This window comes from Rattus norvegicus, chromosome 4 (assembly GCF_036323735.1).
Source record: "Rattus norvegicus strain BN/NHsdMcwi chromosome 4, GRCr8, whole genome shotgun sequence".
NCBI lineage: Eukaryota > Metazoa > Chordata > Mammalia > Rodentia > Muridae > Rattus > Rattus norvegicus.
In genome coordinates, this window is record NC_086022.1 from 162948643 (window position 1) to 163020731 (window position 72089).

Consider the following 72089-nt stretch of genomic DNA (forward strand, 5'->3'; position numbering starts at 1 on the left):
AAAAATTGTTCTTGGTTTGTTCATGAAAACTTCATAAGACATTAAAGCAAAGCTAGGTGCCATCTCAAACTATTTCCATGTTAATTATTCTTTACACCACATATATGTTAAGCAAGTATCAAAAGAGAAAATCACAGAAGTCTAAAGAGAAAAAACTAAAAGAAGAAAAGGAGCCTAACACATATTATTTTGTTTACAGCTGTCTTTGTTTAAGGTTTTTTGTTCACACACGGGGGCCAGGAACACCAAGCAATTCCTTTTTACTGCATCTTTACATTTACATTTGTTCTTAGATTGCCTAAGACATTTAGATACAATAAAATATGTAGCAAAAGTAACAAAAGAAAGAAACTTTTCTAATAAAAGAATGTGAACTGTTTCTTCCCTAGAGTAAACTGCTTCACAGCTTTGTCTAGAGACAAAGGTAAAGGGTGTTCACGTGGAGACAGGTGATTTCAATGTGCATCCAGCCACTGGACGTTTGTGCAGCAGGGTCACAAGTGGTACCTACAGACAGTACAATTATACCTTTTGTTTCCTACCAACCAGCACAAAACCAATAGGTAGGCAGTGTACTTTGCTTAGACACTAGCCCTTACGAAGCCACAATGTACCAAGTGTACTATGCTAAACATGTATAAACCCTGTGAAAATCCCACATTCTCCATATTGGTAAAAATGAAGTTAAGTCAACTGGCTCTACTTGTCTGCCCCTGCCTCCATTCTTTGAAAGTCCTGTTCTCTGGTCCTTGGAACCCTAGGACACACCTGCAATCAACCACACCTTCCTCTGTCTCTCACAGGCAGACCTCAATACCATCATGGATGAGGAGGGCAGCGCCTTCTATGGAGTCTCCAGCCAGTATGAGAGTATGGAGAGCATGATTATTACCTGCTCTAGTAAGATCTGCTCCTTTGTCAAGCAAGTGGTGGAGAAAGTTGAGGTAGGAGTCCACACAGTGGGTGTAGGGCAAACTGGGGTGGTCTGTGTGCTCCCTTTCACTGGTCTCCTGGGGGCAGGATCGCTAAAGGAGGCCCTGGGCAGAGGTGGTCTCCCTGTCCCTTCCACACACCATGCCTTTAAGGAAGTACATCTTTAGGATTAGGCAGGAGGCATCTGATAAGTTACTGATTTAATTACCTATTCTGCTCCTCAGAGCCCTGGCTGAATCTTCTGGCTGAGATCCTTTCAAACCTTCCTGGGAAGCACTCCACATAGTTTAGAGCAGGGCCAAAGGCCAGGCTAGCCCAAGGACTTCTCCCTAATCCAACTGTGTCTTTGACAGCTGGCATGGGATTAGAAGAGGCCTTTCCCAGTCACACAGCTCTCTAGTGGCAGCAGCAGGTGGGTGCTCAGGGTGTGTTTGCTTCTCACTGTTTCCTCTTTGAGTACTGAAAACTTTGAGTCCCTTTGCTCTAGTTGTTTGGGCTTTTGTAAGACCCTGAGTGTGCCAGCCATGTCCTGTACTGCTGAGTATATCCTCAGCCAACCCCAGTTCTCCTCCTCTCCCTTCTTCTTCCCTTCTCTTTCTCCCTCCCTTCCTCCTGCCTCTTTCCCTCTTTCCTTCCTTCCTCAATTCCTTCTTTCCTTCTCTCCTTCCCCTCCCCCCTTCCCTCTTCTCTTCCTCTGTCCTTACCTCCCTCCTTCCCTTCCCTCCTTCCCTCACTATTTCTCTTTTCCTCACTTCTTCCTCCCTTCCTTTCTTCCCTTCTTCCCTACTCCCCCCTCTTTCCTACTTCCATTCCTTGTTCCCTCCCTCCCTCTCTCCCTCCCTCCCTTTTTTCCTTCCTTCCTCCCTTAAGAAAGTCTTCAGATGCTATCCCAGAACATGAAGCTTGCTTTTCAATTGTGGAGAGCCCCAGAAACCTTCCATTTGGGCAGAATTTCCTGCTTCTCTTCAGGGCAGGCAGCCTGGTGGTGAGCACAAGTTTAGAAAATCTGTGTTGATCTCTGTAAACCTCCTCCAGCCCCACTTCCTGTTGGATGTTTAGGGTTGTGTTAACACCCACTCACCCCCTTATCTCTAAGGGAGCCTCAGCTTGTCCTCACTATCCACTGGCTCCAATAGCTGTGACATTCTGAAGCTGTTGTGAAATGACAAAATGGAACCCAAGCCTCCACCCCAGCATACCTGTGACCCTGAAGTCTATGACTCTGTGGAATGTTTAACATTGCGATGTGGAGGAAGAACCACCTTTAAGATGGACACGAGCCACAAGCTGCACTGTGAAGCCGGGCACACCGTGCCGAAGCCATGGACCTGTGGGTCTCTGAAGGGGACACAACCACTAATGGGACTGAAAAATTTCACAGGTTTGCCCTGGTATATTATAGACAATTATTTGTATGATTGTTGAAAATAAAACACACCACATGGCACAAAAAAGACATTGTGCACAGTGCAAATCTGGTAACCCCTTTGCCCGAAGTGATCTGAATTGATGGTGTTCTCTGCCTGGGTTGACAACCACCTCATGTCAAACAGCTAGGTGCCAGGCATGACCTAGAAGGGACCTTTGCTTTGGGGTCGCAATCCTGGAATTGGCAGGAAGCTATCATAACTGTTAGCGACACTGAGCACTGAGGCCCACCCATGTAACAGCTGTCTGCTTGGGCGAGTAGTCCCGTAGTGGCAGTGGACGTGTGCACGTGTGCTGTGTTTTGTTTCTTTTGGTGCTAAAGATGGATGCCAGAACTCAGTGGTTCAGATTTACTTTCATTAAACGCATCGAGGTGCCCATGTCGCTATGCAGTCGTCATCCCACAGGTCATCCCTCTAGCTCCGGGGCCAACAGCATCCAGCACCGAGGTTCATGCCCTTGGCCGCTCCATCTCAAAGGTGCTGGTACCCTCCCCCACCCCTAGTGTGCAACGCCTGCCCTCCTGCACATCTCATTGCTGCTACTTCCGGGTCTTTTCCTTTTCCTCTCCTGGAAGTGTCTGCCTGTCTTGTCACTGACAAAGGGGAGAGGCCTGACTTCATATCCAGGAACCTCCTAGGATGGGCCTGGGCTGGAGGTGAAGGGATTCTAAGCCTCTGTGTCCCTGGGATTCCACAGACAGAGTTTGCTCGCTATGAGAATGGTCACTATTTGTACCGCATCCACCGGTCCCCACTCTGTGAGTACATGATCAACTTTATCCACAAGCTGAAGCACTTACCAGAGAAGTACATGATGAACTTCACCATCCTGCAGGTACGACATGCGGCAGATGCCCATAAGGGAGTGCATCAGTGGGTGGTGCCAATGGCTTCCCTATCCAGGGTTTTGACCTTCACCTTCTCTACTGCAGGTTGTCACCAACCGAGACACACAGGAGACCTTGCTGTGTATTGCATATGTCTTCGAAGTTTCAGCCAGTGAACACGGAGCTCAGCACCACATCTACCTCTTTGGGAAAGATTGAGAGATTTGGAGAGCAATTGTGAGGGGACAAGTCCAGGAAATGGGGACCTGGGAGGGAATATTCAGGGACTGCCCCCAAAAGAGCCAGGAGAACCAAGCAGAGTTACCAGTTTTCTTCTTACCAGGAACAAACTGCCTGATCTCGCAGTGCTCAACCCCCAATAAACCCAAGGAGTCAAGTATTTTCAGAAGAGCTTGTTTAGCCTGTATGAACCCAGAAGGGCAGTGGAGAAGGGGGCACCAAGAGGCAAGCTGGAAGGATACCCTGAGGTGCCCCAGGATGGCCCAGGAACCAGAACCCTGGTGGGACTCAGCCAGGCACATCACTAAGACACCAAAGCTCAAGACCCAGTGGTCCCTTCTGAGCTGATAGAACCCCATACTCTGTGCCTGGTCAAAATAGTGTCCTGAGGACAGATAGCACGTGGGTCACACACCCCGAGATGCTGTGCAGGACTTAGTGCACACTGTCAGTCAATCCTGCCATCAATAACAGAGTTTCGATATGGAAGAATGTCCGCCCCTACAAAAGGGGCTTGATTTAGATGTGGCTGCAACATGGTTGGACTGAAACCCTGTGAAGAGCTCCTCAGATGGCTTTGTACCTTCTGCAGTGGGCCAGTAGTGGGCAAGGGCTCCAGATTGAAGCAAGGATTGGAGGTAGGGCTTTCTGCTTCAGGGCCAGCATTTCCAGCTCCCTGAACTCGACGGGTTCCTCAGCTGCTCTATTAGTCCCTTTCTCCTCTTCTCAGCACTGATGAGGGGAGAATATCTGTACAGTACCTGAGTCTTGTGGTGCCAGTCAAATGATCCAGACCTCAGCCCTTTGCTTCTCACCCTTTGGAGGGTCTGGATCTGTCTCTCTGCTGCCCTTTCATGGCTTTCTGGTGTCTGCTTCCCCAGATGGAGCTAGTTCTTGTAGACAGGAGCCTCAGGAAGAAAGCTATAACCTGGGCACATTTGTGTGTGCCCAGGACTCAGGGATGCATCTGTGAGGATGTAGCATTGGGCAGGGCAACATTGTGGGGATGCTACAGAGGTGAGGAGACAACGGCTCTGGAGGCAGTCTTGAATGAGTTGGTGTGCAACCTTTAAATAAATATTGTAGTGCCTCAGTTACCCATCAGTAAAATGGGTATAACATTCACCTACCTGGTGTATGGACAGTGCCTCACACAGTGCTGAGTACATCCACATGTTCAATAAATATGCATCAGTACTAACCGTGGGAACTTCAACTCCAGCTAAGTATCCAGGCTGGAGAACTATGCACTAGGGTGGGTGGTCCCTGCAGCAACTGCCTATCACAGAGAGGAGGGATCAGAGGGACTCAGGGAAGAGGTCACATGGGGGAACAGATTGTGAGAGGAAAGTGGCTAATATTTACTGGTGTTATTTCTCTGGTTTTGGTGTTGGGGACAGGGTTGGACAGGGTACACGACCATGACACTATGCAAATAAGCCTATGGGAGGAGGTTGGCAGCATCTCAGACGAGGAAGAAAGATTGAGCTACCCAGGCTTTCTGGAACCCCAAGTTCCCTCTCCTTTACACAAAGCAATTTAACCCATACTCTGCTGCCTACCACGTTAGGTAGGTGACCAGACACAAGCCTCCTTCCTTCCTACTGTGCCAGGTAGAGGTCCTGCCAGCAAACAGGGTCAGGGATCCCAGAACGTCTACTGCATCCCCGGCCTTTGTCAGGATTCACCAGTCCACATACAGGCCTGTGTTTACAGTCTCCCTCCCCCTGTCCAAATCCTAGCCCTGGACCCCTCCCACTGTCCGGGAGCACACTCTTGGAAGCACCAGCCTCAGACATTTCAGACTTCTATGGAGTCAGTCTTTCGGGATATGAGGGGTACAACATTTTCCTATTGGAAGCAGGTCATTCCAGATATTTGGGTGCCAGTGTGGGTCATTTTTCCTGTGTTAAGTGAACTCAGTGGTCTAATGGAAAGTTACCATAGAAGACTATCTTACTGCCTCTCCATTCAAGTCAAGGGACCTCCCTTATCCCACCAAGGTGGTACTGGGCTGAAAACATTTAGCTTTTTAAGATGAGGTCTTCCTCTCTTCCCTGGGCTATTGTCTCTAGTGATCCCCCTGCCTCAGCTTGACAAGGAGCTGGGACTACTGGTTCTCCCCTCTGAGCTCTGTACTCCTGTTTTGAAGACTGAAAAAGCAGGGCTCACAGAGCTTTGGGAATTGGGTTCTGGTGTTGTTGTATTTTTTCCTTTGCTTTGTGAGTGGTTGTTTGAATTCTGAGGTGTGGCAGGCTCTGGGAATGTGTCCATGAATAGAATATTCAGTGTGTCTCTGAGCTTGCTTTGGACTGAGGTGGGGAGAGCGGTGGTTGGAATAAAGTTAAGGAGACTCATAAGTAGTGGCAAGCGGGGACAGGTAGATACCCAAGGTCAGCTTCACTTAAGTGGAAGCCGCTGAGTCCTGGCCTCTGCACTGACTCTTGAACTGCAGACAAGTGGATCCAAAGGAAGAAACATTCCAAGGGAGAATTCAGAGGCCTGTAGAAAGGGAGGGGACAGTGTGCCCCAGGGGTATGCTGACTGACCTAGGCTGGACATACTCTTAGCTTACAGGCCAGATAGGAAGGCAGGCAGTTCAGTCCTTTTTGTCCCCTGGACTCCCCTGTAGATGTGCACTTTGGAATGCTCTTAGGATGGTACCTAGAACTGGGGGTGTTAAGAAAGGCAGTACGTTCCTTTGATGGTATTTTAGAAGAGAGCTCTGGAGCATTGGGTTTGTACAGAGGAGCAGGTGGAAGTTTTGGGGGTGTGAACCTATCCAGCCTGCTTCCCTGGGCATCTGGGTATAGAAACTATTTGTTTTCTGGATCTGTTCCACTTGGCAACCAGTCGAAAGCAAGAGAGAGTGGAGGTGGCAGGGCCACCCAATTCATTGGGCCTGTGAGATGAGCAAGGGTCCCCAAAGTCCTAGGGAGAGTGAGCCCTCCATCCTGGGAGTGGAAACCTTCTTCTGTTATCTAGTTAGCAGGAAATGTCAGAAATGGCTATAGGGACAGGAGAGAGGTCTTTTGCCTCACAGGGTCTCACACTGATGGGGAAGATTGTGCCAAAAACATGTTACAGGAATGGAAAGAGTGTGCCCACTCCACCGCCAACCCACCCCGACCCAACACAAAAAAACGCATACACGAAAAACTATATCAAATTAATAAATGCGCGCACACACACACACACACACACACACACACACACACACACACACACGGGGTTGAGAGAGAGAGAGAGCAAGAGAGAGAGAGAGAGAGAGAGAGAGAGAGAGAGAGAGAGAGAGAGAGAGAAGCATCTATGTATGCATGTGTACAAATGGTTGTGTCATAGACCTCTGCAATAGGCCTTGTGTCCCTAGTCTATGGTGCAACAAGTCTTTCCAAGACTGGGGACAGAGTCAGATGCAGAGGTTAGAGGAGTGAGGGAAAGCTGGGACCTGGGTCCTGGGGCATTGAAACCCCTATCTGGGCTCCCAGGCACAGAAGAGAAACACCAGAACAGTGGGAGCTTCCCCCATGGTTTCTACCTGGTGGCCACCTGGGCCTGACCCTCTGCTGAAATACTCTTAGAGCTATAGTAGCAGGGGTCAGTGGCACCTCAGACAACCCATCTTACAACCCATCTTTTCTTTCAAAAAGAAAACAAACTTTATCCCAAAGGCTTGACTCTTTATAGAATGTAGCTAACTGATCTGCCCAGTCAAGTACCTGGATTCACAGCTGTGATCCTCTCTACACCCAACCCCTGACTCCAAGAGCAGAATGACACCACCATGACTTACACTGTGGAGCCAAATCTCTGAAATAAATATCTTCAAAAAACTGTCTACGAATTGACTTTTGTATATAGACTTTGTGAATTTAAAAGAGCACAGTTATCCGTGTGCCTTCCTGGACAGCCAGAACCCAGGCAGTGTGAATGGTGGCCTTTTTTACACCCTACAGAAGTCTAATATTAAATTTTATGAATTTTGTAATTTTTCTGTGTAAACCTCCTTCATCTCTTCAGTCTTCAATGAAGTCTGCTAAAACACAGATGTCTGTGCTCATGTGATTTCTTTGTGCAGGAATGGAGTTCTGTGCCTGTTTAGAGGACACACACACCAGCAGTGCAGAGAGGACAGCTGCACTGGAGTACACAAAACATCGGTGCACATAGGGCAGCTGTGCACTGGAGCACAGAGACCAGAGGTGCATGCAGGGCAGCTGGGCACTGGAACACACAGACCAGAGGTGCACGCAGGGCAGGTAAGCACTGGAACAGGCCCTGCAGAACCAAGCCTATGGGAGCAGGAACTGAACTCAGCACTGAAGAGTTAGAATGCTCTTGGAAAGGGCACACTAGGAGGCTGGCCATGGTTCCACAGCAAGACCAGGCACTTTACTCAGATCAACCACTCTACTGTGCTAAACTGACATAGTCTGGGCTTCAGAGGGGCGTGATGCCTGATGAACCTGCTGCACTTTCTCCCTTGGCTCCTGGACCTGAGCAGGGATGCATGGGCCTTGCCTGGGTGCCTGGGCCTGCCCTTTAGTGGACACCTTCCTCCCTGGACCAGACTCAGGAAGGACAGCAGGTTCTTATTTGGGTTGGGAGTTGGGGCCATGACTGAGAGGAGAGTTGTAGCTGAGAGGAGAAGCCGTGGTCAGCCCTGTGCTGAGACATGGTGCATTTAGGGAAAGAAGAGGAGAAGCAGGAGTGTGATTGGTTCTCAGTGGTAAAGCAAAAAGGTTTTAGAGTCAGCAGAGGTCAGCAGCTGCTCTGCAGAGGGAGATGAGAGAGATGAAGATGACGATGGAGAAGTGACCACCTATGTAGAGACCCCTGTCACCTTTTCAAGTAAGAGGACCAGACACTTTTTTTATTTAGACAGAATAAACCATGTTTCCCAGCTTCCATTGTTTGGCTAGTGGAGGTGAGCAGAAGAAAGATTTCCAGGAGGGACATAAGAGGGAGGGGCACATGCTTTGTTCTAGGGAATTGTAGGGAGAATGGTGTAATGGCGGGATGTAGTGTGACTATGTAGCAGTGTAACTACACTGGACTCTGAGATGATCTTAGAGTGGCAACTACTCAGGACATAGCAGAAAGACCACAGTGTTACACTGTTCTCATGGATTTCATGTGAAATACATTTTTCATGTTTAAGTCATTTCATTGTGGAATGACCTGATTCTGTTTTAGAATTAGGGGTCAAACTTAATTCTAATCTACAACATCATTCAATCTGGTAGCAAATTTGGAGGCAACACAGTTAAGGCAAAAGGAGGTGATGATGACGATGATGATGATAACGATGATGACCGTATCTACCTACACGTCTGAGACAAAAGTTGCCACCCTGTCTCAGCCTTCCTAAGGCTTCTGTGACAGGCATCCGCGGCCATGCTCTGCTCCTCCTTGCACTTCAGTTTACAAAACCCTTCCAAAACATTTTCAAGCTCGATGTTCACAGCTGCACTGTGCTCCTACAGAATTTCTTTTCATGGATGAAGAAGCTGGGAGAGCAGTGACTAACCTCAACTAACATCATGGCCTCAGTGTGTGATGTCCATACAGGCCCGTGTGTTTGAACACTTGGTCCCCAGCTAGTGTTGCTGCTATGGAAGGTTTCAGAGCCTTGCTGGTGGCAGTATCCTAAAGGAAAGGCTTGAACGTTGCAAGTGGGCACAGATCCATCCTGAGCTCTCTGTGTCTTGATCTATCTAGAGGTGACCGAGCCAGCCTAATCTTCCACGGCCCCTGGTGAGAGCCGTTTCTGTAACCTTACCTTATCTCCCAAAACATACAGGATTCCCACAAACCACACCTTGCTTCTCTTTGGTGTTTTATCACAGTAGCCAAAAAACATACCTTGAAAGTGCACTGCAGACCTTCTGCCTCCCTTGCTGCCTCAGTCAGCTCTCTGGAAAGCAGGTGGGCTGATGGTGAGTGGTCAGGCTTTGCCTGAAGCTGGGTGAGAGACTGGAAACCCCAGAAATGAGACAACGTAGAGGTCAGACTAGTACAGTTGTGGAACACTTGCTTAGTGTATGTACCCCTGGCTCACATCTAGGAAACAAAACAAAAAATTTAAAACAAGATGAAGAAAGCTTTCTCTTTTTCTTTTTGATACAACACACACCTTGTGGGTAAAGTAATTCCACTGTTTTAAAGATGAGGTAGTGCCCAGGAGGCTTTGGAACTGCAGGAGAAGAAAACAGAGAACAACCAGCTTCATTGGAGGGAATCGTTTCCAGCTGGCAGGCTGGGGAACACGTTCTACAAGGAATAGGAAGTCCCCAGATGATTGCCTGAGTCTTTTGAGTGTGAGACTTTATTTATTTTTAAAATACGATATTGAAAAGACTGGTGTTTCTTTGTTGTATTTTCTGTCTTGTACCCACAAGGCCAAGCTGGGAATTAGAACTTTGTCATAATGCTTTCATTCTGCCATTTTCCTTTGGTAACATTGCTTGGAGACAGGATTTCACACAGCTCAGGTTGGCGTCAAACTCACGACTTAGCTAAGGATGACATTTAAGCTCCGACTGTGGCAAAGATTGGGATTTTTCGGTGCGGAATTAGTCGGCATCTTTGCAGTCTTACTTGAAACCTAGCTCTGAGTCCTGCCAGGGACACTGAGGCAGGTGCATGCCAGGTCTTTGGTGACAGTGCAGACACTGAGTCCTGGCTTCAGGCTGATTAACCAGGTTCTCACCCCCTTTGCAGACGGCCATATTGCTTCTACCTCCACATACTAATTCTCCAGGTTCTGCTCTGGGGAGCAAGAAACACCAGAAATCCCTTTCTGTCCAACCTCCATGGCCCCTGTAACCTTGACTCGCCCACCCCAGCTTGGCTCTGGAAGCACATTAAAGCAAGCTTCCAATGCCTGCTCCCGGTTGTCCTGGGACCCTCCCAGCTGTGATCTACCCAATTGCCCTTTCTCTTCATCTTTCTGGTGTGGGATCCCTGGCTGTTTTATCTGGCTTTGATAACTGTTTCTGAGATCTCTGGTTAGGCAACTCACCACATTCCCTTATAGCTTTGGAGTGTAGGGGATGGGGGCTCTGGATTGTGTTGGTCAGCTCTCTGCTATGTGCCCCACTCTGATTTTATATACCTAGTTGAACCTTCATGAGGAACATTCTCTCAGGTTTGAGCTCTGCCAAATCCATGGCTAGGCTAGGATTGGAAGTGACCTTAAAGTGGTCTGCGGTACCCAAGTTCTGCCCCTGTCCCCTATTGCCCCTTGAGGGACACACACACACACACACACACACACACACACACACACACACACACGGCACATTTTACAGCTCTCTGTCTCTGATTGTTCATGAAGGCTCTACTCTCTCTAGCAGCTAAGATGCTGTTGAGAAGAAAACCAAAGCCCCTGTCCTCAAAGAGCATTCTCTTGGAAGTCACAAAGTCTATTCTATTAACCACACTCGAAAACAGCTGCCATTAAATCCATCCCCTAACTAATTTTCCTATCTATTCTCTATTAGAAGACAGGGACAAATTATCAGCAAATGAAATAAGCCAGGAACGACAGCAGTCCTAAGATCTTAGATGAAGGCCCAGCTGTTGTGCCCTGTGGGCAGTGATGGGACTGAGTTGAGAGCCATTCCTGGGTTTGTTACCTGGTGGGAAAGAGCCTGTGTGAACCAGGTGGTCACTGGGGAAGATTGGCCTTTCTGGGTGGGCCTTGTGACTGCCTGACCTGGGAACTCCTTGGAGCGCTAAGGTCTTCCTGCCCAGTTTTGGAACATTGAACTGGCAGATGACTCCTAAGCAGGTTGAGGTTTGAGAAGTCACTGGGCTGGACCTTTTCACCAAGTGCGGAGGTATCTCCACTCCCAGGCTGTGATGATAATCTTTGGTGATTTCTTTTGTCAATGAAGCAGGCATTTGGGATGGAATGCAAGAGCCTTCTGTCCCTGGGAAAGGTCTACAGTCTAACAGCATCATCATTACTGTAAAATTCCTTTTTCCTTTTAGAAAGAGATGACAGGAGGCTGGACAGATGGCTTAGTGGCCGACAGCACTTGCTGCCCTTGCAGAGAACCTAGTTCAGTTCTCAGCACCTACTTGGACACTCAGAGCCACACCTAACTCCAGTTTCAGGGGATCAAGTCACCCTCTTCTACCCATGGACATTGTATTATATGGTGCACAGGCATGTATGCAGGAACACACACACACACACACACACACACACACAGAATAAAAGTAGTTGAAAAATCTTTTAAAAGATAGAAATAAAAAAATGAACATGAGAAAATTAAATTCCAAGGAGTTCTTTTGACATATAATCCCCTTTGCTTGTTTTTCTATGAGAATCTTGCAATGGAGTTTAACTCAACTATTTCATGATTCTCCTGCCTCCATCTCCAGTGTGCTAGGCACATAGTACCATGATTTGCCTCACATAATCTTTCCAACTGTCCAAATGTCAAAAGGAACTATGGTAAGTATGGGTGTTCTGCTTTCATGAATGTCTGTGCACCACCTGCATGCAGTGCCCATACTGGCCAGAAGAGGGCAGCAGACCCCTTGGAACTGGAGTTTTAAGAGCTGCAGGCTGACAGTTGGGTGCTGAGAATCAAACCCCAGTCAGTCATCAGGGAGAACAGCCAGGTCTCTTACCTACTGAGCCATCTCTCCAATCCCTTTTTCTTTTTTTTTTTTAAAAAAAGAATTCTTACTCCACTGCCAATGCAGGTCTCATTGGCTTGAGAATTAAACAAAAGTCAACAGGTCTGACTCCTCTGTATCACTTTGTTACCTAAAATTATCAGCATTTTTTTAAATGAAGAGAAAATTTTTTTGCATGGGGGTGAATACTCGAAGATCTTTGTCTAGTTACTTATTTTGAACAATCAAAAGACTAGTTTTGTTGGGTTCAGCTTGCACGCCTTGTTATTTTGTGTATTAAGCAATTGTGTTTACGTTGTCTGCTCCCTTGCTCTTTGATTATGGCTCAGTTACCTCACGGATCCACTCAGTGTTTACTATCACTTCTAAGCTTAATTAAATTATCTTAGGCTATTGAAAATAAACAGCTAGGCAGGGTGGTTCAGGGCTGTAATTCCAGCACTGGGACAGTGATGAGCCCTACACAAGCCTGGACTACAAGGTCAAATCCTTTCTCAAATATCCAAACAAACAAAAATGTAAAAAAGAGATAGAAAAATATAAAATTTAGCATTTTCAACATTTAATATCTAATCGATTACCTTAGGGTTTGACTGCTGTGAAGAGACACCATGACCAAGGCAACTCTTACTAAAGGACAGCATTTAATTGTGGCTGGCTTACAGGTTTAATGGTTCAGGCCCGTATCATCATGGCAGACAATATGGCAGTGTACAGGTAGGCATGGTGCTGCAGGAGCACAGAGCTCTACATCGTGATCCAAAGGCAGCCAAGAAGAGACTGGAATTTGACACTGGGTGGAGCTTAAACATAGGAGACCTCGAAACACCATCTGGAACCCTGGTGCACGGAGGCTCCCGGAAACGGCGGCACAGATCATCCTGGTTGCTGCCGCCACAGACAGCTCATAGGCAGCACCCCACGAGCAAACATGAGCCTCGGGACCACAGGTAAGACCAACTTTTCTGCTGCAAGAGACCTGCCTGGTGAACTCAGGACACACAGAGCAAAATTCCTCTAGGACCAGGCACTTCCGGTGTTTACCAGGAGTCCCAAACCCACGGATCCCGGCCCGCAGCAGCTCTCTGCTCCCAGACCCCATGGGAGAGAGACCTCACCGCCAGGTCAGGTGGGCACTCATGAGTCTGCAGAGTGGAAGAGACCACCAACACTGCCCACCCCTGCCCACATCCCTGGCCCAAGAGGAAACTGTATATGGCCTCTGGGTTCCCATGGGGGAGGGCCCAGGAGTGGCAGGACCCCTGCACCTGAGACACTGCCGGAACCTAAAAGGACAGACCGGATAAACAGTTCTCTGCACCCAAATCCTGTGGGAGGGAGAGCTAAACCTACAGAGAGGCAGACACGCCTGGGAAACCAGAAGAGACTGCACTCTGCACACATCTCTGACGCCATAGGAAAACACCAAACGCCATCTGGAACCCTGGTGCATGGAGGCTCCCGGAAACGGCGGCGCAGATCTTCCTGGTTGCTGCCACTGCAGAGGGCTCGTAGGCAGCACCCCACGAGCAAACTTGAGCCTCGGGACCATAGGTAAGCCCAACTTTTCTGCTGCAAGTGACCTGCCTGGTGAACACCAGACACAGGCCCACAGGAACAGCTGAAGGCCTGTAGATAGGAAAAACTACACGCCTGAAAGCAGAACACTCTGTCTCCATAACTTGCTGAAAGAAAACAGGAAAACAGGTCTACAGCACTCCTGACACACAGGCTTATAGGACAGTATAGCCACTGTCACAAATAGCAGAACAAAGTAACGCTAGAGATAATCTGATGGCGAGAGGCAAGCGCAGGAACCCAAGCAACAGAAACCAAGACTACATGGCATCATCGGAGCCCAATTCTCCCACCAAAGCAAAAACGGAATATCTAAACACACTAAAAAAGCAAGATCTAGTTGCAAAATCATATTTGATCATGATGCTGGAGGACTTCAAGAAAGACGTGAAGAACTCCCTTAGAGAACAAGTAGAAGCCCATAGAGAGGAGTCACAAAAATCCCTGAAAGAATTCCAGGAAATCATAAATAAACAAGTAGAAGCCCAAAGAGAGGAGTCACAAAAATCCCTGAAAGAATTCCAGGAAAACACAATCAAACAGTTGAAGGAATTAAAAATGGAAATAGAAGCCATCAAGAAAGAGCACATGGAAACAACCCTGGATATAGAAAACCAAAAGAAGATACAAGGAGCTGTAGATACGAGCTTCACTAACAGAATACAAGAAATGGAAGAGAGAATCTCAGGAGCAGAAGATTCCATAGAAATCATTGACTCGACTGTCAAAGATAATGTAAAGTAGAAATAGCTACTGGTCCAAAACATACAGGAAATCCAGGACTCAATGAGAAGATCAAACCTAAGGATAATAGGTATAGAAGAGAGTGAAGACTCCCAGCTCAAAGCACCAGTAAATATCTTCAACAAAATCATAGAAGAAAACTTCCCTAACCTAAAAAAGGAGATACCCATAGGCATACAAGAAGCCTTAAGAACTCCAAATAGATTGGACCAGAAAAGAAACACCTACCGTCACATAATAGTCAAAACACCAAAAGCACAAAATAAAGAAAGAATATTAAAAGCAGTAAGGGAAAAAAGTCAAGTAACATATAACGGCAGACCTATCAGAATTACACCAGACTTTTCGCCAGAAACTATGAAATCCAGAAGATCCTGAGCAGATGTCATACAGACCCTAAGCGAACACAAATGCCAGCCCAGGTTACTGTATCCTGCAAAACTCTCAATTAACATAGATGGAGAAACCAAGATATTCCATGACAAAACCAAATTTACACAATATCTTTCTACAAATCCAGCACTACAAAGGATAATAAATGGTAAAGCCCAACATAAGGAGGCAAGCTATACCCTAGAAAAAACAAGAAACTAATCGTCTTGGCAACAAAACAAAGAGAAGAAAAGCAAACAAACATAACCTCACATCCAAATATGAATATAACAGAAAGCAATAATCACTATTCCTTAATATCTCTCAACATCAATGGCCTCAACTCCCCAATAAAAAGACATAGATTAACAAACTGGATACGCGACGAGGACCCTGGATTCTGCTGCCTACAGGAAACACACCTCAGAGACAAAGACAGACACTACCTCAGAGTGAAAGGCTGGAAAACAACTTTCCAAGCAAATGGTCAGAAGAAGCAAGCTGGAGTAGCCATTCTAATATCAAATAAAATCAATTTTCAACTAAAAGTCATCAAAAAAGATAAGGAAGGACACTTCATATTCATCAAAGGAAAAATCCACCAAGATGAACTCTCAATCCTAAATATCTATGCCCCAAATACAAGGGCACCTTCATACGTAAACAAACCTTACTAAAGCTCAAAACACACATTGCACCTCACACAATAATAGTAGGAGACTTCAACACCCCACTCTCATCAATGGACAGATCATGGAAACAGAAATTAAACAGTGATGTCGACAGACTAAGAGAAGTCATGAGCCAAATGGACTTAACAGATATTTATAGAACATTCTACCCTAAAGCAAAAGGATATACCTTCTTCTCAGCTCCTCATGGTACTTTCTCCAAAATTGACCATATAATTGGTCAAAAAACGGGCCTCAACAGGTACAGAAAGATAGAAATAATCCCATGCGTGCTATCGGACCACCACGGCCTAAAACTGGTCTTCAATAACAATAAAGGAAGAATGCCCACATATACGTGGAAGTTGAACAATGTTCTACTCACGATAACCTGGTCAAGGAAGAAATAAAGAAAGAAATTAAAGACTTTTTAGAATTTAATGAAAATGAAGGTACAACATACCCAAACTTATGGAACACAGTGAAAGCTGTGCTAAGAGGAAAACTCATAGCTCTGAGTGCCTGCAGACAGAAACAGGAAAGAGCATATGTCAGCAGCTTGACAGCACACCTAAAAGCTCTAGAACAAAAAGAAGCAAATACACCCAGGAGGAGTAGAAGGCAGGAAATAATCAAACTCAGAGCTGAAATGAACCAAGTAGAAACAAAAAGGACCATAGAAAGAATCAACAGAACCAAAAGTTGGTTCCTTGAGAAAATCAACAAGATAGATAAACCCTTAGCCAGACTAACGAGAGGACCCAGAGAGTGTGTCCAAATTAACAAAATCAGAAATGAAAAGGGAGACATAACTACAGATTCAGAGGAAATTCAAAAAATCATCAGATCTTACTATAAAAGCCTATATTCAACAAAACTTGAAAATCTGCAGGAAATGGACAGTTTCCTAGACAGATACCAGGTACCGAAGTTAAATCAGGAACAGATGAACCAGTTAAACAACCCCATAACTCCTAAGGAAATAGAAGCAGCCATTAAAGGTCTCCCAACCAAAAAGAGCCCAAGTCCAGACGGGTTTAGTGCAGAATTCTATCAGACCTTCATAGAAGACCTCGTACCAATACTATCCAAACTATTCCACACAATTGAAACAGATGGAGCGGTACCAAATTCCTTCTATGAAGCCACAATTACTCTTATACCTAAACCACACAAAGACCCAACAAAGAAAGAGAACTTCAGACCAATTTCCCTTATGAATATCGACTCAAAAATACTCAATAAAATTCTGGCAAACCGAATCCAAGAGCACATCAAAACAATCATCCACCTTGATCAAGTAGGCTTCATCCCAGGCATGCAGGAATGGTTTAATATATGGAAAACCATCAACGTGATCCATTATATAAACAAACTGAAAGAACAAAACCACATGATCATTTCATTAGATGCTGAGAAAGCATTTGACAAAATTCAACACCCCTTCATGATAAAAGTCCTGGAAAGAATAGGAATTCAAGGCCCATACCTAAACATAGTAAAAGCCATATACAGCAAACCAGTTGCTAACATTAAACTAAATGGAGAGAAACTTGAAGCAATCCCACTAAAATCAGGGACTAGACCAGGCTGCCCACTCTCTCCCTACTTATTCAGTATAGTTCTTGAAGTTCTAGCCAGAGCAATCAGACAACAAAAGGAGGTCAAGGGGATACAGATCAGAAAAGAAGAAGTCAAAATATCACTATTTGCAGATGATATGATAGTATATTTAAGTGATCTCAAAAGTTCCACCAGAGAACTACTAAAGCTGATAAACAACTTCAGCAAAATGGCTGGGTATAAAATTAACTCAAATAAATCAGTAGCCTTCCTCTACACAAAAGAGAAACAAGCCGAGAAAGAAATTAGGGAAACGACACCCTTCATAATAGACCCAAATAATATAAAGTACCTTGGTGTGACTTTAACCAAGCAAGTAAAAGATTTGTACAATAAGAACTTCAAGACTCTGAAGAAAGAAATTGAAGAAGTCCTCAGAAGATGGAAAGATCTCCCATGCTCATGGATTGGCAGGATTAATATAGTAAAAATGGCCATTTTACCAAAAGCGATCTACAAATTCAATGCAATCCCCATCAAAATACCAATCCAATTCTTCAAAGAGTTAGACAGAACAATTTGCAAATTCATCTGGAATAACAAAAAACCCAGGATATCTAAAATTATCCTCAACAATAAAAGGACTTCAGGGGGAATCACTATCCCTGAACTCAAGCAGTATTACAGAGCAATAGTGATAAAAACTGCATGGTATTGGTACAGAGACAGACAGATAGACCAATGGAACAGAATTGAAGACCCAGAAATGAACCCACACACCTATGGGCACTTGATTTTTGACAAAGGAGCCAAAACCATCAAATGGAAAAAAGATAGCATTTTCAGCAAATGGTGCTGGTTCAACTGGAGGTCAACATGCAGAAGAATGCAGATCGATCCATGCTTATCACCCTGTACAAAGCTTAAGTCCAAGTGGATCAAGGACCTCCACATCAAACCAGATACACTCAAACTAATAGAAGAAAAACTAGGGAAGCATCTGGAACACACGGGCACTGGAAAAAATTTCCTGAACAAAACACCAATGGCTTATGCTCTAAGATCAAGAATCGACAAATGGGATCTCATAAAACTGCAAAGCTTCTGTAAGGCAAAGGACACTGTGGTTAGGACAAAACAGCTACTAACAGATTGGGAAAAGATCTTTACCAATCCTACAACAGATAGAGGCCTTATATCCAAAACATACAAAGAACTCAAGAAGTTAGACCGCAGGGAGACAAATAACCCTATTAAAAAATGGGGTTCAGAGCTAAACAAAGAATTCACAGCTGAGGAATGCCGAATGGCTGAGAAACACCTAAAGAAATGTTCAACATCTTTAGTCATAAGGGAAATGCAAATCAAAACAACCCTGAGATTTCACCTCACACCAGTGAGAATGGCTAAGATCAAAAACTCAGGTGACAGCAGATGCTGGCGAAGATGCGGAGAAAGAGGAACACTCCTCCATTGTTGGTGGGATTGCAGACTGGTACAACCATTCTGGAAATCAGTCTGGAGGTTCCTCAGAAAATTGGACATTGAGCTGCCTGAGGATCCAGCTATACCTCTCTTGGGCATATACCCAAAAGATGCCCCAACATATAAAAAAGTCACGTGCTCCACTATGTTCATCGCAGCCTTATTTATAAGAGCCAGAAGCTGGAAAGAACCTAGATGCCCTTCAACAGAGGAATGGATACAGAAAATGTGGTACATCTACACAATGGAATATTACTCAGCTATCAAAAACAACGACTTTATGTAATTCGTAGGCAAATGGTTGGAACTGGAAAATATCATCCTGAGTGAGGTAACCCAATCACAGAAAAACACACATGATATGCACTCATTGATAAGTGGCTATTAGCCCAAATGCTTGAATTACCCTAGATGCCTAGAACAAATGAAACTCAAGACGGATGATCAAAATGTGAATGCTTCACTCCTTCTTTAAAAGGGGAACAAGAATACCCTTGGCAGGGAATAGAGAGGCAAAGATTAAAACAGACACAGAAGGAACACCCATTCAGAGCCTGCCCCACATGTGGCCCATGCATATACAGCCATCCAATTAGACAAGATGGATGAAGCAAAGAAGTGCAGGCCGACAGGAGCCGGATGTAGATCGCTCCTGAGAGACACAGCCAGAATACAGCAAATACAGAGGCGAATGCCAGCAGCAAACCACTGAATTGAGAATAGAACCCCCGTTGAAGGAATCAGAGAAAGAACTGGAAGAGCTTGAAGGGGCTTGAGACCCCATATGTACAACAATGCCAAGCAACCAGAGCTTCCAGGGACTAAGCCACTACCTAAAGACTATACATGGACTGACCCTGGACTCTGACCTCATAGGTAGCAATGAATATCCTAGTAAGAGCACCAGTGGAGGGGGAAGCCCTGGGTCCTGCTAAGACTGAACCCCCAGTGAACTAGATTGTTGGGGGGAGGGCAACAAGGGGGGAGGATGGGGAGGGGAACACCCATAAAAAAGGGGAGGGGGGAGGGGGATGTTTGCTCGGAAAAACCGTGAAAGGGAATAACACTCGAAATGTATATAAGAAATACTCAAGTTAATAAAAAAAAAACAAAAAAAAAAAACATAGGAGACCTCAAAGCTCAACCCTACAGTGCCACACCTCCTCCAAGACCACACCTACCCCAGGAAGGCCACACCTCCTCCAAGACCACACCTACCCCAGGAAGGCCACACCTCCTCCAAGACCACACCTACCCCAGGAAGGCCACACCTCCTCCAAGGCCACACCTACCCCAGCAAAGCCACACCTCCTAATAATAACATTGCCCATGGGACAAACATTCAAACCCAAAAATCTATGGGGGACAGACCTATTCAATCCACCACACCTGCCTAATGATGACTTGAAAAATCTTACAAAATCTTCTATATTTAATATTTAACACTAAATTAATTTAATACTCATCAAGTTTGAAATAAATTTGGGAAAACGGGGCTCTGGTCAAACATGTTAATTCATTTGAAAATTTAGAGAAAATTGACAAATTCTTAGAAAATATAACCTACCCAAAGAAAACCAAGGGGATAGGAGCATTTATATCATCATTAGAGAGTGAATGGGTGTAACAGCGTTTCCTCCAAAAGAAAACACCCAAACCAGGATATTTTTCTAGCAAGTTCTCTACTACATTCAAGAAACATGAATTCCTCAGGAGAATAGCTCATTGAGAAAACCTGTGTGAGACTCTGAATTCATTCCTATGCGTGGGAAACACACACACACACACACACACACACACACACACGTATTGAAGGAGGGAAACAAAGTCTAACACATGGATCCAAATCATTACAAACACTTCAAATAAACAACCCCAGGAGACTTTACCAGGCTGGGAAACTTTAATGCTAAAACAGAAAAGTTAAAGCGGGGCGTAGGTTAAAGGATTATAATCTAGGCAATGTGGAAGCTAAGGGAGGAGAATCTTAAATTCAAATCCAGTCTAGGCAGCCCAGCAGGATTAAGGCCAACAAAAGCTACATAACTACACCCTGTCTCAAACAAAAAAAGGAGAAAAATCATAAAGTTAGGGGAATGCCATGAACATGTGGATGTGATTCAATAACATATGAAATGTAGAACAAAATCCAGCAATGGTTTAAGAAAAGAAGAACCATGAGCACATTCCAGCTTTTCCTAGGACCCAAAGCTGACCTTGATAAATTAAAAGAGGAAAATGATGCAGATGTCTCAAAAGACAAAGAAAAAAGAAAAAGCAAACACATAATAAAAAAGAAAAAGAAAAAAAAACAAAAAACCCTAACAAAACAAAACAAACAAAAAGCCTGGAAAATGTAAACATGCATTATAACAAAAAAATAAAATAAAATCTCTCTAAGAAGGAATATAGGAAACATTGACCTAATAAATCCTACAGTGGAAATGGTGAGAAGATCCCTTTGAACATCAGGAAGAACACAGGATGCATGCTGTGCTTTCCATGAGGCTACTCAAGGTACCAACCGGAACAGCCAGGCAATGAATGTAATTCTAAGAACTAAAAACATTGTTTTACAGGGCTTAAACCATGGAAGGGAAGGTATAGAAAAAGTGCTTCGGGTCTGGGCTCCTGCAGAGATTCACCACTCTGACTCAAGTTTTGCTTTCAGTCAATAAGAGGCTTTTTATTAAAAGAAGACTGAGAAGTCCCCAGGGCTTTGTTAGCTAAAGGATTACATAGGCAAAACTTACAAAGTTACAATTTTAGGAAGCGAAAGGAACTGCCTGAACCTGGATTTTGTGACATGTCCAGCAGGTAGGTACCTTGGCTATGCAAGCAAGCGGGCGTTTTGTAAAAAGGAGAACTTAGCAGTTAGCCTGTTTAATCTCATGACCCATCACTCTGTAGGAAAAGCTGAGGCACTGAAATATTTTGCAACAATCAGCAACTTTTGAAGAGTAGCTCAGCCTCACCAGGAAGTGGTCCATCTCAGGCTACCTGAGAGGGTACATTCCCGATAGACTCATTTCCTCATGGCTTAAACTAACAAAAAAACAATTCTGTTTTTATGAGCTTAGTACAATAAATTTATCCTCTAACATAAAGTTCAGCATCACAAAAGCAGCCCTATTAGGTAATGTAAGACCGATGTGGTAATATGAAAATTTCCTTCTTGGTATGGGAACAGATCCCTCCAAGGTGTAATAAGAAAGAAGAGAAAGAAACCTGGTACAAACAAAATGACTCCTGTGGAAATAATCACAAGAAATTCAAACCTTTTACAGAAAAAAGGTACATTTTCCCCTCACAGTAAAACATTGGTATAAATATACTCACAGAGTTTGTTGATATTTTCAGTGGAAAAAGCAAACAATACGTCCTTCAATTATTTTTCTCACATTTTTGTAAAAACCTCTCCACACTTTTGAGAATAGATCAAGGAGCTGTTCAAGGCACAGAGATGGAGCAGTGGTTAAAGGGCTTGCGGTTTAATCATGGCGGCTGGAGTTCAGATCCCAGGACCCAGGGACAACACACAACTCTGTAACTCCAGCTCCATTTTGTCCTTCCTACTGTTTTCTAGGGAGGAGTTCAGGGCTTGCGTTATTGCTAGGATTGTAACAGAAGTAGTGAAGTATTTTTCTCAATGGAGCCTGTGGACAATGGTGAGGTATTCTTTATTCTCTTAGGACAATGTATCCACCCTTGGTAAATTGGTACCTGTTTCTCAAGTTTCCTCTAATATGAAACACTGAACCTTTCCTCCCTTCATTCACTCTGAAGGGAAGCTCCTCAGGTAAGAATGCAAATCAGAAAGTCTCAAATTGGTCCCTGAATCTGATCAGATTCACTAGGCTCTTGCCCTGTCAGTGAAAGCAAGCTGAGCTGCAAAGAAAACTCTCAAAGGAACCAACTTCAGACCAGCTGTCTTGAAGAAGTTTAGAGCAACTGAGGCACCTGGAAAGGATATTCTCCAGCCTGTTAAGACATCTACAGGCTGTGCAGTTGCTCCAGGTCTCCAGCTTTAGTGAGATGTCACCATGCTGGGTGGGCCTTGGTGATGCAGCTGTCTTTGAGTCATTTCTGCTCCTGTAAGGAACACCTCACCCATATTCCTATAAATAACCCCAATAAAACTCATTGGTTCACCAAGTAGGACTTTGCTGGTATGGGCACTTTGCTCTGTCCTGGGTTCTTTATCTAAGAGAGAGAAAAGTTTTCTCAAGTTTAATACCTGCGAGGTTTTTTAACTGTAAAATTCTACGTATTCTTTGTAATTAGCAAGCATATTGTGAGAAGATATGTTGAAGGGCACTTATATTTTGTTTCCTATAATTGACCATGATGGGGCAGGTTCCTAAAAGGCAAATGAACTAGTCAGGACCAGTTAAATTATGCTGAGGTGATTTAGGGAACTCTGCTCTGCCAAAGTGAACTGAGCTATGTATCATTCATTCAAACTTCCCACACGGGGAAGGGAGTGCTTTGAAATCATGGACCTAGTTGGTGTAGGGGAGCGGGTCCACCCTCCAAAAACGTTGGTTTGCGTTCTTTCAGGTGATATCAAATCCAGCTATGGACCCTGAAGACTGTCATTAGGGGCAGCCCCCTGATTTAGGTATCATTTCGTGAGGTTGCCTCCGAAGTGGTAGCTGCTAGGTTTAGACCTGGTGCCTTACTAGTGATTTGACTAGGACAGTCAGTCTGATTTCAAAGTTTTAGGCATTTAGCTGATTACAGCGCCCTAGAAGGATACTTCTGAGGAAGTCTTCTTAGAATTCCCCACAGGTTCCCAGAGTGGTCGCCAGTGAACTGCCAACAGTTCTGATTGCCAAATTTACACGTCTTTGACTGACCCTGATATGCAAATCAACTCCATAAAGCAGAGCCCAATAGACCCTGAACCCCTACTGGAACAGCCCAAGAGTACCCACCCGGAGCCAGGCATGCGGTTGCTCTTCCCTTGGAAATTTGAAAGTCAGAATCCTCTAAAAATCAGTCCAAGCCGGTCTCCATGTGGCGCCCTAAAGAGCCGAGGGCTGAGATGAAACCCCAAGCTAAAGGAAAAGGTCGAAAACAGAAACACCTGGACGAAAGTGGGACAAAGGCCGAGTGTGAAGCTTTGGGACAAGGTCAATAAAGGAAATGCCAGGATGGAACAGAGATGGTGTTTAAGGAGCCCGGCAAGGCTCTGAAGAAGACCCCTCAGGAGTATCAAGACCTAGCGTTTCAAAGAGAACAGCCGGGCAAGGCTCAGGGACAGACACCCCTAGAAGACGGTTCAAGAAAGCTGAATCCCCTAGAGTATCCTCCATAGCAGGCTATAACTGAGAAGAAGTTTACTGATAGTGGCAAGGATCGAAAGAGGCGCTATTCTTTCCTGGAGGAAAAAGATCAAAGCCCCAAAAGGAAAAGTATGAAAAGTCACTTCAATAGCTTCAATGTGGCCATCCTGTGAGGTCCTACCCACACAGGCCTCACCCAACCTTTATGACACCTTGAAAAACAAACGTGGCAGGTCAGGGCATCCTCATGGATCAGAAACAGTTCAGCGCGATCGAGAACCATCGACAGAGGTTCTCTGCACCAAGAGTGAGAAGAGGTGAGCCGAGGAGAAATCTTAAAGGGGGAACAGCTTGGAGCCTGGCTTGCCGGGAACAGAGAATGCAAACATCCTGACCAGTGGCCGCGGTAGGTTACTCCCCAACAAGTTGCCAGTACTTGTAGCAGAGAAAAAGCCTCTCACAGACCAAGAAAAGAACAGAGAAATAGAAGTTACACACGAGATGGAGAAGGAAATTAAGAAGGGATTGTGTCCAGGACCCCAAAATGAAATCATGAGTAGCGGATTCAAACTGCAAATCACCAAAGGAGATATCCAGACCTTGAAGAATGGTCAGTGGCTCAATGATGAGGTCATCAATTTCTACATGAATCTTCCGGTTCAGAGAAATCAAAACCAAGGCTACCCTGCTCTTCATGCCTTTAGCACTTTCTTTTACCCCAAGCTAAAGCATGGCGGTTATAATTTTGTGAAAAAAATGGACGCGAGGAATCAATATCTTTGAAAAAGAACTTATCTTGGTGCCTATTCACCAGAGGGTCCATTGGAGCCTGGTGGTAATCGATTTAAGAAAGCGAAGCATTGTCTACCTCGATTCAATGGGTCAGACAGGGAAAAATATCTGTGAGACCATCTTCCACTATTTACAAAATGAGAGCAAGACCCGAAGGAACATGGAGCTGGACCCTGTGGAGTGGAAGCAGTACAGCTTAACTTCACAGGAGATCCCTCAACAACTGAATGGGAGCGACTGTGGAATGTTCACCTGCAAATATGCAGATTACATCTCTAGAGACCAACCTGTGACCTTTTCTCAGCAACACATGCCCCTCTTCAGGAAGAGGATGGTGTGGGAAATCCTGCACAGTCACTTACTGTAACAGCATCCACCTGGTTGCTATGGCTCCCGCCCTGTCCTTTTCCATCCATGTTTCTAATATACCTCAAGTGGGATGAGTTGAAGAGACTTTAAACAGGTACTGAGCTGTCTGACCGGATGGAGCCCACTCTCTTCAATATTGTCCTAAAGTGGAGTGTGGGACTGCCACCTTAATGCCATCTCTAGAACGCATGTAACTACCTCAAGCTTAGAAACTGCCACTGTCCAACTCTGTCAGGTCCACGTAATCAAGAAATACTATTTTAATGCTGGATTTACTTAAGGAATTGGTGTTTTTGTTTTGTTTTTTTGTTTTTGTAATTTGTTTTTCATTGTTTTGATTTTTTGTGTATTTTGTTTTCTTTATGTCATTTTGCTTTTGTGTGTTTTTCTTTTGTTTTTTAGTTGTTTTTGTTTTTTGTGGCTTTGGTTTTGTTTTTTGATGTTTATTTTGTGTGTTTCTGATTTTGTTTTTTGTTGTTTTGTTTTTGTCTGTGTTTTTGGTTTCGTTTTTTGTTTTTGTTTCTGTGTTCTTATGATTTTTTTACTGTTTTGTTTTTGTATTTTTTATTTTGTTTTATGTTGTTTTGTTTTTGTGTTGTTTTGCTTTTGTTTTTTGTTGTTTTGCTTTTGGTTTTGTGTTTGTGTTTTTGGTTTTGTTTTGTCTTATTTTTTGTTTTTCTTTTTGCTTGTATTCGTGTTTTTCTTTTTGCTTTTTGTTGTGTTGGTTTTTTGTGTGGTTTTGTTTTTTGTGTTTGTGTTTGGGTTTTTGGTTTTTTTTCACGATTTATTTTCCTTTTTTGTTTTTTTGGTTTTTTGTTTGTGTTTTTGTTTTGTGTGCTGTTACTTTTCTGTATTTTGTGTGTGTATTTGGCATTGGTTTTTGTTTTTGTTTTTTTGGGTTTTTTTGGGTTTTAGATTTTAGTTTTATTTATTTATTTATTCATTCATTCATTTATTCATTTTTTGCTTCTTGTTCCTTTTTTTGTCATTTTGTTGGTTGTTTTTTCCCCCGTTTTGGTTTGGTAGGTGTTCTTTGTTTTTGTTTTTGTTTTTCATTTTCTTATTTTTTTTCCTTCCTGAACATACCCCACTGATTATTTTCCCTAACTCACTTGAAATCCTTGGCCATTATCATTTTCCAATACTCTAGTCCCTGTTTCAACTATTTCCAATAGGAATGCCCTCATTTTGTCATCCCCTGCAGAAGATCAGGAGGGATATCAGCAGGAAGAAGCTGGAGCTGTTCACTAGCATCTCTAATGCTGGAGTTCGATGCTGTTAAATTGAAGCTGGGAGTAGTGGTGGTGCTTTTTTTAGTATTTTTGTTTTTTTAAGCTTGAACATAGTTTAAGAAATGAAAATGGGTTGCCTAGATCTGGGCCATTCTGAACCACCATACTCTACTGACTGACTAGTACAGGGTAGAGAACTTTCGCCCAACTACTCCCTGCTCATCCAGTACTATGAAGAAAAGCATCATGCTCATTTAAAGACTCATTCTTTCCCAGAACCTCATTAGATTTGGAAGTTGATTTGAAGAAAATACAATGGCAAATGGCCATTTTTTATCTCAAGCCCCATCTAGGGTTGGATTGAACCGTTCATTTGAAAAGTTTTACTTAATTTAAAAAATTTTTCTTAAAAAATTTTGGTCTATATTAAGATGAACTTGAGATGTTCTTCATTAGATTAACATTCCCACTGTGGAAGTTGGGGGTGTAGTATTTAGGGTTGATACCACTAGGTTTACAATAACCTATTTTACATGTGGTAGTTTGTATTTAACTTTTCTATTCATTATATTATTGTTCTGTTTATGCAATTTTGACTCAAAAAAGTTTAAAATTATTTACACATTTCACGAGATCTGGTGTCTCCTTTTTCTTTTATGGCATAGTAATGAAACCTGGTTTGTTGGGGGTGGTTAAGGGTGGGAGGGTTGAAAAGCAGGTGTAGAGGGCATGACTCAACACCCCTAAGCCTTGGATACATTGTACACATCCCTGATTGTTATTCTGTTCTTAGCCTCTGCAATGGAATTAGAATGCTCCAGAGAGCAGGAGCTCCTCTTACTTGTGTTGTACAGGGAGAATATATGGGCAGCTGAGTTGGGCAGTGTCCAGCTGAGCTGTAGAGTGGTAATGATGGACAAACAAATTGATGTACACAGTGGCACTTGTCAATGAATCTACTCTATATTATGGTAAATGGGTACTGGGTCCACTGCTCACCACTACCACAGACTTAGACTGACACTGGAAAGGGAAACAGTGTCTTAATAGTTATGCCCAGATTTAGGGAGAGAAAAATGTCTCAATTTTCTTTTGTCTATAGCAGCTTGAGGATGTATAGAAAAGACAACACAGAGTTGGGGGAATGTCTCAGTTGGCAAAGTACTAAGAGTGAGGACCCAATTTACACCCAGAACCCCATTAAGATGAGCTCGATTAAGGTTTATACCAGACAAGAGTCCAGGGCCTTACAGTAGGGTAGTTTCCCTCTATGTTCTCTCTTTCCTTCAGCCTGCCAGCTCTGTAGGCATTTTTTTCCCGTAATCAGCCCTCCTTGCTTTTTCTGCAAGTAGAAGTCTCTAATCAATTCCTTGAGGACAGAAGATCCTCCGGAGGGTCTTCTGAACCGTGTTATTGCCCAAGATGAGTGGTGTCTATTTTCAAATGTTTGATGTGTGTGGTTTTCCAACGAGGATCACATGACCTGGAGAGATGGCTGAAAAACCGAAGCTCGGTGGAAGATGGGAGAGCTGACCCCCTCACCACGTGTGAGTCCAGGTCAGCACCTGAAAAATGAACAGTTTGAAGGAAGTTTTTCAATGTCCAACTGGTAATCAGTAAAAAATACATACTAAAATCTAATACAAGACAAAAATACAACATATCAATAAACAGGCATTCTATTGTAGAAGCACTTGAAAACAAAAAAGAAGTAAAGCTACAAATTGGGAGAGGAGTGGCTGGAGAGATGGCTCAACTGTTAGATCACTGACTGGTTGCTCTTCCAAAGGACATCGGTTCAATTCCCAGCACCGACATGTCACAGCTGTCTGTCCCTCTAGTTACTGGGGATCTGACACCCTCACACAGACATACATGCAGGCAAAACACAAATCAATGCTCATAAAATAATGAATTATAGGGCTGGAGAGATGGCTCAGAAGTTGAACACACTGACTGCGCTTCCAGAGGTCCTGAGTTCAATTTCCAGCAACCACAAGGTGGCTCACAACCATCTGTAATGGGATCCTGGCGCCCTCTGGTGGCCTACACACAGAACACTGTACATAAAATCTTAAAGAAGAAAAAATAATTATAATTTAAAAGAAGGCTGATAATCATAAAAAATTAAGAAACCAATCAGTTATCAATAAAACACCAGAATAAATGTGTGTCCATACAAAACAGCACATACTGCAGAGAGTTTTGAGCTAAAATTAATGAGGAAATTGCAAAGAAAAAGTCACAAGAGCTTCTGAAGCAGAATAATACATCAGAAATTACAAAGAAGAGTGAGTGGTATAGTTGGTGTTGTTTAGAACTTTAAAAGTGATGTACACCGAAAGACAAGCACCAAGCCAGGCAGTGGTGGGGCACACCATTAGTTCCAGCAGAGGAAGGCAAATCAGAGAGTTCCAGGGCAGCAAAAGATATACAGGGAGACCTTGAATGAAAATTAGAAATCAAAATCCAAAGAAAATATAGATCAAACAATATCAAAATTCATAGCAATTGTGACTAGAAAAATCTCTTTTGTTACATAGTAAGTATAAAAAGCCCATAAAATTCAATGAAAGCCTAAGGACTCCTTCCCCTCACCGAGTAAATGCACAAAAATAGATAATTTTGAATTAATATGCAAATAGTCAATAAGCTTGGGAAACATATAAAGAAAACCAGAAGAAAGCAATGTCTTTTGACCTATACACAGATAAAAGTTCTCAAACAATTAAAAAAAATCTGTGGCATTCTTTTCTGTTTTTAAATGTTTTGGCTGCTTGTGTTGGGTGCCACTTGTATGACCACTATCCTCAGAAGTCAGAAGAGGGTGCTGGATCCCTTAGAACTGGAATTATGGGTAGCCACCATCTGGTCCCCAGGTTCTGGGAACCAAACCTGGGTCCTGTGCAAGAGCCACAAGTGATCTTAACTGTTAAGTCTACTTCCCAACCCCACCCAAGCCCCTGCCCCCAAGCATATAATTCCTAAAGAATACACTTGAAAATGCTGAGCTAAGGGACTGGGGATTTAATCTAGTTCTAACATGCTTACCTAGCATGCATAGAGCCCTGGGATGGATACCAGGCACACACAAACCGGGCATGGATGTGTATTCTTACGAATCCAGCCCTGGGAGGCAGGCCAGGGAGATCGCAGTGTCAAGACAATCCTCTACTACACAGTAAGTCTGAAGCTAACCTGGGGTGCATGTGTGTGCGTCTCTCTTGAGTTGTTTTTCCATCATCAACCATACTGCTCTGAGCCCACAGGTCCAGAGTTAGTCGTGCTGGGAGCTGGAAGACATGAAAAATATTATTACAGCGAGCATGAATGAAAAAACTGTGTTGATATGGCAGAATAATTTAAATTGAGGTTCTTTCTTGCTTATACCATTAACACTCTGCTAGAATATTAGAGGTGTTTAATATTTAAGATCCTGGCTATACCGCAGGCCAAATGGCAGTGAAAGGACATCTGGATTGTTGGACTAAAGGACCCTTTTGCATAACATGCTCTTATGAGCAAAAAAGCTGTCAGGTTATTCCAATAACCAAGAAACCTCTGGGAATTTGCGGACGACTCTATTCCCAGGATAAATCTCAGAGACTTGAATCCTGTGAATAGAACGGACTGTACAAAACAGCACCGAAGCCCGGCAGCTTAAGAGACCCGTGGATGGGTAGCCTTGGTGGGTCACAAAGCTGCAGCTTGAAAAAGCTGGTGGATGTTCCACTCTATGGAGAGCATTTAGCAGATGGCCAAATTCACGAAGAAGACATTCTTTCACAGGACACATCTTCATGCTCCTGTGGTGTGCTATTTGATGTAGCTGGCCTTCACTAAAGGCAATGTAGTCTTTGGAACTGCAAAGTAAGCCTGACACTGTAGCCATGATGTTACAGTTATCATTTCCAGGCTCCCAGAAGCTTGACAGGAGACTCTGCAATGAAGTCAGTCCCTCGTCCTTTTGAAATTTTCCACCCTGAGTTTCATTCAGGCCATATTGCTCTGGGAAGTGATCATTACTGGGCATGAAAAACCAGCATGTTGCTGGCCATCAGTGGATTAAAGAACTTGCTCCATAACCATGGGGACTTGAGATTGGATCCTTAGCAATTATGTGATAAGCCACACATGACAGAAAGACATGGAGGCCTAGGACTGGGCAGAGATACGGACAGACAACCTATCAGCCACTAAGCTCCAGATTCAATGCACAAGGCACACAAACATACACTCAGCCACACGCACATGAAATAAAAGTTAATAAATCTTTAGAAACAAAAGGAAAGACGAAAGCTCAAAGGGGGAATAACTATATGTCTTGTAAAACAGGTCATTTTAAGCAGGACAGGGTGGCTTCTGCCTCTAATCCCAGCACTCAGGGAAAAACAAAACAAAACAAAACAAAATGAAAGAGGGTTGCAGCTACTGATGGCCTAGCAGGTAAGAGTGCTTGCTGCTCTTCCAGAGGACCCAGGTTCAGTTCCCAGCACCTACAGAGAAACTCACAACTTTCTTAACTCTAGTCCAAGAGGATCTGATGTGCTCTTCTGGACTCTGTCTGCAAAAATACACACGGTGAGAAAACACTCAGAATCATTACGAACACAAATCAATTTAAAAATATGCAGCAAGCTCAGAGGAGATGGCTCAGCAGTATTCATTCTTAACTGCACAGTTTTGTACAGTTTTACTTTATGTAACTGATATGCTCTACTGTAGATATCTATTTTTGCAGAGAGGAACTAATTTTAAAAAATGACTCACCAAATGACTATTATCTACCTTGTGCTTGGTCAAACAACTTTGCCAAATACCATCTCTGTTCCCTGAATAGGACACAAATGTGCTGTCAAACACAGGAAAGTGAGTCCAGTCTTCTTCCTGCATAAAGAGATCAAGGCTTTTGCAGTGCTTCACTGAGGATGTGCTCTTCCCACTGTATGGGTTTCTTGGGAATAAAGCAAGGTCTGCCACAGATTGTGCTCACACAAACGTGCCTTAAATGCTATGCTCACTACAGCTCAATACTAGGAAATCATTGGAGTCTATCAAAACCATTATGCCAAGGCTTTCCTTGAGATTTGTCCTGATTTAAAGTCTGCCTACTTTGAACATTCTTTCTACTCAACATCAAAGTCATAAGTGGGTTCAAGGTTCACATGCTCTAACTCTCCAGGAGCAATAGCCTGAAACTGATACATGCCGGCATCAGACATGGTTTGCTCTACACGGACTCTGCATGCTCAGCTCCACCTCATTGAGAGTTTACTCACTGTCTGTTATTTGGAGCAACATTACTGTAGGATCTTTGAAATTCAAATGCCTAACTAACATAGTCAGTAGATAGGTTCTGGTTAAATCAAGGGACAAACTGCAAAGTAACCAGAGGCTGGTGTGGTTAGCATATTACAGTAAGAACACTAAGACCTGCTGGGACCGGGGAGGACGACTAAGGTGACTGTAAATCCTCTGCTTTATTAAAATTCTATGTGCATATCTTTGCGCTTTCAATTTGCACTTCCCATCATGCACCTGACACCATGGCACATCAGCATCCCGACCACAACAGTGTAGGAAAAGAAACTGAACCCTATTTGGGAAAATTCTAAACCCATTCCTGGATTTCCCATCTTTCCTTCACTTCAACTCACTATTTCCCCTATTACAGTTTTCCCATAAGGTGAGCAACCCAAAATATGAACATGCAACTTATTCAAGAAACTTGAAACAGCCGGCGGTGGCGTGGGGTGGGGGTGCATAATTTTATCCCAATACTTGGGAGACAGAGGCAGTCTGGTCTCTATAAATTCAAAGCCTGCCGGGTCTACAGAGCAAGTTCCAGGACAGCCAAGTTACATGGGGAAGTCCTGGCTTGAATCACCTCACTGCTCCCCAAATAAGTAACCTGATCTAACCCCGGAGTAGTAGATTTATCCCGTAACAATCTTCACCTAAACTCCTTACTTTGGCTCAGTTCTGAAGTCTCTCTTTGATGGAGACAGCAAATACTGGGAAGAGATTTCTGTCTGGTTTTATACTTGTGGTAGTCCCAGCCTACCCCACACATAGACCATCTATAGGAAGCCATTGAAAGTACAGGGGCTAAAATGAAACAGTGAGAATAGCAATCGACAAAGGGTATGCAGAGCCTATTTGGTTCTAAAATGTGTGTTTTTGAGGATTTGTTTGTTTGTTTGTTTGTTTGTGACAGTGTTTCTATGTGTAATGCTGACTGTCTTGGAGGTCACTTATGTAGACCAGGCTGGCCTCTAACTCAGAGATCTGCCAGACTCTGTCCCTTGAGTGCTGGGATTAAAGGCATGCACTCCAACTGCTTGGCTGAGTTTTTTTTTCTTTTAAAACTTGTCTATTTTTGTTTCCTATGCAATGATGTTTTGTCTTTTTAAGGGTGTTGGATCCCCTGGCACTGCAGTAACATACAATTGTGAGCTGCCATATGGTTGCTGCAAATTGAACAGGGGTCCTCTGGAAGAACAGCCAAGGTTCTTAGCCACTGAACCATCTCTCTAACCCTGAAATGTGTAGTTTTAATAATGGAATTAGTGTAAACAGAAGACTGCCTTATATCTGAGCTGTGGTTTCATATGTGATTGTCTCTAGATAAAAGTAGATGAGACAGAATTCCAGCCTTCAGCATGAAAAGGAAAACCTTCAGCTGGGTTACTGCACCAACAGGCACACATACATTCATCTTTATCCTCAATAAAACCAGCAATGCTTACCTACTTCTAGTGGAACTGGATTCAGGTCCCAGCACTCACATTCAGCACATACGCCTAAGCCTCCAGGGATCCTCACTCAGTTTGCCCGCAAGGTGCTCTGAGCGCACCATTTCTCAGTCCTGGTGTCGTGGGTGGTATTGTGGTGTCGTGGGTTGTGTCGTGGTGTCATGGTGTTGCCAGCAGGCCCTGTTTCTATCCAATTATTCTTCTGTGACTTTACTCTCTGGTTGGAGCAGCCAGCAGCTCTTACTCTAGGTGGTCTCCAAGCAATCTCCCAAGTACCACTTAGTTTTTGTTAGCATTTTGGTTACAAAATTATATATCTTGAGTATGTGTCCTTCTGCCAACTCTACATATTCTAATTATGTGGTATTCACATTGGTGGTTCTCAGACCATAGAAAAATACCCCACTAGAACACTAGAGATTCTTGTTTGTTTCTCTGTAGCTCTGTCTGCCTTGAGACTGACTGCAATTGGCTGTGAACTTGCTGTGATCTGCCTGCTTCTGCTTCCAGGGAACTCACATCCCGGACTACACCACAATGTTGGCTTTTTAAAACTGCTGTTAAACTAATATAGAGGTTGAGATCCAAATTTTTTCAGTAGAACAGGAAAAATTGAAACAATAATTTCACCTGCCATAAAGAAAGATGAGTGTTGTATCATGAAATGTGTTTGTTTTGTTTTATTGAGACAGGGTCTCACTTTTCAGCTATGGCTTCCCTGAATCTTGTTATGTAGCTCAGAATTCACAGAGATCCATGTGCCTGATTCTCCTCCTGAATGCTGGGCCTAAAAGCATATGCCATCATGCCCAGCATAAGACATTCTGATTTTTATTTGGGTGATAATAGAAACAGTTTATTTCACATTGAAATGTAGTCCTGAGATATTTAAAAATGCAACACTTCATAAAGTTGCTTAAAAATAAAATCTTAATGTTAGATACTAAAATGTTATAGATAATTTTTATACAAATTACTACTAGTATTTGGATTCAAAATGCTATTGAAGGAAGAAATGCTCTAGTCATGTAACGTCCTTCTTTCCTTCCATCCTTCCTTCTGTCCTTCCTTCCTTCCTTCCTTCTTTCCATTTTTTTTGTTTTCAGGTTTCCTTTATTGTGAAGTGGCACCATGGCCATGACAACTCTTATAAAGGAAAACATTTAATTGTGGCTGGCTTACAGTTCCAAGGTTTAGTCCATTATCATCATGGCAGGAGCATGATGGTTCACACACAGACATGGTGCTGGAGAAGAAGTCTAGGGGCCTGACATGAGCACCCTAAATCTCAGAGCCTGCCCCCAGTGACAAAGTAATACCCCCTAATAGCAATACACCCTATGAGCGTATGGGGGCCATTTTCTTTCAAATAACCACTTTCTTCCTTCCTTCCTTCCTTCCTTCCTTCCTTCCTCCCTCCCTTCCTTCCTGTCTTCCTTCCTTCCTTCCTTTCCTTCTTTAAGACAGGGTCTCTCTGTGTAGTCCAGGATGTACTGGAACTTGCTATGTAGACCAGGCTGGCCTCAACCTCACAGAGATCCCCTTGCCTCTGTCTCCTGTGCGCTGGGATTAAAGGTGAGTGTCACAGTGCACAACGATGCAATGTTCTTAATGGACCAGTCAGGCTGAAACACTGACCTTTGAAACAATGAAAGAACAAGCATTGTTCTAGTTATTATTAACTGTGAACTTGACACGGTCTAGAAGACCTCAAAAAAAGTCTCTGAACTGAGTAATTAGGTTTATAAAGTTGGTTTGTGGACATGTACTTTAAAGTTTGTTTTCATTATCTTAATTGAGATAGGAGAGCTCAGCCCATGTGGGTGGCACCATTCCCTGGGCAGGTGATCCTGGGCTGTACAAGGAAGCCAGTTGATCATGACCGAGAAAATCAATTGTCCAAGGTTCTTCCCTCCAAATTCTTTCCTGCCCTGACTTCATTCAATGATGGACATGACCTAGACAGTGAAACCAAACACACCCTTCTTCCCTAGGCTGATTTTGGTCAGAGTGATTTATCGCAGCAACAGAAAGGAAACCAGGACACATTTGTTTAAAAAGAAGTTAGAGTGAGGTGAAAGGGAAATAGGCCATTAATCAGGATTCCATGCAAGTTAAAAAAAAATAGAACTGACTGTGCTTTAAAATAATTCTTCCACACCAATTATTTTACATACCATGTATTTAAACACACACAGATAAACAATATATAGGTTCAACGACACTCTTTTAAGTACATCTGATTTTCTTCAGGGCTGGGACTGAATCCAGGACCTCACATATGGGGAGCAAGCACTCTGCCAACCTACAAAACAACCCACCAGTAACAACAACAAAAATCCTTTATATCATGAAAATGAAAAGCTAAAAGTAAAACATCAATTCCAGTGGAACATAAGGCACATATTTTAAAGCAGAACACCATTATGATTGTCTGCTTTTAATTGGTAATTTTCAAAGTGAAAAAAACTGGTCCAACAAACCTAACTGACTGAGGCTCACTGACCTTCCATAACTAGGGCACAGAGCGCCCCCTACTGGGTCTTCCTGACTGAATCCAAAAGCTCATTCTATTGACTTAGACTTGAGTTTAACACCAATATTTGAAACTTTAAGGGCTTTGACAACTCATCGATGTATAGGTACTTGTTTCTTGTTCCCATATTCATCTTGCAATGCTCCATTAAGAGTTAGAAACCTTCCTGAAAAAACCTCCAGTAAACAGCGAAATCTCAATAACAGCAGTCACAATCGCTACAGTGAACATCTGCATTAGTGGCCACACAGAGACTCTCAAAATAATGTTTTGATGTGTAATTCACACACCATAAATTTAAAAGTTTCCAGCAAGGCATTTTTCTATACTTCAAGCTTACCTTGAGCTTGGAATCTTCCCAACCCAACCTTTTCAGTGTTAGATTTACAAAACTCTCCCAGCTATCCCAGTTTATTTTTCTTTAAAAATGTATTTTGAAGGCCAGGCATTGAAGTGGAAATTTCTTGTTTCATTAGAGACTCTTTGGGGTTTTCTTGAAACTCTCTTTTTTTTGTTTTAATATAAGTGCAGTCTTGCTCTCTTCATACATACCAGAAGAGGGCATCCTATCCCATTGCAGATGGTTGTGAGCCACTATGGGGTTGCTAGGAATCGAACTGAGGACCTCTTAAAGAGCAGGCAGGCCTCTTAACTGCTGAGCCACCTCCCCAGCTCATTCTGGAAAGTCTTTTCTGAAAATATTTGTTGCTGAGAACCGCCATGAATGTTTTCTGGAAGCAATCTGGTGAAAGGGCATGTGATGTTTTTCTGGAGCGAATGCTTGAGAGAACATGTGATATCTGGAAAGAGTATGAGTGGAAACCAACAGACAGCAGACGATGCTTTTGCACTGGTTCACCTTGCAGCTCACTGCTGGTCTTCCTTGGGCTTCTCTGACGCTGGTCTTCCCTGAGGTCGCTCTTGCCTTGGTTCATTGCTTTCTTCATTTGTCCTGACTCTGAGAGAGAAATGCATCAATGAACGTCTGGTGGTGTTCCAGCTGCTTCTGCTGACTCCTGCTGATTGGTTGGTTGGTGGAGCCTGGAGGTTTCTTCTGGAAGGAGCCACTGTGACTGATTTGTGTTTGGTGTTTGCTGAGTGGACTGGACTGCTGCTGACTGTGAAGATTGGAATCACCCCAAAGACTATTTCTAAACAGATCCATAAACCCCGTTTCCCATTAACCTTTCTTTTCCCCTACCTCTGGTGGGTAGTGAGCTAGAAGGGAGGGTGAAGCATTAAAAAACCACAATTAAAGTAGGTTTTGAAAAAACCCTAAGTCTATAAGGCATGGTGGCTCATGTCTTCAGTCTCAGCACTCAAGAAGCAGAGGCAGTTGAATCCCTGTGAGTTCAAGACAAGCCTAGTCTACATAAGGAGTTCTAGGATAGCCATACTAGACTAGATTACATAGAGCCCTTGTCTTATCAAAGAAAAGTAATACTAATTAGCAAAGTAACTTAATGAATTTTGACGAATATACTGAATATTTACGTAAGTTACTATTGCTGTCTAAGGTGCCTAGAAAGTGCTTTTCCTATAAAGTAGTCACTCGTATTTCAAGCTCCCAAGGTACCAAAAGCCTGGCGTCTCTACCTTCATCTATGTTTCTCTCCATTACTCTGCATACTACATCATCACATGCTTTAACTCAGCGTGAGCTCTGCTAAGTATTAAAGAAATATGTGTTTAAAGACCAAGGCTAGATACCCTGTTTCCAACAGTTCAAGACACAGAGGTATCTTATCACAGCTTTCATGATGCCCTGTTCTGGGACTCTGAATGTCTCCAGACACAGTGTTAAATCTGTAATGAGTCTTAATTGCAGGAACTGCAGTGCCTCAAAGACAGTGGGAACTTCTGCTTGTCATACGGAAGCAGAGCTCAGATAATGGTCAACAGACCACAGAGATAAGGACCAACCAGGCCGCACAGAGACCAAGCCTGCTTAGTCATGCTTTTGAAACCCATCCCCTATATAAGCCCAAAGCTCATAGCAGTGCCCCGATGATGGACTTGTAGACACTGAGCCTCTTTATCTGCACCTCCAAACATACCACATTGCTCAATTCTTCTCTGCCTGTCAGTACTTTGTGTCTCTGTGATTGGTGTGGTGTGCCAGGTGGTTGAGCCTAGTTGCTTGGGATTCCCAGAGCTCCTGCCATCACCACAGTGGTTTTGATTGCATTCCTCTAACTAATAGTGCTGAGCGTGCTTTATGTACTCTTGTGCTCATCCTCTCCCAGGCAGCCTTCTCTCAGATGAGCAGCGATCCAATGTGAGTTCTGCCTCCTCCCTGTGAGAGCCAAACTCAAATTTCCCCTCTGATTTGTCTCCCAGACTCTGCCAATCAGACAGATGAATGTGGTGTCTGGAGAAGAAGCAGTTTAGTGTTCCTGCAGTGTCAAGGTCAAGTTTTCCTCACAAGTGGAATAAAAACATAAGTATGAGTATTTGTCCCAGTGTTCAGGGATGCAAGAGCGGTTTCTTAGAGAAAACAATGTAAAGCCTTTTAGAATCAGTCTCAAAAATAAAATATACAGCATTATTTGAAATAACAATTATTATTATTAAGTAATAATTACTTAAATAATATGTATAATAATTATTCTAAGAAATAGTTATTATTTTTTAAAAGATTTATTCATTATGTGTAAATACCTTGTAGCTGTCTTCACCACCTCTTCAGACACACCAGAAGAGAGCATCAGATCTCATTACAGATGGTTGTTGGCCACCAAGTGGTTGTTGGGATCTGAACTCAGGATCCTTGGAAGAGCAGTCAGTGCTCTTAACCAGTGAGCCAAATCTCCAGCCCCAGATATTTAATATTTATAAATGTAATAGTAGTAATACATTATTATTATTGGCAGGGTCTCACTATGTAGCCCTGTCTGGCCTGGAACTCACCGAAATTCACCTCCATCTGTCTCTCAAGGGCTAGGATTCAAGGCATCAACAGGACTAACAGCAGTTCTTTGTGACACTTAATAGCTACTTGATCAGATCCTTTGTGTTATATCATTATTTTGGAAGAAGGGAACAGATTTATTTTGCTTAGCTCAAGACTGAAATTCTAGAATATATGTCAAGTCCTTATAGGAAAACACCTACCAGGAATCTACCTGAAGTGATAATAGAGTGAACAGATTTAATGGAAACACTGTGAAAACTGTCAAAGATAGAGCTTTTCTCTCTGGACGTCATTCTAAATTAAAAGCATCAAAATGACAACCTATGGTCATTCTTGGCCAAACACTGGTCAAAATGTTCTCTGCAATTACAGAAACGACCTTGTCATTTCAGTCACAATCACCAACAATGTTTTCTACCAATACCTAATGTGACTGATTAGAAGATGTTAGCATTTTGAAAACCTTTTCTTAGCTACCTTGTGAGTGTGAAACCGTATCACTCAATATTTAGTAGCAGGCAGTGTTAATGGATGGGATTTTAAGGTTTTTATTGGATGAAATATGGCAATATACGGAAAACCTGTATAAACCAAAGAACGAGTATTTTCCAGAAGACTTATACAAGCTGCTCAAGAAATAGCTTAGCAGTTAAGAGCACTAACTGCTCATCTGGAGGACCAGGGTTCAATTCCTGGCACCCAGCTTGTGGTTCACAAACATCTCTAATTCTACTTCAAGGGGACCCAATGCCCTCCTCTGGCCTTATGTGTACTGTATACATATGGTGCATAGATACATATAAAGGCAAAAACACTTATGTACAAAACTAATAAATATACATATATATTATAGCTTTTTAAAAGATCATTACAAATTTAAGAATGTTAAAATTGTGAATACCCTTTAAGTGTGAGTCACTTTGAATGGAAACTATAACCAGGACAGCAAGGTCACTGATACGGTTTTATAACTGGCCTGGTAATTGACATTAACAAACTCTCATTCTTAAATAAAAATGTTCTGAAACTCTATTTTTCCCTTTCATAAGGGTTTTTTTTTATTCCATTTTGTGATTTTTAATGATATATATGTTTGCAAGTCTCTGTGTGGGTATGTACATGCAAGTGCTGGTGCTCCCAAAGGCCAGAGGAACTGGGGTGCCTTGTAACTGGACTGATAGGTGGTTGTGAGCAATTGTCATGGGTACCGGGAAATGACCTCCGATCTCCTGCAAGAGCAGCATGGCTTTTTTTTGCTGAGCCATCATCTTTCCAGTTTCCTTCTTTGCTTTTTGAGTCGGGGTTTTTATTATGTAGATAAGTCTGGCTCAGTCCATGTTCTAAAAGAACCTCTCTATTAGCTTGTTATGAAATAGTATGAGTTAGATGTTAGATTACCATATTTTCTAATGACTTACATATTTTTATTTTATGTGCATTAGTGTTTTGCCTGCATTGGACATCTTTGACAGAGTGGGACTTGTACCCTGGTACTGAATTTCAGACAGTCGTGAGATGTCATGTGTGAGGTGGGTATTGATCTTAACTGCTGAGGCATCTCTCCAGGCCAGATCATGATTCCTAATATTACCACAATTTAAATAGCCTAAGGTCTAATCGCATAATTTTGCTAGTAGACTAAGAAATTGTGATTACCTTCATAAAAGTGGGTATAGGTTTTTGGGCTTTTAAACTTAAAAGCCTAGTCTTGTTTATTTTATGTGCCCCTTCGTGTGTGTGTGTCTGTGTGTGTGTGTGTGTGTGTGTGTGTGTGTGTGTGTGTACACATATGCCATGGCTCTAAGGTGGAGGCAGAGGACAGCTTATTGGAGACAGTCCTTTACTTCAACTATGTAAATTCCGAGGTCAAATTCAGAAGAGACTTGGTTTCAGGGGTCTTTACCGAACTATCCAACTATCTTTCCAGCCTAGCTTTCTCCTCTTAGTATCTTATTTGCTATTTAACTGCCTAAAACAGAATGGAACCAACCCTCCGTAAGATTTGGTGCCATAGGTTCTTCAGCTGTCTTGAGGGCAACATTCACAGCCCATTTCCCTTTTGAAATAGGACCTTTCTGTCATCTCCCACACCACTTTAAACATAAAGATCCTTTCAACATTTCCCATGAGAGCCATCCCAGCCTCACCACAAACGTCAGGGCTCCCACATCTCTCTGCTTTTGCATCATGCCTCATATGCCCTCTGCCCTAGGTGAGACTCCAAGTGGGTGCTGAGAGGAGAACACAGGTCCTTTGCTAGAACAGTTGCTCTTATCCACGAAGCCAACTCTCCATCTGCCTCGCACACTAGGGTCTGCACCTTCCACCTCCCAGTGGGGGACCTCAATTCTGACCCCTGAACCTCAGCGAGTTTCAGGGACCCAGCTGGGTGGGTGGGAATGTGGTTCGCTGGGGAGGTATCCATCCTTTTGCTCATCTCCTTCCGGGAGGAGTCCGGAAGCAGCACCTACAGCTCCGCCCTCCACAGCCTCAGCCAAGAGCCACCCGCCTTGGCAAAATGACAAAACCTTGGGCACCGGACACAAGCAGGGAGCACTACCCTGGCAGTTCTAAGCCCCGCCCAAGCTGACCACGAAACACCTGGGATCCGCCTCTCGCACGTTTTTAATTTTTTCCCTTAAGATTTTGCTCCACTCCCAAGCAGCAAGCCCCGCCCTCATCCTATTTCTCCAGGTCCGGGCTCCGCCTTCGGCGCTCCTAAGTTCCGCCCTCATTCTGTTGCTCTACACTCGGACTCTGCCTCTCGCGCTCCGAACCCCGCCCTCATCCTAACTGCCCAATATCTGTCCTCCGCTTGCTAATCTTCTAAGCCCCGCCCTCATCCTAATTACTACAAACCTGGGCTCCGCCTTCATGGTTTCTAAGATCCGCCCTCATTTCTGTTGCTTCTCTCCGGGGCTCCGCCTCTCGCCAGCCCAGCCCCGCTCTACACACAGGGTTCTGCCTTCTGTGCCCCTAAGCTCCTCCTTCAGTCTCATGACTTCACACTGAGGTCCTGCCTCCCAGGTACAGGAGCTGCTCTCCAGGCGCTCACCAGTCCTTCCCGCAGTCTGGCTGTTACCTACGATCCGCTGTGTATTTGCACAGGGTAGGGGTGGGCAACCAGTGGCTCCTGGCAACGGTGATAAACCCGGCACAGAAGCAGAGTCGCCTTTAGGACCTTCCACTTGTAACGCGGCCCCTCACACAAGTAGTCCCATAGTCCAGGGGAGAGGAATCTAGGGCGGGCCTGGAGAAGTTGTAGGCTCAGGCAGACCGGTGAGGGAGTGTCCCATCAGCCTCAGGAAGGCACTCAGAGACACAAGGAGCAGAACCTCTTTCCCAGACGTTAGAGACGCCCCTCCCCCTCCAGGGACCGTTACCCGTCGCCTCCTGAAGGATTGATCTGAGATTTTCTCTAAAGTGGCCTGAGGCACCATTTGCCTAGGGCACGTTTTCTTGTGCCCTCAGAAGGTAGTGCTCTGAGCCATTTGGTCCAGGGGGCACATGGGGCATCACTTTTATGTAGCGATTGTGCCAGGGGCTGGGGAAAGGGCAGAAGCTAATGTCCACAGGCAATGCCAGTTACATGCCAAATGCACCAAGCACCAAGGCAAAGCCACTAGGCCGCAGCTGCCTTCTTTCAGGCAACCCACTTTTGTGCTAAATCACCCCGAAGGCTTCTTTTGTCAGGATGATGCAAAGACCATAAGTAACAGCAGCCATTCATTCAAGAATGTAGATAAAAGTAGTTCCCTAAAACTAGGAGTGGTGTGAATAATATTTATTCCTTGCCTCTAAGGGTTTATTAAGAACATTTAAAATGCCTTTGAGATGACAAAAGTTAAGACTCATTGTCCTTAGGTTTGCCTCCTAAGGTTAGAAGTTTATGCTCCCCTGTAATCAATCCTGTTAACATTTTACTCTCTCTAATATTTTTTCATTCATTCACCAATTTACTTTCATCCTGGTCAGGCTCTGTCCTCCCTTCTTTTCCAGCATGTCCGTGCACTGGCTGTAGACTCCACACCCTTCAGTATGGCAACACAACTACTTAATCCTTAGAGGATGTGCAGCCAATCAAGGTGACTAGAGGCCTGCCAGGAGAGTTTACTAAAAGATTTCATTTCTCGGGTATTCAGGTAACTTACCCACAAAAACTCATTCTTTTTCTTTTTTTAAATTTTAATTTCATATATGTTGGTGTTTTCCCGTATATACATCTGTAGAAACCCTTGGGACAGGAGTTACAGACATGAACTGCTGTGTGGGTGCTGGGAAATGAACTCAGGTCTTCTGGAAGAACAGCCTGGCTTCCTGAGTCATCACTCTAGCCCTTGGATTATTTTTCAAGACATTTCTCATCTGTGCCTTAAAGAATACTAGAATTGTATCTTATAAGTATATCTTAAAGTGCATTGTCTCCTGAAAGAAAGGTTTATTTGCATACCAAAATCAATCGTCTAAATGTAATTAAAATGTTTTTAATGCAAAAGAGGCGAATGTGTATGAAAGTTTTCATCTGCTTCATCATAGTATTCAAGAAATTCTGGAGAATTTCAGATATTCAAGATTGCGGACATGTAATCTTTTTGGTTTTCTAATTTTTGTTTTCTTTCAGGTTTTTTGGGAGGTTTACTTTCTATAACTGCCAGGTCAGGGAGGGGGGTCTCAATATATTGCCCGTACCTGAACTCCAAGGCACAAGTAATTCTTTTGCCTCAAGAATCCCAAATGATGAAATTACAGAATTGTGAGTTCATACTGTCTATGTATACTTTGATAAGACTTTGGATTTAGAGTTTGGCAGAGACATGGGATAAGATATTTCTATGAATTTAGAAATATGGAGAGTGGTGGCTGGAGAGATGGCTCAGCGGTTAAGAGCACTGACAGCTCTTCCAGAGGTCCTGAATTCAATTCCCAGCAACCACATGGTGGCTCACAACCTTCTCTCATGAGATCTGATGCCCTCTTCTGTGAGACAGTGACGGTGTACTCACTTAAATCTTTAAAAACAAAAAAAAAAAAAAAAAAAAAAAGAAATCTGGAGAGCATAGTGATGTGGATTGCATTATGTTCCATTAAAACCTATATGCTATGGTATAGTGGCACATATCTGTAATCTCAGCACTTGGGAGATAGAATTAGGAAAATTATAAACTCAAGGCCATTCTTGGATACATATAGTGAGTTTGAGGCCAAGCTGGGCTACATAAAACCTTGTTTCAAACAAAAGTAGATAAGCAAAGAATTTTTTATATTTCCCAGTGAGGCCATATAGTTGCTATGGTTGCCCTGACCACATAATATAGACATTGTCAAGAAAGAAAAATGGTACAAGTGCAGGGTGTCTGTCTGTCCTCCAAGAACTCAGGAGGCCAGGGCAAGAGGCAGAAAGCTCTCAGGTTGGGAAATGGCCTGGGTTACAAACTGGGACTGTGTGAGAAAGCAAGTGAGAAGACACTGCAGAGGGAGACGGCTCCGTGGTTAAGAGCACTTGCTGTGCCGGGTAGCACAGACTTTAATCCCAGGATGCAGGACACAGAGTCACGCTGATCTCTGTGAGTTCAAGGCCAGTTCCTAGAGGGACTCTTAACCACCCCCAAACAACAGCAACAGCAGCAGCAACAACAGCAACCATGACAACAACAAGAAGCCGCTCTTGTTGCTTTTGCCGAAGACCTAGGTTTGGTTCCCAACACCAGCATGGCAGTTTACAGCCTTCTGTAGCTACAGTTGAAGGGGATCTGATCCTTCTTCTGACCTCCAGGGGCACCAACCACACCTGTAAAATGCACATAGATGCATGTTGGCAAAACACTCACACATATCACATCTTAAAGAGTTAAAAAAAAAAAAGACAATACAGATCGGGGAAAACAATTTGCAAACTCTGTGTCTTACAGTCAGCCTTGAATATATGAATAAGTCTAAACTCAACAAAAAGACAACCCAATGTAAAAATGAGAGATGATGCCAGGCAAGTGGTCAAAGTCTGTAATTCTGGCTAATGGGCAGGTTGAAACAGGAAGGTCACGAGTTCAAGTCCTAACTCAGCAACTGAGTGAGACCCTGCCTCAAATTTTCAAACAGAAAATGAGGACTGAGGGTCCAGCTCTAGTAGAACACTTGACTCAGAGAGACAGAGAGGAAGGGATGAGGGGAAGGAATTGAAGAGATATTTCTTTAATGATATACAAACAGCAGGAAGAACATTGAAAGTTGACTGTATAGTCATTAAGAAAATGCAAATCATAATTTTACTAAGATACCCCATCAAACTTTTGAGGATGTCTGAAAGAGAAAGTTTTAAGAAGGAGGGACTGGTTCCCCCCATATACTGCTATTGGAAATGAAAATGATTTTACAAGCAAAGCATCTTTGTAAAAATATGGAATAATTCTTTGAAAATTCAGTTACCACATGACACAAAAACTCCACTCTTAGTTGTATATCAAGGAATAAAAACGAATGTCCACTCCAAATTTGGTACACAGGTTTTTTCTTAGACTGAGTCTTGGCTTTGGTGCCCATGTTTCTCCTTCTTAAAGGTAAGTGGTATTCTCATGGGCTCCAATCTGGGAGATCAGACGAGATCTTGTCCTGCCTTGGGAAGGTGGGGACAACAGAGAGGGCCAGGGCACTGTCTGTGCTCATGTGGGAGGGGCACAAAGGCAGAAAAATGCAGTGGGGCACATTTGGCAATTGGGAGAATCTGGTCAGTCATGGGCAGTCCCCTGCACCCTGGCCTGCTCCCTCCTACTATCTCTGTCTACTGTATACACATAGGAAGGAAACTGGTCCAGGCAAGAAACTGCTGCCTGTCTCACAGTCAGCCTTCCTTCCCAGGCCCCTGTTTGCTCAGTCTGCTTGCCAGAGCACTGATGAGAACCTGCCCAGAGTAGAGGCCACTTGGGTTTCCCTGAATCCATGCAGCCGCTGCCCTCTCTGAATCCATGCAGTTGCTGCTCACTCTGAGGCGCTGTGGTGGTTGTCCTGCAGCAGGCCTGGGCTTATCTCCAGTGAAAAGGCCATCAGGGTGCAAAGGGCAAGGGGTGGAGCTGTTAAGGCCCAATTCTGAGAGGATGCACACTGGACTGAGGACTGGAACATGGAAATCCCAAGATCCAGAACCAGGTGAAAACTATCCTAGGCTGCCTGTCCTTGTCAGGGGAAGGCATGCCATGGGGCACACTGGTGGCAAAAGCTCAGTTTCCTGGGCCTTTCCATTATCCATTCCATAGCTCCCTTCTGGGCCTGACATTCCTCTCAGACACATGGCAATCAAGGCTGTCTGCTCATCTGTCATCCACCCGATCCCTCACACCTGTTCCAGGCCCAGTCCATGAGCTGCCCACCCTCACGGAACAGCTATGAAGAGGGCACATGGAGGGGTGTGTGTTCAGGAGCCTGGTCACTGAGAGGGACAGCTGTCCTGGACTGCAGCTGCCAGGTGAGGTGGTGGTGGAGATGGATGGACCCTGGTGCCCAAGGACTGACTAGCTGAGGTACCTTGAATCGGGTCCTCCGGCATGGACCCCCACCTCGAAGTTCAGGGTGACAGTGCCCCCCCCGCTTCATCTCACTAATCCTACTTTGTTCTCAGTTACTAATTCTTTCATAATACAGAATTATCTCTTTAGTCTCTTTTTTTCTGCCCCATTGTTCCCAGAAGCACTGGGCTATGAGTGGATATTCATCCATCAACAAGTAGGTGTTTTGAAGGGATCCTAGGGTGGGAGGTGACTGAGGAGTTGGAGTCCATTTGAGACAGAGGGTTCAAGTTGGGGTCTAGAGCTGAGGGGTAAAGTATATACCCCTATGCACTATACACACACACACACACATGTATGTGTATATATATATGTGTGTGTTTATATATATATATATATGTTTCTGTGAATAGATATATGCATACATAATATAGATGTATTATACTGAGGGACTTGAGTTTTGTCACAGCACCACCCAGAGTTGAGAAGTGTAATAGCTATGTACCAGGCCTGGTGTGCGGGTACTGAGTAAGATTTGTCAAGAGCACGGTTCTTGACCCCATGGACCTTCCCCTGAACAAGTCACATGAGCAGGGGCTGCAGAGACAGGATCAGCTGCCTTTGTGTGTAGCCTGAGAGGCTCTTTGGTATTGGGTCTTCCCAGCATGGTGCATGGGGATGTCTTTTAAGTACTACATCTACTGACATATATTATCTAGTAGTTGATTTGCTTATAAACAAACTGAGTGTGGTGGCTCGTGCCTTTAGTGTCTGAGTCCGAGGTCAGAATGGCCTGAAGAGTGATTTCCCGAACAACCGAGAACACACGGAGAAGCCTTGTCTCAACCAAACCAAATAACAAAGGAGCCACAGTTCTTGTTTTCATGATTGCATTGCTAAGGTAAATAAGGAATAAAGGGAATTGATGTCACTAGGTGGGGCAGCACACACTAGAATCCCAGCAGAGGCAGAGGCAGAGGCAGTTGGATTTCTGAGTTCAAGGCCAGCCTAATCTACAGAGTGAGTTCCAGGAAGGCCGGGACTAAACTGAGAAACCCAGCCTTAAAACCAAAAAAAGAAAAGAAAAAAAGAAAAAAGTGAATTGATTTCAAAGGTATCTATCACAAGGGCCAGCAATATGGCTAAGTGAGCAAAGGTGCTTACCATTAAGCCTGATGACTTGAGTTCAACTCCTAGAACACACATATTTGAAGGAGAAAATTTACTCATGCAAGTTTTCCTCTGACTTAACCATGCACATAGTACAACACCACAAAACCTTTGTGTAAGTTGATAAGTTAGTGCTAATTATGCTTTAAGTAAGGTAGCTTGGAAGACATTATACACACACACACACACACACACACACACACACACACGAGTCCACATATGCAGACATAATACATGTAATATATATATAATATATAGATTTCTAATATATATATGAAGTATCATCAAAAGATAATAAATTAGGTGCATGACTTCTGTAATTCTAGTACTCAGGAGGCTGAAGTCAAAGGAATGAAGGTTGAGGTCAGCCTGGACTATATAGCAAGACCTTAGTTGAAGCAAAGACACCACGAGGGTCTGGTGTGGTTGATGAGGGTAACACTGGTCAGAGCCCTGTGACCCCATATCTGTCATCTGAGTTTTGTCACCCTATCTCTGGTTTCAGTCCCTTTCCAGGTCATTCAGACTCATGACAATGTTTTTCTTCTTGCTGATTGGTGGGCAACATTTCTGCCCTGTTCTAGTCACAGCATAACCTAAGCTCACACACTGTCTCTGTGTTTTCAGGCCAGTCTGGCATACTTGGTCTCCTGGGGTGCTCACACGACTTAGAGAATGTGGGAGAAAGCCTGCCTGGGTTCAGGTCCCTGCTCACTTCATTTGTCACAGGAAGACCTTGAGCCGTGGATGACCCACATCCTCCAGGACTCACGGTTGCTCTTCCTGCCTTGCTGCACACCCTGCAGCTGTCCTTCCTTCCCCCAGCATTATGATGGTCACAGGGGGAGACTGCCGCTGTTCTGGGTTGGGAATGGAGAGCGTTTAGTAAGGGGACGGTTTGTCAGAGGCTAAGCATCGGCTTGGATGCTGCTGGAATTGTTTGCTTTCCTTCCTCCTACTGAACGACTCCATGTGAACCATGCATAGCGCAGACACCGCAAACAATATCTCTCCTTCTGTGCATGACTGTGTCCTCGTTCACATGTTCTTTTCACCCATAATGGGAAAGGTTAACACTTCTCAGCAGCCTCTCTCTCTCTCTCTCTCTCTCTCTCTCTCTCTCTCTCTCTCTCCTCTCTCTCTCCGTAATACATCTTCCATGCTACCTTAATTACAGCATACTTAACATCCCCTTAACAGCTTACACAAGATTTCACTGTAGAAAGGAAGTGCCAAAGGAAAGAAAACTGGTACTTGAGTGTCACTTAGGGCTGTAAGACTGCTCATCATTTGTGCCGAACTCCTACCCAGACTTCCTGGGTTCTGCACCAGAGTTGTAGGTCTCATAACCTGCATCAGGATAGGCAGTTCACAGCCTACACTCTGGATCCTGTGGCACTTCCCTCTGTGCTGTGTGGTAAGTGAAGAAGTCTCACGGAAAAACCATTCTTCTCCTGGGCAGTGCTAGTACACACATTAAATCCAGGCGCTTGGGAGCCCCTCACCTACAGGGCAAAATCCAGGACAGCCAGGGCTACACAGAGAAACGCCATCTCAAATGAACAAGCAAAGAAACAAAGAAGCAAACCCTGAGTCTTTGTTTATACCATTGCATTGCTTAAGGTAAAATGAAGAAGAATTGGTGATGCTGGTCAGTGGTAACTAACACCTTTTATCTTGGGACTTAGGAGACAGGCTTGTCTACATGGTAGGTTCCAGGGCAGCCAAACCTAACAGCAGGACCTTGTCTTGGGAAAGCAAGAGCAGACACAGAATCAGACTTCTGTAAGTCATTTGTAGGAAAATGAGTGGAGTTAGAAATCATTAAATAATGTCAAACAAAATAAGGTCAACCCAGCGAGGCAAATGCATGCTTAAACACTTACACACACACACACACACACACACACACACACACACATACACACACACACACATACAAACACACACACACAAACACACACACAAACACACACACACACAAACACACACACAAACACACACACACAAACACACACACAAACACACACACACACACACAAACACACACACACACACACACACACACACACACACACATGCAGATATGTAAAAGAATTCCTGAATTGAAATTCAGAAGAATGTGTCAGTGAGATGACTTGGTATCTGCCCCTGACTCCAAGCCTATTGATTCACACATTAGAAGAAGGGAACCAGTACCCGATACCCAAAAGTTGCCCTTTGGCTCTCTCAGATTCATCTGGCATGGGTGCACTCATGCACATCAAATAACCTTCCTCCCTGCCCCCGCCAGCGGGCACCTAGTTATTCAGGGTCCCAAAGAGGCCTTCTACCTGTGTATCAATGGGGGTGAAGAGAAGAAGGAGACCAAGCAAAAGTTCTGTTGTCAAGGTCTCATTTAATGGGGTGAGCGTTACAGGTTTTAAGGCTTTCAGGTAGGGGGAGTGTCCTTTGTGAAACACAAAGAATGGAGGGAGGAGGGCATTCCAGCAATGATAGCAGAAGGTGAGGAGGTCATGCAATGGAGACGCCAGAGTCTGGTGTTTGCTCAGGCTGAAACATCCTGTGAATGTTATCTTTCTGTGCCATAAATTCATGGGAGAGGATTTTTGTCCAACAATCTCAAGACTTTATGGCAGTCATTTCAAGGTTGAACCTCTGTGGCCATGCAGCCAAGAGTCATGTAGCCACTTTGAGCCATAGTCACAAAGCGGCCAGGCCCAAATCCAATATGGCTCCCTACACCTCCCAAAACTAAAGAGCCAAAAAGGGGTGACCTTCTGGAAATGTTTACCAAGTTTATTATCACACGCACTTGGAGGACATCTGCCATGGTCTGTGGGGACCCAGCTATCTCTTGAGTTAGCCACAGAACTGGCTATTATCTATGTGTTTGCTGAAGGCACAAGTTACAGGGACATGGACTTACATCAGGGTTCAAGAAAAATCCTGTGGGGCCACACAGTGTGTGGAAGGGTTGGATTCTCTGATGCATGAAGAAGGTCTAGGTTGCAGTAGAAGCCTCTGGACATTGAAACTGCTGGAGATGTGAGAAGTGAGAGAAAGCTGTAGGTACGCAGGAGAGTCTGCTCATGGGAGAGGCCGTAACTGCAAATGGCAGAACCGTGGAGGCTAGAAAGCCTAAACTCTTGCACCTCAGATATCTCCTTATCCCTGGATATCAGATGTGGAGCTGTAGAATCTCATGATTATGCATGAGTCCTATGGAAGAACCCGTTAATATCCCAATGGTATGGCCCTGATCCGGTCCTCATTTGGGGATGTAGATCAGCCTGCATTGATGATTCAAAGACTGGGTGTGCCCATTGGCTACCCCAGCGCCTTGTTAAGACCTTTAACCCACCCAGGGACAACCCTGAGGAAAAGTTTAACTATGCTTAATTACAGACATTTCAAGGTTGAACCTCTGTGGCCATGTTCCCCTACATCTGGAATCTTGGAAGCATCATCCCGACTGCCCTTGCTACATCGCCTCACCAGATCTTCAACTATACTTGGGTGATTCTTAATGGCGCTGGAGATGTGGTGTCTGCCAACTCCACCACTGCTGCACGAGTTCGCTGGCCCAAACTTGAGGTAGATCTTTGCAAATTAGTGCTAGGAGCTTACCTTGATTGGAGCACATGACATCTTTGCCCCCCCCTGCCCTGAGCTGGCAGACCCCAGTACTGACCCGGGTTGCAGTAATACACTCAGAAGAGCCACATTGGCCCTTCAAATTGGGGGGATTTATTTATGCCCTGCTGACCACAGAGATCATACAAAGGCCAGAGGCTGTGGGTATGAAACTGATTTCTACTGTGCCTCCTGGGGCTGTGAGACCACTGGAGACACGTACTGGAAACCCAGCTCTTCCTGGGATTACATCACAGCTAAAAGAAAATTCTCCAATGCCTGGGTCACCAGTCTGGGCCGACAGCCCCTCAATAACATATGCCCTACTGACTCGGACCTGAATGGGTGGTGTAATCCTATCCAGATCTCTTTTACAGAAACAGGGAAAAGGATAAACTGGGAATAGTGAGGTTTCAAGTGGGGACTTCACTTATATAAACAATATAGAGACTTTGGCCTCACCCTAAAAATTAAATTTCAAAAAACCCGGCCACAACCACCACCAGTGGCCATAGGGACCAATACACCTGCACCCAAGGTTGGGTCACATTCGAGAGATTCTGTACAGGTTACACATCAACCCAACAATTCATCATTTCCCTTTATCAACCCACATTCCCTGATGGGCCCCCCTGTACTGTCAATATGCTCATAGAAATGCTTAATAGCTCCTTACCAGCCCTCGCCAATATTAATTCTACTATAGCCCTAGATTATTGCTAGATCTGTTATCACTCCTCCCCTCCCTTTTACGAGGGACTAGCAACCTTTGGAAACCTCACCTTTACTAATGAGACCCATTCCCTACACCAGTCAGCAAACTCTGAACCAAAAATAATGCTCTCACAGGTCGCTGGAATTGGCCTCTGTCTATTAGGACCCCATGTGATTCGGCCCTCCCCCCTGACACTTACTTGCAATGAGATAGTGGTGGTTACCACGAAGACCAACTCCATTGCTGGCCCTAAGGGCACTCATTTTGCCTGCTCAGCAGGCTTAACACCTTTTGTGGTAACATCTACCTTTTTGACAGAAAAAGATTATTGTGTCCTTGTCCTCCTTTTTCACGATTAACTATTCATGACTCCTCTAAGTTCCTGCAGTTCTGGGAAAGAGGCACCTCCACGCGTACGAAGAGAGAACCCATCACCACCGTGACTCTGGCAGTACTCCTAGGTCTGTCAGCTGTGGGGACAGGAACCAGGGTTGCCTCCCTGATCACCTCCCAACAAAATTATCATCAGCTCAGTGCCACCATAGACAGGGGTATCAGTGAGCTTCAACAAGGAATAACCTCTCTTAAAGATTCAGTCGCTTTCTTGGCTGAGGTTGTTCTACAAAATAGAAAGGGATTAGATCTTCTCTTTCTTCAACAGGGAGGGCTCTGTGTGGCCCTCAAGGAGGAGTGTTGCTTTTATGCTGATAAGACGGGATTAGTAGAAAACAGCCTACAAAAGGTTAGAGAAAGTCTACAAAAGAGACAAAGAGAAAGAGAAGAGAGTGAAGCCTGGTATAAAAACTGGTTTTCTGCCTCTCTCCTGCTCACCACTCTTCTACCCAGTATCCTGGGTCCCTTTATAGGACTCCTGCTGCTCGTCTCCTTTGGCTCATGGGTGCTTAGAAAGTTAACTGATTTTATCAAGGCCCAGGTGGATTCAGCTACCAAGCAGGTGTCGGTCCATTACCACTGCCTCCGTTGAGAGGAGGCTGAGACAACCGGGGAGTGTGATACTCCCCTTGGGTCGCCCACGGCTGGCCTCGACTTCTCCACCCTAAATACAGCCTATAACTCAGGCTGGAAAATCAGTTGCTGGTGGAAGTGTCAATGATGGGAATATTATGGTGCCACATACCAGGCACACACCTCACCGCTGTGAAGTGACCCTATGATGGGATTAGCACAGGTCCATGATCTGTGTCGCCCACTCCCACAAAACACACACGTATAGCCCAGAATGGTGTATTTAGGCATAAGATCGTTCCTAGCCATTGGGGTGCAGTTCTAACTGCAAGAGTGGCTCACCATAGCCGAGCTGGGCACTCTGTAAGGCATGTCTGATCTATCTCAGATCACTACTTCCCCCCTGGTGGAAATAATGGAACTTAAGTGAGAGTGCCGGACATGGGGGCAACCTGTGTAGCCTAAGACACGGGGTTTCACTGACCAGGTGCTGGATGCACATACCCCAGACCTTCCTCCCACTGATAGTTTAAGAAAGGCGGAGATGTCCGGGACCAGACTGCTGGACTAGGCAAAGCTAGAGCCCTGCCCTGGGCAGATTCCTGAGAAGGGCTTGAACAGGTTCCCGGAAGACTGTTGCCTCATTATCTAAGAAGACTATCTTGCAGTTTAGAGATTCACCTTATGTCCTTGGGCACTCCCCAGTTCTCCCCACCCCAGCCCACCCTAAGCTTTAGTTCCTGCTTCAGGGCTTTAAATGCTGTACACTCCTCCTAATAAACAGACCTTGACAAGGACACTGCTTGGTCTCACTCCTCTTTCTCGCCCGCAGTTATGGGTTCCCTCTCAACCCCCACGAATAACTGGGTCCCCTCTGGCGGGGGTAACGTTCCAAAGTTGCAACCTTTCTCTTTAGAGGTTTTGTGGCTATGCCTCTGTGTATATGTTAGCTCGTGTGTATGGGTGCCCATGGAGGCGGGAAGAGAACAGAAGAGGGCATGAGGTGCATAGCATGGGTGCTGGGAGCTGAGCCAGTTTCTCTGTAAGAGCAGCAAGTTCTCTTAGCCACTGAGTCGTCCTCTTTCCAGCACTGGGTCTCTTCTTGCTGCTCTCCCTAGCTTTCTCTTTGACATGGGAATGCCTACTCCACTTTACGATGAGTGGGAACTGTGTGGTTTATAGCTCTATGTGTTCTCCTTTCTGATTTTACAGGGCTCATAGCTCAGATTACCACAGAAGAGGCTATACATACTCTGCGCACTTCTGACTGCATGCACTTGACCCTCTCTGGGCCAGGGATGTGTTTTGAGTCTGCAGTGAGTGGCTCCCACAGATTTGGATTTGGAGTTCCCAGTCTTCAGCCTGTGGCTCTAATTTGTAGGCGATGGAGCTTTTAAGAGGTGTGAGGCTTGTCAATGAAAATAAGACTCTAGGGGCAAGTCCTTGAATGTTATACACACTCCTGGTTCGGGCTTGCAGCCTTGGTGTCCTGTCCCATGCCATGTGAACAGCCACCATCTTGTCTTCTTAGTAGTAGATGGACTCATTCTGCCATGCCTACACTGCTATGAGGGACTGGGATGTCAATATAAACCTCTCCTCTCTTAGGCTGTCTAGAGTATTTAGTTACAGCAATCTTAAAATAATTAATACACTATCCAACAAAGAATTAATTCACATGCACACATATGGGCAGCTATGAATTTACTTCTCATTGTTTTGGAAGCAACCCAGAAAGACTGGCACCGAGCCAGGATTCAGGGATAGCAGAGGCTCTCCCATGTCTACCATGAACCAATTGTTTTTTTTTTCTTCTCTCCTTCTAGTCCTTCCAGGTCAAAGGTTCTTTCACTGAGCTGTACACAAGTCCTGCCCCCATTTTTCTTTGCTTTTTCTTTTGGTAGTTGAAAAAATCCATTCATAAAACTTTTATTCTGCTTACACAAACTTTAATACAAGTGTTCTTAATATTGTGCTTGGATAGTTTATGAAAATTTCATAAGACATTAAAGGTGCCATCTCGAACTATTTCCATGTTAATTATTTTTTAGAGCACATACATGTTAAGCAAGTATCAAAAAAGAAAACTACAAAAGTCAAAAACCAAAAGCTAAAAAAAGAAGCCTAACCCATGGGACTTTGTTTACAGCTGTCTTTATTTAAGGCTTTTGTTCACACACGGGGGCCAGGAACACCAAGCAATTCCTTTTTACTGCATCTTTACTTTTACATTTGTTCTTAGATTGCCTAAGACAGTTAGATACAATAAAATATGTAGCAAAAGTTACAAAAGCAAGTAACTTTTCTAATAATGGAATGTGAACTCTTTCTTCCCTAGAGTAAATTGCCACACAGCTTTTGTCTAGAGACCACTGGTAAAGGGTGTTCAGGTGGAGACAGGTGATTTCAATGGGCATCCAGTCACTGGACGTTTGTGCCACAGGGTCACAAGTGGTACCTACAGACAGTACACTCCAATTATTCCTTCTGTTCCCTACCAACCAGCACAAAACCAATAGGTGTGCAGTTTTCTTTGCTGAGACTTACAAAGCCACAATGTACCAAGAGAATTGGCGGAGCACGAATCACTTCATTAGCATATTACTGGGCAACTGATGCCAGGTGCAAAACCCACGCATGCGCAGTACCGTTGTTCACCACAGGAGGGCGCCCTACATCTCCCCTTTTTTGTTTACTAAAATGAATGGTCTAGATCTGTGTGTCACGTCAATCTTGTCATTGCTCCTGTCTTAGGTCGTTCTCATCCAAACTCAGCCTTACCTGTCATAGGGTTGCCCTATTGCCACCAGGCCCCATGTCTTAGGTTGGTTCGAGCTCAAGGAAAGTTGCCATCTCTGGATACAATGACTCCACATGACAGTGACAAAAATGATCTAGGGCGAACTCTTAATCTTTCAAAGAGGCCAGCCATATGTTGGGAGAAGCACCATTTTCAATGGCGGGCATAGCCTGGTAAACAACCACTTTGTGTCTGGCATGTTCTCTTTTTAAACGGCCAATAAGCCACAGACCTACTCCGCATCCCAGGAGGACAATAGCTCCCCAGGCAAACATGCTCGCTCACTCCTTTAAAATGGAGAAAGCATTGGTAATCCATGAGGTAAAATCTTCAACTGTGATGGGGTCCAACCTAGTGCTGTTGAGGACAGCAATCTGCATCAGCAATTGTCTTGATAGTTGCTCTGCTTTCATGGACCAGTTCTCTTTCAGATAATTCGAGATTTCTTTGCTCTGTTGAGAATGCTGAGAAAAGTTAGCTCGCAAAGGAATAATGCATAAACCTCTAAAGGAGGAAACGCAGGACAGCTGAGTCATATGATACAGTGCTTCAATTTGTTCTTGAACTAAATCTATCCTTTGATTAGCTAATAGAAAGCCAGATGCCAAATGGGTACATTGCTCACATTAGAGCTTATATTATATTGAATATTGAAATGTGGCTCTACACAACCAAACGCAGGGCAGGGAAGAGTTCTTAACAGTAAAACATAAGTTATGCGACAGAGAAAAGTTAGTGGCAGCATACCGTTGGGGCATTTCTCCATTTGGCACTATACAGGGAACATCACGCAAACAGGAGGTAGAGAAAAAGGTTGGCAAAACAGTAGAATTGCTATGAACTGGCATGGGTACTGGCCAGGATCTGGCAATAGCCCACAAGATGAGTGAGTCAATCTGGATTACCATTCCCAGTAATACTAGGGTTCGTAGTCTCATCTTCAGGAAGAGCAGAAGACAATCTTCGAGTCAAGTGCTCAGGTACCCAAATTGGATTTTCTTGATTCTGCGGAAAAACACAAACAGCTCCCCTAGATCTCGAAATCACGGGATCTGGGCCATGCCATTCACCAGTTAATACATCCCTCCACTTTACTTCTGCATTAGTCATAGGTGTAGTAGCAGCATGGTGATCCTCGGCAGAGCGGCCATGTGCATCCAAAATTAAGAAATTTAGAGTAAAAAGAGCTAAAGAAAGTTGTTCTTTTGGTGTTCGGCCACTGGCAATTCCCTCTTTTTGTTTTTGAATAAGCTCTTTTAAGGTACGATACACTCTTTCCACAATTCCTTGACCCTGGGGATTGTATGATAATCCTGTAGTATGACCGACCTGCATTGTCTGGCAAAATGCCTGAAAGGACTTTGCTGTGTAGGCAGGCCCATTGTCTGTCTTGAGACTATCAGGCTTTCCCCAGGCTGCCCATGCCTCTAAGCAGTGACTAATGGCACTACGAGCCTCTAACCAGTCATCAGAGTAGCATGTATAATACTGGAACGGGTATCAACAGAAACATGAGCATATTTTAAATTTCCAAATTGAGATATGTGTGTGACATCTATCTGCCAAAGTTTTAGCGGGATCAGACCACGAGGGTTAATCCCCACATGAGGAGGGTGGTGAAACTGAACACAATTCTGGCAACGTAACACCACATCACGAGCTGTAGCCCTAGAGATGTTAAATTTTTGTTGAAGAGTAAAGGCAGGAACATGAAACTTTTGATGAAATTCTCTAGCGAGATCAACCGGAGCAGCATGAAAAATAAACTCTTTACGAGTACTAGCATCCACCAGGGTGTTATTACTGGTCATGGGACCAGGCAAATTAGTATGGGCTCAAATATGTTGTATAAAAAATTTATTTTTTCTGGCCCAAATCAAATTTTGTAATTCTAAAAGAATTTGACATACTTTCTTGTTGCTCTGCAAGGACCCTCTGACCTGTCCTAACGGCTTCCTCACATTGTTTATCCTCTAAGCAGGCATGGACCATTCGCCAAAGAGGTTTTGGTCCCGGCTTAAGCTTGCCCTCTGTGGCTTCTCTATCCCACACAAAGAAAAAAAGAAACAAAATTACAAGCCCTACCCACAAAGGATCCATTGGAAACAACATTGCGGTAGTTCACAAACCTTTCCGCCTCTATACCAAGGCTTTCATCTTCACAAACCTCTCGGCCTCTATACCAAAACTTTCATCGTCTCTGGTTACCTCCAGAGAACTTTATCGTCCCTTATCTGGGAATTTACCGACGTCGCCGTCCTGAAACTGAAAAGTTCTGAATCCACAAAAATGTCCTCGGTTCTCCTTATGTGGCCACCAGTTGTCGTGCCCACCTCGTCCGGCAAGGAAGACGCAACACAGTCGGATTCTTCTCAACAGCCTTTATTGCAGGACCACCCCTTTTCTGATAAGGGGACTTTGAGCGGCAAAAGCGCTCGACTTATATACACAGCAGGCTGAGGCTATGCTAATTGTCCTTCAGGGATTGGTGGAGCACGAATCACTTCATTAGCATATTACTGGGCAACTGATGCCAGGTGCAAAACCCACGCATGCACAGTTCTGTTGCTCACCACAGGAGGGCGCCCTACAGTCTGTGTGCTCCCTTTCACTGGTATCCTGGGGGCAGGATCACTAAAAAAGGCCCTGGGCAGAGGTGGGCTCCCTGTCCCTTCCACACACCATGCCTTTAAGGAAGTACATCTTTAGGGTTAGGGATAAGGCATCTGAAAAGTTACTGATTTAATTGCCTGTCCCGCCTCTCAGAGCCCTGGCTGAATCTTCTGGCCTTTCAAACCTTCCTGAGAAGCACTCCACATACTCTAGAGCAGGGAGGCCCAGGCTACCCAAGTATTTCTCCCTAATCCATCTGTGTCTTTGCCAGCCTGGCTGGGATCTAGGAGAGGCCTTTCCCAGTCACACAGCTCCCTAGTGGCAGAGGCAGGTGAGATGGGTGTTCAGGGTGTGTTTGCTTCTTGCTACTTCCTCCTTAAGTACTGAAACTTTAAGTCCCTTTGCTCTAGTCCTTTCGACTTTTGTAAGAGCCTGGGTGTGCGAGGCAAGTATTCGACCACTGAGTATATCCTCAGTCAACCCCAGTCCTCCACCTCTCCCTCCCTCCTCCCTTCTCTCTTTTCCTTCCTCCCTTCCTCCTTCTTCCCTCCCTCTTTCCTTTCTTCTCCCTTCCTTCTTTTCTTCTCTCCTTTCCTACCTCCCTTCCCACTTTCCTTCCTCTCTCCTTACCTCCCTCCTTCCCTTCCCTCCCTCCCTCAAGCTTTCTCCCCCTCCCTCCTTCCTTCTCCCATTACTTCTTCCCTCCCTTACTCCCTCCCCCTCCCTACTTCCCTCCCTCCCACCCTCCCTCCCTTTCTTCTTTCATTTGTCCCTTAAGATAATTTTTAGATGCTCTTATCCCAGAACATGAGGCTTACTTTTCAAATATGGAGAGCCACAGAAACCTTCCACTTGGGCAGAATTTCCTGCTTCTCTTCAGGGCAGGCAGCCTGGTGGTGAGCACAAGTTTAGAAAACCTGTGTTGATCTCTGTACACCTTCTTGAGCCCCACTTCCTGTTGGATGTTTAGGGTTGTGTTAACACCCCCTCACCAGCTTATCTCTAAGGGAGCATCAGGTTGTCCTCACTATCCACTGGTTCCAATAGCTGTGACATTCCAATCCTGTTGTGTAATGACAAAATGGAACCCAAGCCTCCATCCCAGCATACCTGTGACCCTAAAGTCTATGACTCTGTTTAATGTTTAACATAGTGATGTGGAGGAAGAGACACCTGCAAGATGGACACTAGCCACACCCTGCAGGGTGAACCCAGGCATACCGGCCAATGTCACCGACCTGTGGGTCTCTGAAGGGGATCCACCCACTAATCAGACTGCCAAATTTCACCGGTTTGCCATGGGATATTATAGAAGATTATTTGTATATTGTTGAAAATAACACATCTTGTGGCATTAAAAAAAAAAAAGACATGGTGCACAGTGCCAATCTAGTCACCTCTTGGCCCACAGTGATCTGAATTGATGGTGTTCTCCGCCTGGGTTGACAGCCACCTCATGTCAAACAGCTAGGTGCCAGGCAGGACCTGAGAAGGGACCTTTGCTTTGGGGTGGAAATTCCACAATTGGCAAGAAGCTTTCCATAACTGTTAGTGCTACTGAGGCCCACCCATGTAACTACTCTCCACCTTGGGAGTGTAGTCCAATATTGGCCGTGGGCCTGTGCAAGTGTGTCACGGTGTTTTGTTTTGTTTTGTTTTGTTGGTTTTTGGGGGGGGTTGGTTCTTTTTTTCAGAGCTGGGGACCGAACCCAGGGCCTTGCGCTTCCTAGGCAAGCGCTCTACCACTGAGCTAAACCCCCAACCCCTTGGTTTTTGGTTTTTTGTTTTTTGTTTTTTGTTTTTTGGTGCTAAAGATGGATGCCAGGACTCAGTGGCTAAGCGTCTGTCCTGCCTCAGCAAAAGTTTTTACAAAGACCCTCTAGTTATTTATTTTCATTAAACATATCTAGGTGGCGATGTCTCTGTCCAGTCGTCATCCCACAGGTCATCCCTCTAGTTCCTAGGACAACAGCATCCACCACCAAAGTACATGCCCTTGGCCATCCCATCTCAATATTGCTGGTACCCTGCCCCATCCTGCCTAGTGTGCAACGCCTGCCCTCCTGCCCATCTCATTGCTGCTACTTCCGGGTCTTTACAGTTTCCTCTCCTGGAAGTGTCTGCCTGTCTTGTCACTGACAAGGGGGAGAGGCCTGACTTCATAACCAGGAATCTCCTAGGATGGGTCTGGGATGGACTTGAAAGGATTCTAAGCCTCCGTTGTTCCTTCTGCAGTGGCACAGAATGGGGCAAGGGCCCCAGACTGAAGCAAGGATTAGAGGTAGGGCTTTCTGCTTCAGGGCCAGCATTTCCAGCAGCCTGCCTCCACAGGTTCTTCAGCTTCTCTATTAGTCCCCCTTTCTCCTCTGCTCAGCACTGATGAAGGGAGAATGTTTGTACAGTACCTGAGTCTTGTGGTGCCAGTTAAATGATCAAGTCCTCAGCCCCTTGCTTCTCTCCCTCTGGAGGGCCTGGATTTGTCTCTCCCCTGCCCTCTCAAGTCTTTCTGGTGTCTGCTTCCCCAGATGGAGCTAATTCTTGTATCCAGGAGCCTCAGGAAGAAAGCTATAACCTGAGTGTGTTTGTGTGTGCCCAGGACTCAGGGATGCATCTGTGAGGATGTAGCAGTGGGCAGGGCAACATTGTTTGGATGCTACAGAGGTGAGGAGACAAGGGCTCTGGAGGCAGTCTTGGTTGAGTTTAGTGTGCAACCTTTAAATAAATATTGTAGTGCCTCAGTTACCCATCAGTAAATTGGGTATAACATTCACCTACCTGGTGTATAGACAGTGCCTCACACAGTGTGGGCACATCCACATGTTCAATAAATATGTATTGGTACTAACCGTTTGAACTTCAGGTCCAGCTAAGGATCCAGGCTGGAGAACTATGCAGTGGGGTGGGATGGACCTGCAGCAATTGCCTATCACAGAGAGGAGGGATGAGAGGATCTCAGGGAAGAGGTAGCATGAGGGAACAGATTATGAGAGGAAAAATGCTAATATTGACTGGTGTTATTTCTCTGGTTTTGGTGTTGGGGACAGGGTTGGACACAGGCTAAGCGACCATCACACTGCAAATAAGCCTATGGGAGGAGGTTGGCAGCATCTCAGATGAGGAAGACACACTGAGCTAACCAGTCTTTCTGAAACCCCAAGTTCCCTCTCCTTAACACAAAGCAATTTAACCCATATCCTGCTCCCTACCACATTAGGATGGTGACCAGACAAATGCCTCCTTTCTTCCTACTGTGCCAGGTAGAGGTCCTGCCAGCAAACAGGGTCAGGGGTTCCAGAACGTCTACTGCATCCTGGCCTTTGACCAGGATTCACCAGTCCACATGCAGACCTGTGTTTGCAGTCTCCCTCCTCCTGTCCAAATCCTAGCCCTGGACCCCTCCCACTTCCCAGGAGCACACTCTTGGAAGCACCAGCCTCAGACATTTCAGACATCCAGGGAGTCAGCCTCTTGGGATAAGAGGGGTACAACCTTTTCCTATTGGAAGCAGGTCAGTCCAGAGGTTTGGGTCCCAGTGTGGGTTGTTTTTTTCCCATTTTAAGTGACCTCAATGGTCTAATGGAAATTTACCATAGAAGATTTTCTTGCTACCTCTCCATTCAAGTCAATAGGGCACCTCTCTAATCCCACCAAGCTGGTACTGGGCTGAAAACATTTAGCTTTTTAAGATGAGGTCTTCCTCTCTTGCCTGGGCTATTCTCTCCAGTGATCCTCCTGCCTCAGTTTCCTGAGGAATTGGGAATATGGTTTCTCCACACTGAGCCTTGCACTTATATTTTGAAGACTGAAAAAGCAGGGCTCACAGAGCTTTCGGGATTGGGTTCTGGTGTTGGTGTATTTCTTTCTTTGCTTTGTGAGTGGTTGTTTGACTTCTGAGGTGTGGCAGGCTCTGGGAATGTGGCCATGAACAGAATAGTCAGGGTGGCTGTGAGCTTTCTTTGGACTGAGGTGGGGGTGAGGGGTGGTTGGCACCAAGTTAAGGAAACTCGTAGGAAATGGGAAGTGGAGGAAGGGAGTACCCAACGTCAGCTTCACTTTAGGGGACGCTGCTGAGTCCTGTTCTCTGCACTGACTCTGGAACTGAAGACGAGTGGATTCGAAGGAAGGAACATTCCAAGGGAGAATTGAGAGGACTGGAAAAAGGGAGGGGACAGGAGTGCCCAAGGGGCATGCTGTCTGACCTACATTGAACTTAAGCCTAGCTAACAGGCCAGGTAAGAAGGCAGGCAGTTCAGTCCTCTGTGTCCCCTGCACTCCCCTGTAGATGTGCACTTTGGAATGCTCTGAAGATGGTACCTAGAACTGAGGGTGTTAAGCAAGGGAGTGCATTCCTTTGATGCTATTTTCAGAAGAGAGCTTTAGAGCATTGGATTTGTACAGAGGAGCAGGTGGAACTGTTGGCGGATGGGAACACATTCAGCCTGCTCCCTTGGGTGTCTTGGGCTGAAATTTTTGTTTTCTGGGTCTGTTCCACTTGGCAACCAATCGAAAGGCAAGAGAGAGTGGAGGTGGCAGGGCCTACTGAATCATTGGGCCGGTGAGATGAGCAAGGGTCCCCAAAGTCCTAGGAAGAGAGAGCCCTCCATCCTGGGAGTGAAAATCTCCATGTGTTATCTAGTTAGCAGGAAATGTCACATGATCATTTCATTAGATGCTGAGAAAGCATTTGACAAAATTCAACACCCCTTCATGATAAAAGTCCTAGAAAGAATAGGAATTCAAGGCCCATACCTAAACATAGTAAAAGCCATATACAGCAAACCAGTTGCTAACATTAAACTAAATGGAGAGAAACTTGAAGCAATCCCACTAAAATCAGGGACTAGACAAGGCTGCCCACTCTCTCCCTACTTATTCAATATAGTTCTTGAAGTTCTAGCCAGAGCAAGCAGACAACAAAAGGAGATCAAGGGGATACAGATCAGAAAAGAAGAAGTCAAAATATCACTATTTGCAGATGATATGATAGTATATTTAAGTGATCCCAAAAGTTCCACCAGAGAACTACTAAAGCTGATAAACAACTTCAGCAAAGTGGCTGGGTATAAAATTAACTCAAATAAATCAGTAGCCTTCCTCTACACAAAAGAGAAACAAGCCGAGAAAGAAATTAGGGAAACGACACCCTTCATAATAGACCCAAATAATATAAAGTACCTCGGTGTGACTTTAACCAAGCAAGTAAAAGATCTGTACAATAAGAACTTCAAGACACTGAAGAAAGAAATTGAAGAAGACCTTAGAAGATGGAAAGATCTCCCATGCTCATGGATTGGCAGGATCAATATAGTAAAAATGGCCATTTTACCAAAAGCGATCTACAAATTCAATGCAATCCCCATCAAAATACCAATCCAATTCTTCAAAGAGTTAGACAGAACAATTTGCAAATTCATCTGGAATAACAAAAAACCCAGGATAGCTAAAACTATCCTCAACAATAAAAGGACTTCAGGGGGAATCACTATCCCGGAACTCAAGCAGTATTACAAAGCAATAGTGATAAAAACTGCATGGTACTGTTACAGAGACAGACAGATAGACCAATGGAATAGAATTGAAGACCCAGAAATGAACCCACACACCTATGGTCACTTGATTTTTGACAAAGGAGCCAAAACCATCCAATGGAAAAAAGATAGCATTTTCAGCAAATGGTGCTGGTTCAACTGGAGGTCAATATGTAGAAGAATGCCGATCGATCCATGCTTATCACCCTGTACAAAGCTTAAGTCCAAGTGGATCAAGGACCTCCACATCAAACCAGATACACTCAAACTAATAGAAGAAAAACTAGGGAAGCATCTGGAACACACGGGCACTGGAAAAAATTTCCTGAACAAAACACCAATGGCTTATGCTCTAAGATCAAGAATCGCCAAATGGGATCTCATAAAACTGCAAAGCTTCTGTAAAGCAAAGGACACTGTGGTTAGGACAAAACGGCAACCAACAGATTGGGAAAAGATCTTTACCAATCCTACAACAGATAGAGGCCTTATTTCCAAAATATACAAAGAACTCAAGAAGTTAGACCGCAGGGAGACAAATAACCCTATTAAAAATGGGGTTCAGAGCTAAACAAACAATTCACAGCTGAGGAATGCTGAATGGCTGAGAAACACCTAAAGAAATGTTCAACATCTTTAGTCATAAGGGAAATGCAAATCAAAACAACCCTGAGATTTCACCTCACACCAGTGAGAATGGCTAAGATCAAAAACTCAGGTGACAGCAGATGCTGGTGAGGATGCGGAGAAAGAGAAACACTCCTCCATTGTTGGTGGGATTGCAGACTGGTAAAACCATTCTGGAAATCAGTCTGGAGGTTCCTCAGAAAATTGGACATTGAACTGCCTGAGGATCCAGCTATACCTCTTTTGGGCTTATACCCAAAAGATGCCCCAACATATAAAAAAGACACGTGCTCCACTATGTTTATTGCAGCCTTATTTATAATAGCCAGAAGCTGGAAAGAACCCAGATGCCCTTCAACAGAGGAATGGATACAGAAAATGTGGTACATCTACACAATGGAATATTACTCAGCTATCAAAAACAACGACTTTATGAAATTCATAGGCAAATGGTTGGAACTGGAAAATATCATTCTGAGTGAGCTAACCCAATCACAGAAAGACATACATGGTATGCACTCATTGATAAGTGGCTATTAGCCCAAATGCTTGAATTACCCTAGATGCCTAGAACAAATGAAACTCAAGACAGATGATCAAAATGTGAATGTTTCACGCCTTCTTTAAAAGGGGAACAAGAATACCCTTGGCAGGGAATAGAGAGGCAAAGATTAAAACAGAGACTGAAGTAACACCCATTCAGAGCCTGCCCCACATGTGGCCCATACATATACAGCCACCCAATTAGACAAGATGGATGAAGCAAAGAAGTGCAGACCGACAGGAGCCGGATGTAGATCGCTCCTGAGAGACACAGCCAGAATACAGCAAATACAGAGGCGAATGCCAGCAGCAAACCACTGAACTGAGAATAGGACCCCCGTTGAAGGAATCAGAGAAAGAACTGGAAGAGCTTGAAGGGGCTCGAGACCCCAAAAGTACAACAATGCCAAGCAACCAGAGCTTCCAGGGACTAAGCCACTACCTAAAGACTATACATGGACTGACCCTGGACTCTGACCTCATAGGTAGCAATGAATATCCTAGTAAGAGCACCAGTGGAAGGGGAAGCCCTGGGTCCTGCTAAGACTGAACCCCCAGTGAACTAGACTGTTGGGGGGAGGGCGGCAATGGGGGGAGGGATGGGAGGGGAATACCCAGAAGGAAGGGGAGGGGGGAGGGGGATTTTTGCCCAGAAACCGGGAAAGGGAATAACACTCGAAATGTATATAAGAAATACTCAAGTTAATAAAAAAAAAAGGAAAAAAAAGGAAAAAAAAAAAGAAAATGCTAGTCATACAGTTCGTAAACAGAGGGCCAGCGTTAAGGCAACCTTATCAGTACGCAGATGTGTATATGAGAAAGAGGGAGGTAAACTCATGATTCCTCTCTCGATATGAAGCTTCCCTTAATTCAGTATCATTAAAGAAGTTAACAAAAAATAAAAAAAGAGAGAGAGAGAGAGAGTGGAGGTGGCAGGGCCACTGAAATCATTGCGCCAGTGAGATGAGCAACGGTCCCCAAAGTCCTAGGGAGAGTGAGCCCTCCATCCTGGGAGTGGAAACCTTCTTGTGTTATCTAGTTAGCAGGAAATGTCAGTAATGGCTGTAGGGAAAGGTGAGAGGTCTTTTGCCTCACAGGGCCTCACACTGATGGGGCAGATTGTGCCACGAACGTGTCACAGGAATGGAAAGATTGTGCCCACCCCAACAACACCTCACCCCAACCCAACACAAATAAACTCAAACACAAAAAAGGAAAACAATGAATAAACTCACACACAGAGAGAGAGAGAGAGACAGAGACAGAGACAGAGACAGAAGAGCGCCTATGTATGCATGTGTACAGATGGTTGTGTCCTAGACCTCTGCAATACGCCTTGTATCCCTAGTCTATGGTGCACAAAGTCTTTCCAAGACTGGGTACAGGTCAGATGGCAGAGGGTGGAGGACTGAGGGAAGGCTGGGACCTGGGACCTGGGGCAGTATAACCCCTATCTGGGTACCCAGGCACAGAAGAGAAACACCAGAGCAGTGGGAGCTTCCCCCAGGGTTTCTACCTGGTGGCCACCTGGGCCTGACCCTCTGCTGAAAATGTCTTAGAGCTATAGTAGCAGGGGTCAGTGGCACCTCAGACCACCCATCTTACAGGTCAAAAAAAATAAAAATAAAAATAAAAACAACCTTTATCCTTTGGGTTGACACTTTATAGAATGTAGCTAACTGATCTGCCCAGCCAAGTACCTGGATGCAAAGCTGTCATCCTCTCTACCCCCAACCCTTGACCTCAAGAAGCAGAACAACACGACCATGACTTACAGAAGGGAGCCTTATCTCTGAAATAAATATCTTCAAAAATTTGTCTGCGAATTGGCTTTTGTATATAGACATTGTGAATTAAAAAGGGCAAAGATATGTGTGTGCCTTCAAGGACATCCAGATCCCATGAAGTGTGAGTGGTGGATGTTTTTACACTCTACAGATGTCTGATATTCAATTTTATGATTTTTGTATTTTTTCTATGTAAACCTCCGTCATCTCATCAGTCTTCAGTGAAGTCTGCTAAAACACATATGTCTGTGCTCATGTGATTTCTTTGTGCAGGAATGGAGTTCTGCGCCTGTTACAGAGCAAACACACACCAGCAGTACACAGAGGACAGGTGCACTGGAGCACACAAACCATCGGTACACATAGGGCAGGTGTGCACTGGAGCACACAGACCAGAGGTGCACGCAGGGTAGGTAAGCACTGGAACAGGCCCTGCAGAAACAAGCCTATGGGAGCAGGAACTGAACTCAGCACTGAAGAGTTAGAATGCTCTTCATCTTGCTTTAATTTTTTGTTTTGTTTTCTAGATGCAAGCCAGGGCCACATACACTAGGCACATGATCCACAACTGTACTAGTCCCACCTCTATGTTGTCTCCTTTCTGGGGTTTACACTAGGAGGCTAACCATGGTTCCACATAAGACCAGGCACTTTACTCAGATCAACCACTATACTGTACTTAACCGACCTAGTGTGGGCTTGACAAAGGCCTCGTGCATGATGAACCTGCTGCGCTTTCTCCCTTGGCTCCTGGCCCTGAGCAGGGATGCAGGAGGCCTTGCCTGAATGCCTGGGCCTGCCCTTTAGTGGACACCTTCCTCCCTGGACCAGACTCAGGAAGGACAGCAGGTTCTTATTTGGGTTGAGAGTTTGGGCCATGACCGAGAGGAGAGTTGGGGCTGAGAAGAGAAGCCATGGTCAGCCCTGTGTTGAGTCATGGTTCATTTACAGAAAGAAAAGAAGCAGGAATGTGATTTGTTCTCAGTGGTAAAGCAAAAAAGTTTTAGAGTCAGGGGAGGTCAGCTGCTGCTCTTCAGAGAGAGATGAGAGAGATGAAGATGAGGATGGAGAAGTGACCACTTATGTAGAGACCCCTGTCTCCCTTTCAAGTAAGAGGACCAGACACATTTTTTATTTAGACAGAATAAAACCATGTTTCCCAGCTTCCATTGTTTGACTAGTGGAGGTAAGCAGAAGAAAGGTTTCCAGGAGGGACATTAGAGGGAGGGGCACGTACTTTGTTCTAGGGAATTGTAGGGAGAATGGTGTAATGGCTGGATGTAGTCTGACTATGTAGCAGTGTAACTACACTGGACTCTGAGATGATCTTAGAGTGGCAACTACTCAGGACATTGCAGAAAGACCATAGTGTTACACTGTTCTCATGGATTTCATGTGAAATACATTTTTCATGTTTAAATCATTTCATTGTGGAATGACCTGATTCTGTTTTTGGAATTAGGGGTCAAACTTAATTGTAGTCTACAACATTATTCACTCTGGTAGGAAATTTGGAGGAAACACAGTTAAGGCAAAAGGAAGTGATGATGATGATAACAATGATGACCATATCTACCTACACCTTTTGAGGCTAAAGTTGCCACCCTGTCTCAGCCTTCCAAAGGCTTCCGTAACAGGCATCTGAGTCCATGCTCTGCTCCTCCTTGCACTTCAGTTTACAAAACCCTTCTAAAACATTTTCAAGCTTGATGATCACAACTGCACTGTGCTCCTACAGAATTTCTTTTCATGGATGAAGAGGATGGGAGAGCAGTGACTAACCTCAACTAACATCATGGCCTCAGTGTGTAATGTCCCTACAGGCCCGTGTGTTTGAACACTTGGTCCCCAGCTAGTAGCACTGCTATGGAAGGGTTCAAAGCCTTGCTAGTCATAGTATCCTAAAGGCAAGGCTTGAACATTACAAGCTGACACAGATCCATCCTGAACTCTCTATGTCTTGATCTACCTAGATGTGACCGATCTCAGCCTACTCTTCCCTGGCCCCTGGCGAGAGCCATTTCTGTAACTTTATTTTCTACAACATACGGAATTCCCTTAAGCCACACCTTGCTTCTCTTTGGTGTTTTATCACAGTAGCCAAAAAACATATCTTGAAAGTGCACTGCAGATCTTCTGCCTCCCTTGGTGCCTCAGTCAGCTCTCTGGAATGCAGGTGGACTGATGGTGGGTGAGACTCTGTAAACCCCAGAAAGGAGACAACATAGAGGTGGGACTAGTACAGTTGTGGATCATGTGCCTAGTGTATGTGGCCCTGGCTCGCATCTAGAAAACAAAACAAAAAATTAAAGCAAGATGAAGAAAGCTTTCTTTTTTTCTTTTTGATAAAACACACACCTTGTGGGTAAAGTAATTCTACTGTTTTAAGGATGAGGTAGTGCCCAGGAGGCTTTGGAACTGCAGGAGAAGAAAACAGCGAACAACCAGCTCCATTGGAGGGAATCGTTTCCAGCTGGCAGGCTCAGGAACACGTTCTAGAAGGAGTAGGAAGTCCCCAGATGATTGCCTGAGTCTTTTGAGTGTGAGACTTTATTTATTTATTTTTAAAATATGATATTGAAAAGACTGGTGTTTCTTTGTTGTATTTTCTGTCTTGTACCCACAAGTCCAAGCTGGGAATAAGAACTTTGTCATTATGCTTTCATTCTGCCCTTTTCCTTTAGAAACATGGCTTTGAGACAGGATTTCACACGGCTCAGGTTGGCGTCAAACTCACGACTTAGCTAAGGACATTTATGCCCCGACTGTGACAAAGATTGGGATTTTTCGGTGTGGACTTAATGGGCATCTTTGCAGTCTTACTTGAAACCTAGCTCTGAGTCCTGCCAGGGACACCGAGGCAGGTGCATGCCAGGTCTTTGGTGACAGTGCAGACACTGAGTCCTGGCTTCAGGCTGATTAACCAGGTTCTCAACCCTTTTGCAGATGGCCATATTGCTTCTACCTCCACATACTAATTTTCAGGTTCTGCTCTGGGGAGGAAGAAACCCCAGAAATGCCTTTCTGTCCAGCCACCATGGCCCCTGTAACCTTGACTCACCCACCACAGCTTTGCTTTCGAAGCACATTAAAGTAAGCTTCCAATGCCTGCTCCCCTTTGGCCTGGAACCCTCCCAGGTGTGATCTACCCACTTGCTCTTTTTCTTCATCTTTCTGGTGTGGGATCCCTGGCTGTTTTACCTGGCTTTGATAATTGCTTCTGAGATCTCTGGTTAGGCAATTAATTAAATTCCTTTATAGCTTTGGAGTGTAGGGGATGGGGGCTCTGGATTGTGTTGGTCAGCTCTCTGCTATGTGTCCCACTCTGATTTTATGTACCTAGGTGGCCCTTCATGAGGAACATTCTATCTGGTTTGAACTTTGCCAAATCCTACAGCTAAGCTAGGATTGGAAGTGGCCTTGAAGTGGTCTGTGGTACCCAAGTTCTGCCCCTGTCACTAATTGCCCCTTAAGGGAGACACACACACACACACACACACACACACACACATACATGGCACACTTTACAACTCTCTGTCTCTGATTGTTCACAAAGGCTCTACTCTCTCTAGCTGCTAAGGATGCTGCTGAGAAGAAAACCAAAGCCCCTGCCCTCAAAGAGCATTCTCATGAAATTCACAAATTCTATCCTATTAACCCCACTCGAAAATGGCTGCCATTGAATCCATCCCCTAACTAATTTTCCTATCTATTCTCTATTAGAAGACAGGGACAAATTATCAGCAAATGAAATGAGCCAGGAACGACAGCAGTCCTAAGATCTTAGATGGAAGGCCCAGCTGTTGTGCCCTGTGTGCAGTGATGGAACTGATCTGAGAGCAATTCCTGGCTTTCTTACCTGGTGGGAAAGAGCCTGTGTGAACCAGGTGGTCACTGGGGAAGATTGGCCTTTCTGGGTGGGGCTTGCAAATGTCTGTCCTGGGAACCCCTTTGAGCTCTAAGGTCTTGCTTTCCAATTTTGGAACTTTACACTGGCAGATGACTCCTAAGCATGTTGAGGTTTGAGAGGTCACTGGGCTGGACCTTGTCACCAAGTGCAGAGGTGGCTCCATTCCCAGGCTGTGATGATAATCTTTGGTGATTTCTTCTTGTCAATGAAGCAGGCATTTGGGATGAAATGCAAGAGCCTTCTGTCCCTGGGAAAGGTCTATGGTCTAACAGCATAGTCATTACTGTAAAATTCCTTTTTCCTTTTAGAAAGAGATGACAGGAGGCTGGACAGATGGCTCAGAGGCTGACAGCACTTGCTGGCCTTGCAGAGAACCTAGTTCAGTTCTCAGCACCTACTTGGCAACTCAGAGCCACTCCAGTTTCAGGGGATCAAGTCACCCTCTTCTACCCATGGGCATTGTATTATATGGTGCACAGGCATGTATGTTTGAACACACACACCCAGAATAAAAGTAGTTGAAAATCATTTAAAAGATAGCAATAAAAAAATGAACATGATAAAATTAAATTCCAAGGAGTTCTTTTGACATATTATCCCTTTTGCTTGTTTTTCTATGAGAATATTGCAATGTAGCTTAACTCAACTATTTCATGATTCTCCTGCCTCCATCTCCAGTGTGCTAGGCACATAGTACCATGATTTGCTACACATAATCTTTCCAACTGTCCAAATGTCAAAAGGTAATATGCTAAGTATGGTTGTTCTACTTTCATGGATTTCTGTGCCCCACCTGCATGCAGTGCCCATACAGGCCAGAAGAGGGCAGCAGACCCCCTTGGAACTGGAGTTTTAAAGCGCTGCATGCTGACATTTGGGTGCTGAGAATCAAACCCCAGTCATCTGGAAGAACAGCCAGGGCTCTTGCCTATTGAGCCATCTCTCCAATCCCTTTTTCTTTTTTTAAAAGAATTCTTACTCCACTGCCCATGCAGTTCTCTTTCACTTGAGAATTAAAAGTCAACAGGTCTGACTACTCTGTATCACTTTGTTACCTAAAATTATCAGCAGTGTTTTAAATAAAGAGAGTTTTTTTTTGAATGGGGAAGAATACTCAAAGATCTTTGTCTAGTTAATTATTTTTAACAATCAAGGGACTTATTTCGTTGGGTTCAGCTTGCATACCTTGTTACTTTGTGTATCAAGCAATTGTGTTTACGTTGTCTCCTTCCCTTGCTCTTTGATTATGGCTCAGTTACCTCCCCGGTCCACTCAGTGTTTACTATCACTTCAAAGCTTAATTAAATTAGCTTAGGCTATTTTAAGCAAACAGCTGGGCAGGGTGGTTCTGGGCTGTAATTTCACCACTGGGACACTGATGAGCTCTACACCAGCCCTGACTACAGGATCAAATCCTTTCTCAAATATCCAAACAAACAAAAATGTAAAAAGAGAAAAATATAAAATTTAGCATTTTCAACATTTAATATCTAATTTGTTACCTTAGGGTTTGACTGCTGTGAAGAGACACCATGACCAAGGCAACACTTATGAAAGGACAGCATTTAATTGTTGCTGGCTTACAGGTTTAATGGTTCAGGCCCTTATCATCATGGCAGGAAATATGGCAGTGTATAGGTAGACATGGTGCTGGAGGAACACAGAGCTGTATATCTTGACCCAAAGGCAGCCAGGAAGAGACTGGAATTTGACACTCGGTGGAACATTAACTTAGGAGACCTCAAAGCTCACCCCTACAGTGCCACACCTCCTCCAAGATCACACCTACCTCAGCAAGGCCACACCTCCTCCAAGGCCACAGCTACTCCATCAAGGCCACACCTCCTAATAGTACGATTGCCCATGGGCCAAACATTCAAACACAAAAATCTATGGGGGACAAACCTATTCAAA

At 44.4% G+C, this 72089-nt stretch overlaps 1 long non-coding RNA gene and 1 pseudogene across 12 annotated transcripts; both read left to right on the forward strand.

Moving 5' to 3' along the window:
- Positions 1–23515: 23515 nt before the first annotated feature.
- Senp2-ps8 (SUMO specific peptidase 2, pseudogene 8) lies at positions 23516–26813 on the forward strand (annotated as a pseudogene).
- Positions 26814–34108: 7295 nt separating this feature from the next.
- On the forward strand, positions 34109–53166 carry LOC108350763 (uncharacterized). Of its 12 annotated transcripts, XR_005503950.2 has the most exons (5): positions 34109–41411; positions 42384–42526; positions 45724–45840; positions 46649–46781; positions 50459–53166. It is a non-coding gene; the product is annotated as an uncharacterized LOC108350763 (long non-coding RNA). The 12 variants fall into 12 exon arrangements; XR_005503954.2 differs by lacking the exon at positions 46649–46781; XR_010065943.1 differs by lacking the exons at positions 45724–45840; positions 46649–46781 and having other exon boundaries at positions 50459–50647; positions 51536–53166.
- The last annotated feature ends 18923 nt before the right edge of the window (positions 53167–72089 follow it).